Genomic DNA, 72,089 nt, shown 5'->3' with positions numbered 1-72,089 from the left:
CAATAGTATTTAAATGAAAAGAAACTGGCCTCAGATAAGGAAAGTGATCTCACCAGCTATGTGTTATCATTTAACATTTCTTTATAGATTTCCCCACATAGAATTTATGTGACTATTTCTTATATGTATGAAAACCGAAGGACCTCACAATGAAAGACGTCACAGGAGTGAGAACGATTGCTTTGTGCTCCCACACATTTTCCATGTGTCGCTGTCCAAGTGCAGGCCGCAGAGTTCCCGCATCTGTGAGAATAAAAGCGCTGAGTAGCTGCTAACTAAGGCCAGACTGAGTAGCCCCTGTGAAGATCAGCCATCTCCCACAACGGGTAAATGTCAGCTGGATGGAATGAGGCAGGCCTGGAAACGGGGGAGGCCCTGCAGCAAGCGCGGCTCAGCAGAGAGTACCGGAGTTATAACTTATCCGAGAATGCTTTCAGCTGTGTGCCGTGACTTTTGGAGGATAGCTTGTGCACAAAATAACATGTTTTGAACCACAATGTCAAGCTGCCAACATATTAGAATAAGTGGCCCATGAATAAAATAAAGAAGACCACCAAGAAGAAGTCCACCACTGTAATTATAGTTGTTCTTGTTAAAATACAGAAGCTAGGGTATATCATTTTATAGCTGGATTTTTGCAACTGATATTGATATTTGGGAATTTGTTGGCTGATTTGTTTGTTTTTTTGCCATCATACGTAAACAATCTTTATGTTGTTTTATTTGAGTTTTTTTTTTTTTTAACATTCTGACTGAGAAAGACACAAAACACTGAGCCAGACATTTTTCAGGTGAAAAATTAACTTGTCAGTGCTTTCTGGTGGACAAACTATACGATGGAGACACTTTTTCTAAATTATTTCTATCCTAGTTTGAGAAATACACAGATGCAGATATATCTTCAATAATCTGATATCAGCAAAATTTATCGTTCTGGCTCTGCATCATTTAATGCCCTGCAAGTTTATATTTAATTAAGACTGTAAAAATTTTGTTTGAGTTTCCCACTATAATACAGCCCTGTCTTCTATGCTTATATAGTTTATATAGTTTATATAGTATTTTTACCAAGTGCATTGAGAGAGAAACCTAGTTGCTGCCTCATTGATCCTCCTTGGCAACGTTTTTGGTTGGACCACAACAGAATGTCTGTGACTGACTGACTGAGTGATAGAGTTGCACCATTGGTCAGCTGAGTGTCAGACTTTTCCTATTGGCCATTGCTCTTTCAAAATTCATCAGGGGGCGTTCACAGCGGATCCAAAAACAGGTTTCAAATTCTGTATTTCCTCAAAAAGTGATCAGGGTCTTTATTTACATCAACTGCAGAAGGTAACAGCTCTTTATTAGAGGCAGGTCTTTTTTTTTTTTAAATTCCCTCTATTTGATATGTATAATCACGAAAAAAAATCACCAAGAATAAACATCTAAAATGTGATGATAATTTAAGAAGTAATTTAAGAAAATGTATCTGCTTTTGAATCTGTTTTTTAGAAATAAGTGACAGTGAGGCAAATTTTTGTGAAGAGAGGTCAGACAACTTTGGTGATTTGGAAGTGGTTTGGATTTCCTGTCATGAGCAGACATCGCTTCGCTTTAAAGGGTCTCGTGTCAAAAAGGTCAAGAGAAAGAGGAAGACATTTAAATGACTCTCCAGTAGTTCATCGCTCCATTGTCCATAGAAATATATTCCAAACAGAACAGAGACTTGGCAGGATTGCAGTTGACAGGAATGTCATCAACACCCGAGAGAGGATTACAGTCGAAGGCAGTGATACAGTTAATTGAGGCCTCGGCATAATTGTCGAACATGACATCCGAGTTGACCCATTCGTTATGGGAGATTTTTGTCTTTTGAGACTTTGCTGATGTATTTTGGGACAATGTGTTTTGCTTGTTCTGAATGCCTAAGAAGATTTGTTGAAGGGAAAATGTATTTTCCACTGCGTGCTTGAGTTGGCAAGCCTCAGAGCTTTTGTGACAATAGCACTGTTCAAGTATTTGGAACAATCTGGAGCTGTGTCAGCAAAATACATCAAAGACAAGCTATGAAGATTTTGTACTTTGTCATCATTTGTGGTTTAGAAAAAAAAAAAAAAAGTATGTGTGTGTGTATATATATATATATATATATATATACTACGTATATCATATAAAAGGTTATTCATAATTAGGCAATTATAGCAAATGCAGCCAAAGGTAATGGGTTTATTATAAGATTCTGACCAAGGCAGATGATGTCTACAGCTGAACTTTCTTTTGCTTTCAGGAAACTCTGTGTGGTTAACAACCTCTTAACATCTTGACTTTACAAGACTGAGTTCACTGGTGCATGCAGCACTGACAAAAGACCCTCATAATGTAGCCACTTCCTGCTTTATATTTCTTTGTCTGTTATAATTGACAATGATAATTTCTCTCACAGCTTCGCTCAAGACCATTAACTCTGCAAATGAGCTGATCCAAAGGGGAGAATGAAGTACTGAGATTATTTTGGAGAAGTGTGGGCTGAAGTGGATGGTGTTGACTGCAACACGAGACTTCCTTTGTGGTTTTTTACAGCGGGGCAGCGTTTTCAAATAATGTTCAAATGATTATTAGTCAGTTATCTGAATAATGGCAAGTGGCATACCTTTTCTAATATGAGTTGAGATATTATTTGGTTGGGTGGTCCACCCCTTTGGTCCAGACTGAAATATCTCAGCAATTATTAGATTACAAGGACATTTTCTACAGGCATTCGTAGTCTCCAGAGGATAAGGCGTACTGACTTTAGTGCTTCTCTGACCTTTTTTATCTAACATCGCCACATCTGTGAGATGGATTGGCACAAACTTTGGTAGAGACAATCATGGTTCCCAGAGGATATATCTTAATGACTTTTCCACTAGCACCATCATCAGGTAAAAGATTTTAATTTGTCTAATACTTTGCTTTATGACCAGATACTTGCATAACTCATGAGACTTCTATCAGACTTATCTGCGCTTCAGTGCTAATTAGGTGCTGATGGTAAATATTGTACCTGTTACCAATGTCATCCCTAAAGCCACAATGGTGGTGTAGCCTCAGATTTTTCCCATCCAGCGCCCAAGTTTAAATAGCAATAGAGTAATATAACAATATCAACTACAGCGCTGACTGAATGATCACTGATCTTATTAAGGATATCGGACCCTGTGGTTGATTAAGCTCCAACTCGACACAGCCAAACACAGCTGTTAACAACAAAGGGTCACATTCAGTGCAGATCATTCACCAGTGTCTCTCTAATCCTTAAACTAATGCCTTGACGTGCAGATCCTCTAATCTGCAAAGAGCACAAGCTCATTAGAGCTACCGCACTGAGACAACAAAGGGAAGGGAAGGGATCTCCATGCAGAGTTTGCAGTTTGTGGTTGTGGTTGAAGCCGCTCTGTTAGTTACTGCAATCAGAAGCTCTCAGCAGATGTGCTGGCACGCCTCGGGAGCGACCTGAGAGGGATTTGTAGTGTCTTCAGAGCCATATTAGTTCATGTTTGTGTGAGCGGCGACATCTCTGGTCTGCTCAGTGTCTGCACACGGCCTGTAGCTGACTCAGAGTTACACTGACGAGGATGTATCGCCACATATGAGGATGTCTTTGTCTCCTTCTTTCTTTCTTTTTTTCAGTCTCTGCCACAGATGTCTGACTGTCACTCAGCTCAGCACTGTTGATATTTTCAACACAGTCGGCTGTTAAACACTATTTTGAAGTTTCTTGAAACTTAGCTCTACCACTGCCAATATTTAGTTGTTTGATAGTATTTAATTTATTGTGCAGTTAAATCATGTCATTATTGCCTTACATAACCCTCCAACTATGTAGTTATTTCAGATATTTTCCAGCATAAACAGATGATATAGTTTGTGTCATGTTTTTGCAAGAGTTGCTCTGGGTCATTAAAACTAATGAGGTAGCTTCTCTGTGTTGGTGTGTTTATGTGTTACTGACGGTTTGTTGATCATAAATCTGATGACCCCACTGGAAAAATCTCACAATCTAAAAGTCTAGAGAATCTTGGACCATGACCTTATTATTGTGATATTTTTGGTTCCTTCAGGGTTTAGTCATGTCTTAAAATTAGCTACTACCTGAAAGACAGCGGCTACAAAACATTGTGGGCATATTTTGATGTATTTGGTGTTTTGTCCATCTCAGCTTCTTAGTGTTGCAGCGCTGCTCTCCTTTACAATAGCCAGGCTCTACAGTGGCAGCATGTGAATGTGAATATATCTGTGTGCAGCTGTTGTACTCAACCAAAGATAGTTTGTGAGGGAGGGAGCACCACTCTGTAACACCAATGTACAGTCTTTCTGTTGTTGTTTAGTGGGTCTCATCATGTTGCACTCTTTCATTCATATCATATTAATGATTTAAGCTTGTAAACTTCACATTTTAAACTAGTATTTGGCTCAAATATCTTGTGAAAAAATAAGGCTACTGCATATTTAAAGGGGCTAGCGGTGATTGTCACTTGACAAGAACTTCGACCATCGCTGCATTTATATTTAAGACAAGAGGTTATAATATGTCCTCTGAGAAGCATCTTCAGGGCAGATTGGAGGCTACAGCAAGTCGCTACCGTAAAGTGATGAGACGGGCCAGGGCTTAGCTGGTTAGCATGCTAACTTCAGTAGCAGAAAAGACGTGATGGACAAGAGTTAACGTCGGTGAGTAAAGGAATGACGTTTGATGCTGAGCTCGCAATGTTTCTTCTAGACTGTTAAGTAAACAGCTGTTAATGCTAATGTTAGCTATGTAGCAATAGCAAAACTTACATATAGCTCCTTTAATCATAATATAAATATTAAGCACCAAACTGGACTCTGTTATTACCCAGTATTAAATGACTCTTAATGGTATTAAGGACAGAAATACTTGATTAGGACATTCCTAATAAATACACCTGAACTTAAAAGGTGCAACTTTGATGGCAAAACCTACGCCATGACGACAAAGGAACAAACCAAGTAACTCCAACAAAAGGTTGAAAAGCACAAGTCAGGTGATGTTGACAAGAAAATTGCAGTTAAATTATTATCATTAATGAAAAGAAGAATATGACACAGCTGTAAATCTAAACTGTGCATGGAGACTAGTGAGGGAGACCACCAAGATACATGTGCCTCTGTACAGTAAAGACTAAACAAAACGAATGTAATACACAATTTTAGTAGTGAATATTTTCAGCTACTTTTACACAAATACTTTATTTTAAGTCAGACTGCTCCCTGTTGTTTTTTCCCCTCAGGTTTGTAGTCTTTAACTAGAGAAGATCAAACAGTACATACAGTGTACCTCCTACTTTAAAGCCATTTACAGTAATTGTATATACAAAATGTACCACCTTCATAATTAAACACTATATAATATATTTCAACATAGTCAGTGCCTGGATGGAAAAACTAAGCAAGTGAAGTCTTCTCGGGCAGCGTGGTGGGTGTTTAAAGATGCAGCATTTTGTAGCTGTAAAGTGCTAAATTTGTGCATGTACGTGAAGGAAAGTGAAATATCTTTTGTAACATAGGCAGCTCATGTTTGACAAAAATAAAAGTGCTAGAATTACTGACGTCATAGTTGATTTTAGGTGGGTTGAACGGCCGAGCCTAAACTAACCATGACCCATAAAGCTCCATGATTACAACCCTGCCCAAAGGTCAGATGGGAGACAGGAGACGCTTCTCCCTGTGTCAGTCTCAGTCTGTTGAGATTACAGAGAACTGGACCCAGCATCACGTCAGCACCACTGTATGGATTGGTTGAATCGGCTATAATTTCTAGGGAAGAATGCCGCTGTGTAAACTACCAATACATGTTTAGACTCAGGCAAGTTCTCAAAGCAAACCCTTACGTGCACAGGACATCGAAATTTATTCCAGTGCCTTTATTTTAATGCATTAAAGAGAAGAGAAGAGACACTTTCAAATGTAATGTCTTAAAAACAGTTAATTGAAGTGTTTTGAATGAGCTTTATTTCTCAGTTGGAGCCCAGATACCAGATTATTCTCATTATACATCAGCTGATCTCATTATTCTCTCAATCAATCAACTTATTGGTTAATAAAAACATTAGAAAACAATGAAAATAGACATCATCATTTGTCAGAGTCCTAGACAACGTCTTCAGTAGCTTGTCTTGTCCAAAACCCAAAGATGATCAACATATTATTCTCCCCCAGTTGAGAACATTGGGGGTTAGGAATTATTTGACACACAGTATTATATTATATTTATGACATATTGTATTATTATATGTAAAACGATTCATTTGATGATCAAATTATATCACACACTGTCCAAACCCAGTCCCATACTGAATGATATTCTACTGACACAGCTAATATTCACATCTGAGAAGTTTAAACTAGTGAACTTTTAACAACTTGTCTTGGATTGCTTTCTGTGTATTTAAAGAGTTCTTAATGTATACCATGTTGAAGCTACAGCTGTAAACGCTAAAACATTTTCTCCACATTGTATAATCAAACTCATATTTATTTTTTGTTTTTTATTCTGGCCACATGTTGAGTCAAAGCTCAGAATAATGAATCGGATGCTTTTAAGTTGAGGAGCATCAATATCTGTAACGGCCACTTTAATCTCCAACACAAGAACACCTGTGTTGTTTTAACAGTCGATGGTTTTGGTCAGGTCCGAGTCTCCTCACTGAACCATCTGCTTGGCAGATTTACTCATGAATGTGTTTGACTATTAGAGTCGCTGCACTTTTTCTTGAGCCTCTGTTTATTGTCACTTTTCAGTTTCATTCTTGGTGCCAAGAGTCCTTGGTAGATGTCAGCTTTAAACACCTTGAGTCACGCTAGCAGCAGGGTGTTAGAGATTTCCGTTGTTGGGTTCTGTCGGTCCACCACTTCGATCCAGACAGAACCCAGACGGTAACCCAGCAGGGATGCTGTGGTCTGAAGAGAGTCGCTCACACCAGACATCCAAGAATCATCCAAGAGCTGAAGCAGCTCTGTAGAAAGACTGGTCCAAACTTCTGAACATGGTGCAGCTCTGATCAGCAGCTACTGAAGAGCTGGCTTCAGGTTTATTGCTGCTAAAAAGGGTTCAACCAGTTCCTAAATCCAAGGGTTCACTTACTTTTTCCACCAGAACTGTGGACGTTTAACGGCTGTGTTCAGTAAAGACACAAAAGATTATTATTGTTTGTGTGATATTAGCTTAGGGACACTGTGTTTGTCTACATCTGTGATCACATTTCAATTAAATTCAAGAAACTTTATTTGTCTCCAGGGAGCAATAGAGTAAACATCAAAAACACCTTAAAAACACATTAAAACAACATGAAAATCAACATCAGTGCAATACTCTTAGTGCAATATAAAACTGTTACATATGTAGGCTGCAGTATAGGTGCGTGAAGCTGAACATCCATGGGGTCAAAGGTCGCCCTTCTCCTCTACGTCCTACAGCCCAGGCAGCGAAGCCGGCGTCCTGTAAGATCCCGCTCACGTAGGGTGGAGGGGGGGCTCGGAGGGGGAGTCCAATAATTCTGGAGCTGACTGTGCTCTGCAGGAGGAGGCTGATGGAGTGGAAGCAGCAGGTTATGGAGGACGTCATGACGCTCTCGATGAAAGAGTAATAAAAGTTGTGAGGATCCTTGCTGACCCCCAAAGGAGCTGCAGTTGGTCATTTTATGAGCCGTTAATGTAGAAAAACCAGCTCATTCCAAAGGGTTCACTGTGGCAGCAGTTTGTGCCTGAACCACATGTGCTGTATCGCAGTGAGCGTGAAACACCTGTGGAGCCTTAAATTAAAATGGGCCATGGTGTGACCCATTTACTCCGCTCCACGCACGTTTTCTCGCTCTCTCAGCGAGGGCAGTCCCTCACGCCGGATCCCTGGGGGCTTCTGAGAAGATTTGATTTGATGAATGGTGGCAGATTTTATGATTTTATCCTCCTGTCTGTGAGTGGACCCGCTTCTTCAGCACGTACCTGACCTCCGTTTCACTCATGCACATGTTTCCTATTTCTCATTACAAGACCTTAAAGTAAAGACGCTTGTTGTCTTTGTATTTTTGTGGCTTTGTTTACCAGCCTGCAATGAAAAGTGGCAAATCTTCTTAGCTCTGTTGAGAAATTAGATTAGTCAAGATTTATTGTTTCAGTCCATTATTTTGACTCTTGGATGCTACTCTCTCTTTTCCTCCATGTTTATAAAAACAAAACCAAGAGTAACGGTTTTAATTGGAATTTCTTGTTTGTTTTTCTTGAAAAATGCATTTTTTATTATGATTATTATTATTATTATGTAAAAACAAAACAATGATTTGAAAAGTTGCTGTTTTTCTTTGTCTTCTCCAGAAGTAATCTGAATATCTTTGGGTTTAATGAAACTGTAATGCTCATAGTTTTCTGATATTTTAAAGACCAAATGATTAATTGATTAATCAAAGAGATAATCGTTGGTAAAATAATCCATCGATTGCGGCAACAATTTTCAATATGGTGACAGTTGAGATGACGACTGCTGACAACTTGACCAAGAAACTATCTCTCATTCACTGTCCCTTCTTCAGCCGCTTCTTCCTCTATTTATTAAACGCTTTTGTCTGAGCGCAGGCCTTTATCAGTCACATTGGAAGCATGGCTCTGGAGATGGCAATGTTGCAACAGACAGAAATACTGAAGAAGGTTTCTTTTGTTTCTGTTCGCTGCTGATTTAAGCCCCTTTTCCACTGGTCAAAAAAACCTGCCAAGACCCGCTAACATTGAGCCTTTGTCTGCAATGGAAAGGGTGCAGTCGGCATTTACACCCAAATGACGTTGCAGTACACGCGCATATTTATCGGCATTGATGTAGATACAACACCCTCCTTTTCTGTCTTTCAGAGCACGCACACTATAAACACACCTGTCACCTGCCCAGCATGGTGCTGTTACACCAGGAACACCGCGGCTACATTGTGCTCAGGAATGAAAGAGTGAGCTGCAACCCTATATAATAAATAATATATGTTTTACAACACACAATCACTGATCAAAGCGTCTCAAACGGAGGCTCCGACACTGACAGGAGCACCAACGGATCTGTTTTACCAGTTTGCGCAGCAGCTAGCAGCTAGCAGCTCACTCTATCACCTCTGTGTCTGTGTGTATGAGTGCTCTGTAACTACATGTGATGACTCTGTGTGTCCTCTCAGCTGGAGACCGGCTCATACCTGCTAATTTTAGTGTAAAAAGCGTATTTCACTTATTTGTTTGTGAGCGCCAGTTCTTCTGCCACAGAGGTGTGTCTGTTGATCAGTCGGTCCAGACTGAAATATCTCAACTTCTTATCTCAACTATTTAATGGATTGTCATTAAACTTCTGTGTAGACCTTAATGTTGCCCAGAGGATGAATCCTAATGACGCTGCTGAAGGAGAAGGAGTTTTCTCCTCACTCCAGCAGCAGGTTGGCATGTGTGGGTTAGACTGTAATGTCTCTACTATTGGAAGGATTGTAAAGACATTTAACATTCATGTCCCCATCGGAAGAACTAATGACATTCCCATCAGCCTCCTTGGTTTCTATAATGATGGGACTTGTCCATTCATTAGTCTTTCTGTAAACAGTGTCGAGGGAAAACCTCAAACAGTCGTGTGGTCGCTCGATGACATTGCCAAGAGTAAATGTGAAGTGCTGTTACCAGGCAGCGGTCGCTTGAATTAGCTCGATCAATTTAACTTGTCTTTACACAATCAAACAAAACAACATGTTCATACTCTTCTTCTTCTTCTTAACCAGTCCTGAAGAGACTCACTTTAAAGATTTAAGCCGATGCTTATCCTCATCTAATCATATTAAGGTTAAACTGTGTGGAGACTGTCCGTATGGTGGCATGTTGCCTGGCCGAGCCTCAAGTAGTTTTGCAGTTTTACAGTCAGGTTCAACTAATATCACACATTCCCTCACAGCAGCGTGGTTTTATTTTAATCAAAGATGGCCGAATGCCAAAGTTAAATATGTGTCAGTTTCCTGCTTGTCCCATCTGTTAAATGTATGAAAATGTAACTGTGTCTGCACAAGAAATAACTGTGTCTGAGCAAGGAAACATTTCCTCTAGGAAATACAGCTTGGCCACTCTGCTCTACATCCACTTTAACTTTACACTTTGAAGAGTCAATCAGAGAATGTGCCGCAGATTTAAAGTATATGATCCATCACGGTGACAGAGCTGGAGAAAGATTCACACTGTGAAATAAGGAGTATGGAAATTAAGAAACTGAGGGAGGATTCCCTGAAATTTGAAATATAATTTGATCAAAGCTTCAGATTTATTTTTGCAGCCTTAATCGTGCAGCAGAAAATCACAAATCATTATTGCAAAGTTAATACGGTTGAAGGGAAACGTCTGTCTGCTGTCTACGGTCTGACTTCACTTTCCCGTCTTTCCCCTCTCTCTAATTTTCCTGCACAACCACAAGCGCTGCTCGCTCTGTCATGACTCCCAGTCACATTGGCATCTCATTTAAAGGCAGCAGCCCAGGCTCTGCATCCATTAGTTACAGTAGAGGGAGGGAGGGAGGGAAGGGCTGTGAAGGGAGGGAGAAAGGGAGGGAGAGTGACGGCTATTTAAGGGTTGGAGTTTTAAAGCGAAAGCAATGGGGGTCAGATCTAAACACTCCTCACACTTTAAAAGACATTTACTCCCACTCTCTTGCTCTCTCTCTTTCTCTCTCTCTCTCTCTCTCTCTGTCGGTAGAGGAGCTGAACCCCAGCCTGAGCTGTGAGCGCTGAGGGGAGATAAGGAGCTGGCTGAGGGGGGAGGACTGACAGAGCTGCCACCTTGCTGGAGAGGCTGCAAGACGGAGCAGTGACAACAACGGAGCGTAGCATCATATTCTCAAGAGGAACATCTCATCTTACCTGCAGGGGCTCGTGGGGAAAAAAAAAAAAAGTAGATTGCACTAATACAGGTAAGAAGATATATTTATATATTTCTCTGGTTGGATTTCATGTGACAAAAATCAATTTTGGCGACTTTCTTATTTGTTTGAGTTGAATTCAATTGAATTCATTGCATGGAATTGCAAATTGCATCGCAGGTTACCAGAACAGCAGAAGGCACTGATTATAGTTTATTATTGGAGGTACATTCTTAGTGTATTCTGTAACTTCTTCCTCAGTCTGACACACACAGCAGCCAATGCAGAGATCAGAGGTGATGACTGACTCCTGAGGGAGGGAACATGTGCAAGAGTTACCCGCAGCTTTGATCACCTTTAGCAGAAGAAGGGCCAATAGCCAGCACACGCTCCACGCCAAAAACAGATTCTCACAAATGTTCTCAGGTTATAGATCAATACAATAGATAAAACTCTCCATCTGTGTGTGATTGTGTGTGTGCATGTTTTTGCATAATTGTCCCTCTGTCTGGTGAGGTTGTGCAGACCCGATGATTCATCACATTACCTTGGGCAGTGCAGTACAGTTTTCATTGTGTGTCATTTTTCCATCGCAGAGAATTAAATGGAGGGAAAAAGTGGTGATGGTGCAGGAATTGCGAGTTTGGGGAGGGAGAAAAAATACCTCATCCATTCAGTCCATTAGCTCTGCTTAATTGAAATCTAAGTCTGGCTTTACGTTGGTTCTAACTTGGGGTTTTATCCTTTGTGTGATGGGTTTGAGTCCACATTCGGCAGAAATGAATATTTCAGCGGAAGAAGATTGTAATCATTCAGTTCCTCTGATGTATCCCACCTCACACAATTCTCCAACTCGTACCTAAAACGCACATTAGCTCCCATCCGCAGCTATTTAGGCCAGAGTGTTTTACAGCCTCTCTGCTATGTGCAGGGTGTCCTGGGATGTGTCTGAGTGTGAAAGGTGTCTGAGTGAACAAATCTCTGTCAGAGGGACCAGCTGGTTTAGGAGCTGGAGATCCCCCGGGGCTCGGCCTACACTGTTTCCCTCTGCGTGACCTCTGCACAAAGAGCCAGGGGTTGATCGTAACTCAACATCACACGCCTCTGCATTTTATGTAAAATGTGTTAGATTTTTTTTTTTCTCCTCAGTGTCCCAAATTCCAGCCTCAGTGGAGAAACAGAAATGTAGTTGTGCAGCCTGAGAGTGGTGACACTGAGGGTGAGTGAGGGCATTAGGCTGGGTCATTTGTCCAGTCATCCATGTCTGTTTTCTCTTGAGACGGACGTCATGAAGTTAGATCATTATTTTACAAAACAGAATACTTCAGTGATATTTATATTATTATATAACTGCAGGTTCTCTGGGGTTGTTTAACATTGTAAATCTGTCTGGTTTCAGGTATGTTGGTTATGAGGTGGACTAAGCACAGATGGCTGCTCTTATTTTCTTAAAGCTCCATGTTTTCTTCCTCTCCTGTGTTTTATTTTGAAGTGTTTGATCCATAAGAAGATATATTTTAAGAACCAAAAACCATCTCAGTGTAGTTTTACATCTCCTCTCTCAGGCTTCTCTCTGGAGCTCTAGTAACAACAGGTCAGTGAGCCAATCAGAAGAGAGGAGGATCTGCGCCTCTCTTCTGATTGGCTGATTGTTTTCTGAGTGATCTAATAAAAATAAAGCAGATTTCAGGTAAAAACACTCAGAGAAACCAAATCCTGCAAGGTTGGATGGATGGTGGGCGGGGCTTGGTGAGTGCTTTGTTGTGACATCACAAAGTTCCAGAAGTCCTGACGGCTGGTTTTAAGGCTCAGTTTCTGAATACAGGCTGTGTGCATTTCTCTGTGGACTGAGGCTTTGATACTTTCACAGTATTAATATAGAACATTAAACTTGCACACACTGATGGAGAACCAAAAACCAGGACTATTATTTTCTCAGCAGATTAGTAGGTCGTTGTATCAATGAAATGTGAGGAAATTAAAGGTTAAAGAAATGTCCATTATAATTCCCAAGAGCACCAAAGTGACATATTCAGATTTCTTGTTTAGTCCAACCAACAGTCCAAAATCCAAAGATATTCAGGTTACTGACAGATATGGTAAAGAAAAGCAGCAAATCCTCACAGTTTAGAAGCTGGAACAAGCAACTATTTGACATTTTATCTTGAAAAATGACTCAAACGTGTGAACGATTATGAAAATAGTCTCTAATCTAATCGGTTCAGCTCTAAGAAAAACATATCACTTCTTACTTATCTTAAATTGGGGCATATTTGAAATTGGAACTGAAGTCTGCATCTTGTTCAGATTCACCTGGGGACACAATACAGCGCAGCTTTATTATTCTTAAACTACCACTTGAGGATATCTGATGTTAATGAGGTGTTGCAATGTCTGTTATTGTTGTATCGGTTACGGTAACTGCTCCAATTAACTTTTTTTTTTTTTTTTTTTTTTCTTGAGAGGGTTTCCAGCTGTTCCAGATGCTGTGAGAATCAGACTTTCATACCATTCATGGAAAATAAAAAATAAAAAAACCCTGAAATGTCACAGATGAACAAACAAGCAGATGCACTGGTTTAATGTTAAACCACTGACCAGAGTCCTGACACGCTGCTGTCGGCCACAAATGCTTTCCATGAGCAGAGTGTCCAGACACGCTGTGCTTGTATTGTTCTCTTGGACGTGGATGGTTTGAATCACAGAGTGAAATGAAGACGACGGGAGCAGTCCATCATCTGAGTGACTGCACAGACGGAGACGATCAGAGACGACAAATTAACCATTAAATAATGTATGCAGCGGTACTTTCAGTTTTACTTAAGGTTGAGGTAACTGAGCTGTTGTCTGGACGCAGGACAAGTACCTTGGTGCCTGTTTTTTGTTTTTTTTTCTTTTCTTTTTTTTTCTTCTTTGACAAAACAGATGTCCTCAGTCCGGGGCCAACATTCCCGGTTTCTCTTTTCCACGTGGGAAAATTCCCCTCTTGCTGCCAGCATGGGGGAAGAGCTCTAAAGCTACAGCAATTCTGGATTATAGCTTAGTGAACAGGTTATATTTATTTCAATTTTCTCTCCAGATTGTCTTCCCACGTCCCCCATAGTCAAATGACATGTCCTCAGTCAACCCCTAGGTCTGCTCTGCTTGTCGTTTTTACTGTGGGCACCACGGCTCTCATTGAATATAGATGAGTGGCTGCAGCCATCACATCACCTGTGTATAAACAGGAAATCTGCAGGTTTAGAAAAGTTTTAAGAAGCATTTAATTCAGTTTCCTCAAATAAAAAAGGAGGTTTTAAAAGTGTGAATTATTTTTTTTACACAGGAACATTAGTAGCTGTCTGTAGGAGGCTGTTTAATCCAATCTTTAGCAAACACAGTTGCTGCTGTTAGCTACAGGAGCTAAGAGGCTTATAGTCTCATAGTGGGCAAATATCAATTTCAGAAAAAATGAATTATTTTGTAATTGGTTAATCCAATGTCACCTTAGTGCACCCAGCAGTTTTCTGCCACTTACATGGGTCCAGGTCACATTAATTGATTAGATATATTTCTGTCAGAAATGGTGGCATAAACATCACTAAATTTGTGTACATATGTTTTTTTATGTCATTCTTTGTAGAATTATGACATCTTAAGGTGTTAAAGGTGATGAAAATTGAATTTGATTTGGTGAACACTGCAGAACCCTTTAAATAAAGTAATATTAGTCATATTTTACCAATAGCTACATTGAGACATCTTTTGAACCGAGAGCACCTGAAACGCATGGCAGCAGATATGTTGAGGATTTTAAAGGATTCATTCTTCACCTCCAAAACTGCAAATTATCAGTCTTTGCGTCTTGTAAAGTTTTCTACAGGGAGATCAGAAACATATTTTGAGACATAGTTTTCAGATTTACAACAGCAGACGTAACCTGCCTTTATCCCGCCACTCACCAGATGTGCGAGAACTCGTGAAACTCTAGCTCAGTTTTAATATCTGCGCCTGAACAGATTACGTTAAGGGGTGTATAAACGCTGGCAAGGGGCACTTGAAGAAGGAAAGGTCAGGTCAGAGGGGAGGTCAAAGGTCACGACAATAAAGGAAGGAAAAGAGGAATGATGAGAGGGGACTTTCCTTCATACCGACCCCTGCAGTTTAAAAGCACAGTGGTGACTGTTTTTCATCCTCATCAAGTTGATATGGGGAGTACATAATGTTGCCTCTCATCCAAGTGTAATAGAATAAAAAAACAAACAAAAAAAGCAAAAAAAAAAAAAACAGAAAGCAAAAGGCAACATCAAGTTGTCATGAACTCTGATCTGCATAAAACCACCAGATTTCCTGTCAGCTTGTAGGACACATGCTGTTTTCAGAGACCGGTGGCTGAGAGCCCACAACTTGTCATATCACTGTCTGTTGATTCCTGCTTCTTCTTAATCTGTTATAGTGGTTTTCCCAAGTATAAATCTTAAGCATTCCTTACTGGAAAATCCATCAGAGTCCTCCTCATAATTTGGAACAGAAGTGAATACACAGCGGCTCGACCTGCCCATTAATCCTGAACCACTCAGTCAATAATCTTAGCAACAACAGCAACAATGCAACAATGCAAAGTATAATTTGTCACTTAAAAGTCTACTGAGATTCTGATATTCTAGATGAAAATCCATTGGGATGGAAAGATTCCTGTGTTAAGTTGTGTTCACGTCATCGAGACAAGTTGTGTCAGTTTGATTAAATGCCACAGATTGAAAATAAAACACTATATCCATTAAATTTTGGCTTAACTACAATGGAACGATGGTGTTTGGCTGGCATGAGACAACTATAGATTTATATTTATTTCCTTTTACCAGGAAGTCCAATTGAGATTAAAAGAAAAAAAAATCTTTTATAAGAGAGATCTGGCCAAGATAGCAACCATACAAACACACCTCATATTAAAATACATAAGTATAAGACGAAAAATGACATAAGTATTAATAAATAGATAATTACCCTATGGTCATAAATATAGAAATAAATAAATATAGTCATGGTTACACTGAGATGCAACAAACACTCTGCTGAGCCTTTGTTGAGCTACTTTTACTGAGTATCTCAAATACTTTCCAGAAGTCTTCATGAGAACTGAAATCCAAATGCACCACATGCGTTTTCATATCTATAACTGCAGAAACAATTCCCCTGCTGGAAGTCGTTTTTCATCTGTTTGCACGTGCAAAGCGCTCTCAGCAGCTACCAGTCAAAAACTCTGGACCAGATCCTCCATCACTGGCAGATATGCAGCTCCTCCATAGAAGTGTAGTTTGCTTCCTCACAGACATAGCAGCAGATGAGCATGTAAACCAGAGGGCACACATCCTGTCTGGTCAACATTTGCTGCCTGTTTGAAGTTGAGATGTTCAACACAAGATACTGTCGTCAGCCAGACAGCAAACAGATTCACCTGCAAATTCTACCATGAAGCTTTTCTGTTGTAGGTAATTTAGTATCACTGCTTTTGTTATATCATACAAAAGGTCTTTGAGGCCAAGATGTTTCCAGTAGTGAGGAAGAAGCCAGTACTGTTAGTCAGTTCAGTCACTGTGGGCCCTTTGTATTGATTTTCACTATCCTGTGTTTAACCAGATCCTTTGGAAACTGAGCAGTGAGTAATCCGAGGAGGCTTTCCCACGCTGAGGATGAAGCTTGTCATTAGTTCTAGTTTGTCTCCCGCAAATTATAGTGTTGTTCATGTCCAGTTGATGAAGTCATCTGAGTGATGTGTGGGCGAGGAGGAGTGGTGTGTGTATGGGATGAATTATGTGTATTTCTTTCAGGTTTTCATATTATTTTACCTCATTATATGTTTAGACACTGGAGAGTCTTTGCCATTAATATTCTGTAAGATGCAAAACAAATTTACAAATATGTGTAACAATGCTGTGAAAAAACTTGATGTGCCAGCACAACTGTGGATTGTTTGGTATGTGTGCTGTCTCCCTGGTTAACTCTCCAAGTAAGGAATTTAAATGAAATTTGATGTAGGGACAACTATGTTTCTTTTGACCTTTTAATAACTTCTGCAAATATAACAAATAAGTAGGTCAATAAGCAGAGCAGTGGTTACTTTAGCTCCATCACTGCTGACTAAAAAGTTGCTGGATTTAATCTTACGCTTTAATATCTTCACTTCTGATGTGTCATGATAATAATTCTTATAGCAGCTGCAGTTTTCTGCAGTTATTCACTGAAGCACTTTAAACTCTAAGGCCAGATTTAGAGGCTCCTTCAGACCACGCTGGAAGGCAAACATGTTTGTGAGTTTGCATTATATAGAGGGTTGGATACCGTTTGAATATGGGCGCACAATTTCAGACACTCTCTCCTGGAAGTCATTCACAGTGTCGCACTCGGTTGTTCACATGAAAAGTGACAGAAATCGTTGTGTCAGGACGGAATAAAGAGCTGAGGGAGAACCCTGGCTCCTTTCTCACCTCCATACAGCTGACCAATCAGGGCGTGAAGTCCGTGTGAATGCACAGACGGCCTTTAATAGGAAAGGTGTGAGGAGAGAGCTATTCAACCATCCTGTAAGCCATGCATATGTCAGTGAGTTGTGGGCAGTTCAACCAACCTTTGTTTGGTTTGAATAGTTCTCAGAGAGCTGAAGAGTTAAATTATCCAAAAAAAGTTTGGAGGAAAGTCTGAAAAAGCCTTTCTCTGCTGTTTATTATTTTTCAACTGGACAGATTTATTATTTTGTGACCCCACAGATTAAAAACCACTGGTTTAGGAGACTTGGTCATAATCATGAAATATATTGTGGATAATTTTCAGCATTTTAACTTTCTTATTCTTAAAGGAATAGGTCAGTTATTTGGGTATCGTTGTTGTGGTGCTGTTATTTGTATCTCTGGTCTGCTGGTGAGCTGTGTGTGCAGATAGAAGATGGTTTTCAAGCTGTTGTCTTATATAATAATTGTGTTTTATTGAATGTTGAATATTCAGCATTAAACATTACATTGATATTGTGAGTTTTCTGTCTGTTTTCCAGAACCTTCACCTCTAACCAGGATTGGCCTTTAGTCAGAGGTTCAGACTGATATTTATTTTACTAAATCCACACCCCACACCTAGCATGGGTACAAGAGGCCTTCTGGGCGGCCTCGTCCTGACTGCTGCTCTGCTCAGCTTATCAAATGCTGGGCTTGTGAAGAAAATCTTACGGCATCGGCGACAGACTCTGGTGTCCCCTAAAGAACACAACGTCACCCTTCCCAGTGCAGACCACCCTGTGGTTTTCAACCACGTCTACAACGTCAATGTTCCCAGCAGCTCCCTGTGCTCAGTCAACCTGGACGCCCCGGAGAGCACGCAGCTCCTTCCCAAAGACGCACCCGTCTCTTCGGGGCATCAAGTCACCGACCACACCATCGATGGGGAGAACCAGATCGTCTTCACCCACCGCATCAACATACCTCGGCAGGCGTGCGGCTGCAGTGACGAGCTACCCGGCCTGAAAGACCTCCTAAGCCGGTTGGAGATGCTTGAGGGAGAGGTTTCGGCTTTGAGGGATCAGTGCAACGGTGACGGGACCTGCTGCAGTGCACAGGTCACAGGTAGGTGGGATTTGTCTGTCAGGCATATTTGTGTGTTACAGCCACCGCAGTAGTGATTTTGCATTGAAAAGTGCTCCATTAAGAATAATACACAACCCCCATGAGTCTCCTTCAGTGTAATGCACATCTGTTCCATTCATCTGCTGGGAGCTCTTTTGAATCCAATATGGGGGCGTGAGTTTCTCTGTCATACAGCAAAGACCAAAAACTTACCAATGAATTTGAATGGGGCTTTATTTGGCTCAGAATACATGACATGCGGTTGCTGTAATATCAATGAAAGTAAGGAGTCTTCTTAAGTCGTTGCCAAAATATGGCTTGGACCATTTCTGAATGATGCACTCTTTAAAGGAGTAGATTGACATCTTTGGAAATATACTTATTTGCTTCCTTGCCGAGAGTAAGGAAACAGAGAAATGATGTGCAACCAAGAAACAATCCTGCACACAACCCCCCAAAAACCTACAAACTTTTGCTTTTAAACTTGTATTTTTGTACAGATTAAAGAAGCAAGACAGAACATGTTAATTCATGAGCTTCAGCTTGTTACCTTTGGACAGAGCCAGGCTATTTGTCTCCCCCCATTTCCAGTTTTTATGTTGAGTTAAGATAACAATCTTCGAGCTGTTGCTTGATATTAAGTGCACAGACAGGAGTGTGGTATCAATCATGTCATCTAAATCTTAACAAGGCAGCAAATAAGATTTCCCAAAATGTCAAACTACTGCTAAGAAGAAGCTGTTTGTATTTCAAGAAAAAAAAAAAAATAATTCCACAGAGTTGTTATCGAACCAATAGAAAACAGAGAAAATGAATATCAAAATATTTCTTTATCTTTTTATCAAAGGTGAGGTGGGAACAAAACCTTACTGCAACGGTCATGGAAACTTCAGTGCTGAAACCTGTGGCTGTGTATGTGAGCCTGGCTGGAAAGGACCCAACTGCACTGAGCCAGAGTGTCCCGGTAACTGCCAGGACCGGGGCCGCTGCGTGGACGGAAAGTGTGAGTGCTTCAAAGGCTTCTCTGGAGAGGACTGCACACTCGAGGTCTGCCCTGTGGACTGTGGAGATCATGGCCAGTGTGTGGGCGGCGTATGCGTCTGCTCGGATGGTTTCTTTGGCGAAGACTGCTCTCAGACCAAGTGCCTCAACAACTGCCTGGGCCGCGGCCACTGTGACGACGGAGACTGTGTGTGTGATGAACCCTGGACTGGCTTCGACTGCTCCGAGCTCATCTGCCCCAAAGACTGCTACGACCGCGGGCGCTGCGAGAACGGCACCTGCTTCTGTGATGAGGGATTCACCGGGGAGGACTGCGGAGAACGCACCTGTCCCAACAACTGCCAAGGTAATGGTTTCTGTGTTGACGGCCAATGTGTCTGCACTGCCGGCTACAGCGGAGAGGACTGCTCTCAGCTCACCTGCCTCAACGACTGTAACGGCAGAGGTACCTGCTTCAATGGGATGTGTATCTGCGACGCGGGCTACCAGGGTGAAGACTGCAGCCAGTTAGCATGTCTGAACAACTGCAACAACAGAGGCCAGTGCATAAATGGACAGTGTGCGTGCGATGTCGGTTTCCAGGGAGACGACTGCTCTGAGCTTTCCTGTCCCAGTAACTGCCTGCACAGAGGCCGCTGTGTCAATGGCCAGTGTGTGTGCGAGGAAGGATTCGCTGGGGAGGACTGCAGCATCAGGACCTGCCCCTCTAACTGCTACGGCCGTGGGGAGTGTATCGATGGACGTTGCGTGTGTCACACAGGCTTCACCAGCGAGGACTGCGGCGAACTGAGCTGCCCTAACAACTGCAGGGACCGCGGGCGCTGTGTCGACGGACAGTGTGTTTGTGACGAAGGCTTCACCGGGGAAGACTGCAGTCAGAAAGCTTGTCCCAACGACTGCCTGGCCAGAGGTTACTGTGAGGACGGCAAGTGCATCTGTCAGGAAGGCTACTCAGGAGACGACTGCTCTGTGCTCGCCTGTCCGGACAACTGCAACAACAGGGGGCGCTGCATCAGTGGAAGGTGCACATGTGAGAGTGGGTATGAGGGAGAGAGCTGTGCAGAGCTGAGCTGCCTCAACAACTGCCAGGACAAAGGCCGCTGCGTGAATGGTCAGTGCGTGTGTGATGAGGGGTACATCGGAGAGGACTGCTCAGAAGGTAAGAAGCTCTCTTCAGTTCAGTGCAAAAAAAAAATACACATGAAAAGGATTTGGCACTTCATAGTTTCTGACAGTTTCCATGTGTCAACTAAATGTACTATAAAAGCAAATCCAGAGTGATGTAATTTCCTTCTATTCTCGAAACTCACTCACCACTCATCCTGAGAAACAATTTGAGTGAATATAAAAGAGGTTTTCAGTTTGTGTGTTGCCCTTGTCTGTACTTTGTTCGCACTTTTTTGGCAGTTCTTCACACCACAGCCAGATGTGGCTCTGGAGGTTGTATTAGCTCCTTGTGGTGGATATTTAGTGACTGAGAGTATGAGAAACTGCCCAAGACACCACCCTCAGTTTTCCTTTTTTTTTTTTTTTCTTTAATTTTTCCAGTGTCTCCTCCAAAGGACCTCACTGTCAGCGAGGTCACCTCGGACACAGTGGACCTGTCCTGGAACAACGAGATGTTGGTGACAGAATACCTTGTGACGTATGTGCCCACCAGTCCCGGTGGTCTTCTCCAGGAGTTCACCGTGACTGGAGACAAAACCTCTGCCACCGTCAAAGAGCTCGAACCTGGCATCGAGTATTTGATTCGCGTCCATGCTGTTCTCAGCAACAAGAGGAGCGTCCCTGTCAGTGTGAGGGTGGCCACAGGTACCTCAAAAATCTCCCACGCTAGTTGACTGATGATACCCACAGAGAAAGGTTAATAACTACTTTGATTATTTTTGTTTGCATCCCTCCAGATCTTCCACGGCCAGAGGGTTTAAAGTTCAAATCAGTGAGAGAGACCTCAGTGGAGGTAACGTGGGACCAGCTGGACATCCCCTTTGATGGCTGGGAGATCTATTTCCGCAACACGGTCAGTGTGCACATCCCTTTTGAAGGCCTGCCCAGGGTTTTATTAACTGACAGGGAAAAGGCGAGAAGTGATAAGCTATGCCAGCTTATTGGAAGTGTCAGCAAAACAGATTTATTTCAACGGCAACCATTAAAATTGCTTTGACATATGGAAAACTTCAATGTGGGCAAGTCTGGACGTCATAGAGCTGTGGGTTAATCTTTTGCTCTGAATCTGAGCCAGTAACTCTTTGAAAAGGAATAAAATGAAAGTGCCAGCTGATAAGTTGGACAGGCCTTTTAAAATTTTGTAGCCTCTGCAGAGTTTTTAAATATCTTGTCCTTTTTCTGACCTCTGTGTTAATTTTGATAATGGTCTCTGTGATGTGCTTCACTATGTATCAGTTCTCTGTCAGGGCAGTGATGGTATGAGTCCTAGATAATAAAGCTTTGTTCAGAAGAATTGCCGAACATATCATAACCACTTAAAACTACACTGAGAAGTTTTTTGGTTCTTAAAACCACAAATATATCTTCTTATGGATCAACACTTCAAATAAAACACAGAAGAAGAAGAAAACATGGAGCTTTAAACTTAACATTTAAGAGAACACAGATTAACATAGGTGGAGATCTGCTGGAGAAACCTGTTCTATGAAAAATACTAAATGATAATAACTTAATCACAAATCACAACTTAACAAAACTTTCTCTTTTCAACTGAAATGTAGAATGATTAAGACTACCTTGTGTGGATGGAGTTAACAGGATGTTTTACATCAGTTTATCCATTATGTGTCCGAGCAGAAAGAAGAAAATGGAAAAGTCGTGAGCACACTTCCACCCTCGCAAAACCAGTTTCTCCAGCCAGGCCTTGGACCAGGACAGGAGTATGAAGTCTCCATCAACATCATCAAGAACAACACCAGAGGACCCCAGACATCCAAAACAGTCACTACCAGTGAGTTTCAGGCTGGAAACAAACCTTTACTTAGCGCGCAGATTATCTAGCTCATCGTGATGATGGAGCTCTAATCAAAGATAGCATGATTATGTCATTTCCCTGCTCTGTCTGGCAGCTGATAGCAGTTTAGTTTGGTACGAATAATCTCCACGTCACTTGAGCGCAGAGTAAAAAAAATACATAAATGTCAGAGTGAAATTCCATAATGAAGAGAAGAGTAACAACAGGAAATCCCCGCTGGCTCTCCACAGTTCCATCTAACAGATTTTAGGTAAAGCGTAATAACTCAAACAAATTGAATCTCAGCCTGGGATGACCATGTAATAGTTGTTTCTGTTTTTTTCACTTTCACTTAATCTTGCTCTTAGCTCTTGTCCTCTGCACACTGAAACTTTTATTACCGTGTTACTCCATACGTTATGTTGTGAAATCCTTCCAGTTGTGCAATCGTCATGGCGCGCCAGGCCAAACAACCGTCTTTGTGCATGGAAAAGCCATTTAGTTTACAAGTCTGTGTCGATGGACTCCCTGGGTATCGCACCATTTCATTTCTGATGTCATTTATTTGTATAAGCTGAAACTAGACACAGCTCCCAGAAATGAATGATAGAAGTGAGGTTAAACCTTTCGTACCACTTAAACCTCAGAGGTCCTTTTAGCACAGAGAGAAAAGATGTCTCCCACACATGTAAACACAGGAGATTTGTCAGGTAGGAGACACGATGTCAGAGTGAAAAGGAATCAGCCTTTCCTGTGTCGAACAAACTTATGAGAGAGCCAAGTTGATTTTTACAAGGTGCTGTTTTATGTACAGTCTCCTGTACTTTAGACTCAGACTTGTGTTAGCTGATATTTGGGTCTTTGCTTGACTTTTTCTTAATTAATTAGTGAATTGAACAGATGCTAAATTATTCCTACAGAGGTTAAATCTTTGATACAGTTGAGACCAACTTTGCAGACACTTAAAGCAATAGCACAGCGTTCTTGGGAAATTCGCCCATTTGCTTTCTGAGAATAAACATTGTCGTGTCTGTTTGGTAAATATATTATAATATATAATAAGATTTTCTCTCGGCTTAACACAAAGATTGGAAGTCAATCATATTCACAGTCGTTTGTCATTTTTATAGCGAGCCAGCCATTCGCTGTCAGTAATTTGATCACCATCTATTGGACAGTGAAGGGAAGTGAATCATTTCTAATGCATATTTTGTCTCCTTTAATGTCCCACTCAACAATTCTCCACCCTTGACACCCTCACCTGAACTCCCGCCTCCCCAGAGATTGACGGTCCCCGGCAGGTGGAGGTGAAGGATGTGACGGACTCCTCGGCACTGGTGAGCTGGTCTCAGCCAGTGGCTCCTGTGGACAGAGTCACCATGTTTTACGGGCCCACCTCCGACCCCTCTGATGAAAACAGTGCGGAGATTTCCCCCCCAGACAAGCAGTACAGCATCGACAGTCTGAGGCCAGACACCGAGTACACGGTGTCGCTCATCTCCAGGCGCGGAGACATCACCAGTGACCCTGTCACCACCACTTTCAGTACAGGTAGGCTTGTGATCGCACTAACTGCAAAACGTCACCTTATATTTTAATGTATTTAAAAGCTGCATGTATATGTATAGTGTGCATTACACACACAATGTTTTGTCAAAATGTTGTAAATACTGAAGGTTGAAGGATAAGGATATTCTATATTTTTCTTGTCAACAAAACTAAAAAGACAAAAATCAGCAATAAATATATCCCACTTACCTGTGCATCCAAAATATATGTTATTCCTCTGAGCCATAGAGCTCCATTGTTTTCCAAAAAACACTATCTACACCATCCTGCAGCTGGAAATACTCACTAGAGCGCCAAATCTGTATTAATCTGCATCTTAAAATAGTCCCAAACAAATGCACAGTTTATTCCTGTTTGAGTAGTATTTGCTAAAAACCACAGTACACATTCAGTGTGTGTGTGTGTGTAGATTTAAGGTTTGTGAGCAGCAGCTGATATGATTATAAATATATTTATCTCAGCCCTGGATGCCCCCAAGAACCTGCAGACTGTGTCCCAGACAGACAACAGCATCACTGTGGAGTGGACTAACAGTCAGGCCGATGTTGGCAGCTATCGAGTGAAGTACAGCCCCATCTCTGGAGCGAGTCATGGCGAGGAAGTGTTCCCGCGAGGACCAGGAGACACCACAAAAGCTACTATCACTGGTAAGGGTTAAACAGACAAACATTTATTAAATATGACCACACACAACCTCCAAGTGCTAACTTTCCTTCTGTCTCTCTGTACGTCAGGGCTAAAGCCAGGGACGGAGTATGGGGTCGGAGTGACGGCCGTGAAGAATGAGAGGGAGAGTCTCCCAGCTACTACAAATGCAGCAACTGGTGAGAGATGCTGCCGAGCAGCTGTCCAAACACTCATCCTTCACGCCCCTTCATAAATACACAGATGTCCAACTTGGGTGATGAAATGAAACTAATGGGGGAAAGTGATTTATGAGTTGTGTGGAACATGCAACACAAGTGAAGACTTAAATTAGAGTGAAACATTTACTTTTTTTTTTTCCTTTACTTCCTCGTTCTTCCGTTAGACATCGATCCTCCCAGAGATTTTGAGGAAGCCGAGTCCACAGAGACTTCCCTCACTCTGAGGTGGCAGAAACCTCGGGCCAAGGTCAGCGGCTACAGGCTGGTGTACGTCTCCAGGGACGGCCAGGTCGAGGAGGTGGAGATCCCGGCCACGGCGACGAGCTACGTCGTGTCCAACCTGACTCCTGGAATGAGTTACACTCACACTTTGACTGCAGAGAGGGGACACAAGAGCAGCACACCTGTCACCCTAACTGCATCCACAGGTGGGTGGGGAACAACTTTGCCACAGTTTGATTTTAGAATAATTAGTAAGAACAAAAAAGGTTTGTCATGCAAAATATGTTTAATAAGTCCCTCAGAATTTCTTCATGGCTCTAATACAGGGGAAAGGTTCATTTTTCCTTTCACTTAAGTTTTAAAGTGCAGATATCAATAATTGTCTATATTCTTTATCGCAACATTAAAGTTGTAATCCTTAAGATTTTCATGAAAATAGATATTATTTATTTATTGTAAATCATTACCTACCTAAGCACCAGTGATTCAGAGCAAAACTACATTTTATTTTAGTGATAAAAGCCTCAGTGTTGATTCTCCTAACACCATATCAGCTGTATTAAATTACTAATGCAGACAGGCTGCTTCACATTAAAAGTCTTCTGGTGAAACAGAGAGCGGCTTCTATTGTGAAGCAGCCACAGGAAACACAGCGTGATTGTCACCAAGGTTACAGCTGACCACGTCATATACACCTTGTGCAGCATGGTATCAATTATTTGTAACTGACTTCTTTATTAGAAAAACAATTTGTTTGGCTGCACTGTAAACAGATCACCAGTTGCTCCTCTGTTGTTTCCCTGACGACGAGTGTTTGCTGCAGTATTACACACTTCCTGTTGCCACCAGTAACCACAAATTTATCAGGATTGAAATCTTAAGGATTAAAACTTTAAACATTGGGTTTTAAAGTAAGTGATATAGAGTTTTGATGCCTGGAAATAAATCTCCAGGCAACGATCACGAAGAAAATGAGATGCCCTTACAACCTAAATGATGCTTTCTTGATTTGTGCCTTTTTGTTTTTCTTGTAGCCACTTTCACATTTTATTTAGCTGACTCAGACGACCGTGAGCTAACGACTCCCACAGGCTCGGAGGACAATGTCATTAGCTTTGCGTATTTAGACCCCTCTGAGTCCCAGTTCTCTGGGATGGCGCCTGAGGACGAGCCTGGAACGCTGACCGTTTCAGGCATCACGTCTGATGGATTTGACATCTCGTGGAGACTAAAGGCTCACAGCGTTTATGATAACTTTGCAGTAGAGTATAAAGACACTCAGCGATTATGGGCTGTGAGAGAGGTCCGACTTCCTGGAGATGCCACTGGCTCTAGAATCGAAGGCCTGAATGCATCAACAGAGTATCAAATAAAACTTTATGGGAACACAAGTAGCCAGAGATCTGCGCTCCTTGCCACTGTTGCAGTCACAGGTATAAGCTTCTCTATTAGACTGAATATTGATTACAGACACTTTGTCTTGGTGTTTAACAGCCTCTCCTTTCAGAGGAGATAGTTTCTTAGATCAGAGCAGTCACATGATTTGCATGCTCATCGAGATTTCCCTTCAACAAATATTTTCCATCTTATGCATAACCTTTAGCATGACACAGTGTGATGACAAACCCGACAGAGATGATTTTATTTTCATAACAAAACCCATGTGACCTCATCCCATCTGTCATCTCCAAGGCTTTAGAACCGTGGCAAAATGTTGCTTCTCAAAATTCAAATGCAAAAAGAAATGAACAGTGAGCACAATGTTCTCCTTCGGGTACAATTGACTACAGTACATCAGCTGCTCTGATTTCTCCCTGTATTTGAGCTTGTAAATGCAACCATTTGGCTCTCTGAAAGCCTTGCGCCACTAATTCCATCCACATCATTCATCGTTTTCAGTCCCATTTACATTAATTAAATGATTCTGTAGCAGGCGGAGAAAATGACACCGTACGTCACTCGCATGTCAAACAAGTGACTCAACAGTCTGTCTTAAGGTCAGGAGGGAAAAAACATGGCTGTGCATGGCTTCTTCATCCATTTGAAGACAACTGTGTACTTCCACTCAGGTGGACTACTCAGAACCTTCAAAAATTAATGGCACTGGCTCAAGTGTCATTAATGCCTTAGCTGTTGCTTGAGGATAAAAAAACATGTGGTCCTTGAAAAACAGGGATAATAAATCCACTTTTGAAACAAGAGAAAATTATGAAATCTTCACAGGGATACGGTAGATCAAAGACAGGACTGTGTGCAGAATTATTTCATTTTAATTATACCATGTATTCTTTTTTAACCCAGTTTTTTCTTCACAGGTTGTTTCTTTTCCACTCATCAGCAGAGCCAGTAACAAATTCATACTTTAACCTGCTTTTATTTACTGTAGCACCCAAGCCTACCTCTCCAGATGTTCTTACGCTGAGCATCAAAGATGCCCCAACAAGCCCACACTCTGCCGCTCTGGATAACGAAACAGTTCAAACCCTCCGTCCTGTAAACACTGAGCCTCCTCCCACTAATGACACTGGTGTGATGAGCTCTGGGGCCGAGCCTGAGAGCTCAAACCTGGATGCACTGAGGAGCCTCAGAGTCACAAACGTTTCCTCCACTAGAGTAAGCTTGGCTTGGTCGGCGCCTGACGAGGCGTTCGATAGCTTTGTGGTGGAGGTCAGTTCTCCATCAGGGGTGACACAAGCTCGTGTGACCGCATTACCAGGAAGTGTGAGGAAGGCTGAAATAGAGGGTTTGTCGCCCTCTACAGACTATGATATTACATTACAAGGGCTGGTGGAAGGGAAGCGATCTTTGCCTCTCAAAGTTTTTGCCACTACAGGTACATGAAGCAAATATTTCTCTTTTTTAGGCATTCATCACAACCCATCATCATCATCATCATCATCATCATTACATTCATACATTTTTTCCCCAGATGGTTTTATTTCATCCCATATTTTCTTTTGCTTAAACCTCTGACTGATTTCTGATAACGTGTAAGGACCACAAAAAACTGAGAGATTTTGAAATTAAAGTCACAATATTGAGGAATATATTGTAATATTATTATTAATAATGTAATAATGTTATCAGTCATAATATTTTGAGACAGAATGTCATAATATCTTCAGAATAATGTTGGCTGAAATATTTAAAGAAATGTTTTTGAAGTGAGAATATTTCAAGGTTTAAATCATTTATATTTCAAGATGAAACACACAGTATATCAAAACTAAATATGCAACAAGATCAAAGTTTAACAGATTAAAGATTAAAGTCACAATATTTGTCAAAATAAAAGTCATAATATCTTGAGAATAAAATTGTAATGATTTATGTTTCATGTCATAATTTGAAAAATGACCTAAAAGTCATAATATTCCAATCTTAAAGTAATTTAATATCAACTTTTTTCCCCCAAAATATGATTTATTTCTCATAACTTAACATTTATTCTGGTAATAGTTTGATTTTAATTTCAAAATCTCTCTTTTTTTTTTTTTTTTTTTTCCTGAAGCCTGGCCCTGATAATCTGATGTTTTAATGTGCGATTATGTGAGAGTAATTTTTATAATCCATCTTGCCATTCAGTTGACCCCACTCTGATCTGTCTATCTACCAGAGGAGCTGAAGCCCATGGTGGTGAACCTCACCATCTCTGACTTTACATGGGACGGCTTCACTGCGTCCTGGAGCCCCACGGGGGGGGAATTTGACAGCTTTGTCATTGAGGTAACAAACTTGGAGAATTTCGCAGAGAGCCAGAACCTGACACTGTCCGGAGACGCTTTCAGCCTGGGCATCTCCGGGCTCAATCCCAACACCAGCTACATGGTTGGCCTGTATGGGCTGTATCAGGGCTCCTTCGTTGAACCCGTGTACAGTGAAGCCACCACAGGTACCTGCGACCTGCAGTGTTGCAGAGTTTTGTCCTCTCAACTCTTTAACTTTCTTTAACTATCTTTCCATTTCAGTCAGTATCTGTGAAGCGCACACAGACACATACTAGACCCTCTGTTGTCCCACTCACAGTGGAGCGTCGGCACCTCGCTGCATGAAACGAGACCAACATAATAACCTAATTCCTGTGTTGTGATCTATGTCCATCACCCTGGCCACAGTGTACTGAGCTGCTTCATCTTAACCAACATGCCATGAGCCATTCTTTACCCTCCAGCCACTGTTTCTGTCTAGCTGAGAGAGGGCAGGGTGATGTGCGCCCGTGCCTCATCACTGAGCCAAGCAAACGCCCCTCAAATGTTCACCCTTACTCTGGACTGCTGTCTCCATCCCAGTTACCAAAGTGCATGAAGTCCCCCCCCCCCTCCTCCTCCTCCTCTAAGTTCCCCTGCATCGTGGTCAGGTTTGACGCTGATGTGCTGCAATGATTGCAAAAGCAAACCAATAACTTTCACCCTCCCTTGCCCGTCACATAGCGACCGCGTGATCATCTCATTTCATCCCATCAACCCTCATTCAGTGTGTAATTGATTAACCTTGAAAGATCATTTGCCCGTGGATGTGTAAGTGCTCACTGTATGCGTGAGTTATAGTGACATCTGAGCTCTGTTAGTCTGTGTGAGTGACACTGAGATAGTTTAGTTTTGTGGATTCTGATAAAGTTTATTTTCACAGAACTTCAAAGTAAACATCATCATTTCCTTTTGAACTACTAGGTGGCAAATGATTAAACCTTCTTGTCCTTATCAAGGTAAAATGCTAATGATTTAATCTGAGGTTAACAGTAACGCCACTCTGTTTTCCATCTGACTAATAAACTGTCTACTGCATGTTTGCCTGTAACTACGTAGGTTTCATCGCATGTAAGAATATGTTTTATTTTAAGTTTAACTTTCAGTCCTACTCTGCTTTGAACTGCTCCGGTGCAACATTATGCAGAAAATGATCCTGATTCAATATTAACAGATCAACTGCATGATCTGATCTTGCTCCATATGCATGAAAAAGACTTTAGTCCTCTTATATTCCTTCATTCCTTAACCACATTTCACATTAAGATCAACACTTGCAGGCCAGTGTTCTTCAGCTTTTCACCATGAAGGCTTTTTGTATTTCCCTTTGGCTTTAGATGTTTCTCCAGCTTATTATCATTACTTTTTTCTTTTTTTTTTTTTAAGAAAACAATTAGGATTAATTGGTTTTAAAGCTGCTAAGTGAACTATGGTGGGGGACTTTCCATATGCAAAAACCTATGCATGTATTTAATCTTTTATTAAGCTACTCAGACTAGCAGGGATTGGAAGTTGGTGGTGGTGAGTGTCCTGTAACACTGCACATCTTTATATGATAAATCAAACCAACCAGCTACCAGTCACATATATATACAGTATATATATATATATAAGTTGGACATGTGTGTTCTGCAAAATGGTTTTGATGAAAATCTAATGATGGTTTCTTTCTTTAGTGAATCAGCCATTGGTTGGCAAACTATATATCTCAAACTTAACGTCAGAGAGCTTTTCAATCCTCTGGAACGCCACTGAAGGAGAGTTTGATGGTTTTATCCTGGAGATTATTGATTCTGATTGGCTGATGGAGCCAAAGGAATATAACATATCCCGCAATGTTAAATCCCACGACATCACAGGGCTCAGGCCCAGCACTGATTACATAGCCTACCTCTATGGGACGTACAAGGGATCCCGAACGAGAGCTGTCAGTATTGTTGCATCAACAGGTATTTTGATTCTCTGTATTTATTATTAGTCTTGCAAAGAATAGGGTTATGTATTACTAGCTTTTAAATATTCTTCAGCTATTATCTGCATTGTTAAGTTGACTTGGGCCTGTATGTATACACTGGACTTTTATAAAGAGAAATACATGCTTTCTATTGCAATAAATGAATATATACCATATTTTTCTCTCCCCTGTAGCTGAAGAGCCTGATTTATCCAGGCTAGTTGTTTCTAACATTACCTCAGACAGATTCTCTCTGTCATGGCGGACAGGAGAGAAGGCTTTTGATAACTTTATAGTAGAAGTCAGAGAGTCTGCTTTGCCCTCGCAGGCAATGGGGCGCGCTCTGCCAGGAGACGTGCGCTCCACAGTCATGGCCGGGCTCAAAGCGAGCACAAGCTACAACATAAAGCTGTACGCCAGCGCTGGTGGCCAGAACACGCAGCCTCTATTCGCTGTAGCTTCAACAGGTATCGCATTACATGCATTTCTTGACACTGCATGTACCAAACACATTGTTCCGCAGCAGTTCTCAGCAGCACATAACTGAAAAGCCGTGTTCTTGTTGTTTTATTCAGAGGATGTCCCACAGTTGGGGCCCATAGCTGCCTCGTCTGTGAGCCCGCATAACCTCAGCGTGTACTGGAGCACTGTGTCGGGCCATTTTGATGGCTTTGTTATCCGGGTCAGTGACTCCGAGCAGCAGTCTGATCCGCTGGAGTTCAGACTGCCCGGTGAAGCCCGTAACATTACGATCTCTAACCTGATGGATGCCACAGGCTATGACATTGAACTGTATGGTATTTCTCATGGGCGCCACACTCCCTCTGTGTTAGCCCACGCCGTCACAGGTACTACGTATTTTACTCATGTTTAAAACTTATTATCATGTTTTCTTTTGTTTTTAATTTTCAAAGGTTTTAAATCAAATCTTTTGATGGACTCTAGTGTCTTTTAGGGATATTACTCTCCTGCTGTCAGCGTAAATACACCAGAATATTCTGAAATCTGAAATGCATTAAGAGCAAATTTGACTTGCATCATAACCACTTATTGGTTTTAATTTCATCACAATCTCGTAGCTTTTGCTTTTTTTTTGGTGCTGAAACCATTTGATTTATCAACCCCAAAGAGGTCAGACATGGATGTTAAATCAGCATGCACAACCTGTATTCTTTTCATATTTTGTTTTATATGTTATATAGAAGAAAATGTTAGTTTTCATATAGATTTATTTCATCTTAGGAATTGATTGTATGAATATTGGCTGTAGTGTCAGTTGGCTAGTACTCCCGGTGTGATAAAGGAGCTGATTGATTATACTTTACTTTCACAAACAGACTTGACACTTGAGTTGTCTGGAGTTTATCTGTAGGAATGTCAGCAAAAGACAACAGGTGATAATGTGAGCTAAAGGCTGAAGCCCACGCAGGAAGTGCGTTACGAAGCAGTGCCACTAATGGCCACTAGATGTCGGAGTTGATTTCTATTCAGAAACCGTCAATCGCACTCTCAAACGTCTGCAAGACGCTTTTGTCTTCGCATCTTGTGATGTACGTTATGTCTTCTAATTGTCGTAGGTAACATTTTTGCCTCCCTGTAAGACGTCCCAGAGGTGAAGTTTCATCACATCCTCATTCACTCATGTTTTGGTTTTCGTGGCTCCAGACAATAAGCTCAAATCCAAGCTTCAAAACGTAAACGCAGCTTTAGAAACCTTCTGTTTGAGGAAAGAGACACAGCATCTGTTTTTCGACAGTCTACGGTAGAAATACGAAGCCCTGTGGTGCATGCCATGTTTGCCCTTAATGTGTTGTGGCCTTTAAATTCTGGAGATATTCTGTTTTTAATCTGCTGACGACTACTTTTAGTCTCTTTGAGAAAAAAAAAAGATACCTCACTAGAAGAACAGATTCTTTGATTTGCTTTTGCAACCATTGCACACATGATGCTCCTAATGGAATCTTGTTCCCTTTCCCACATCTGTTCCCTCTCACAAAACTGTGAAACCCACTCCCCTCCAGCGTCTTTGCCTAAAGTGGAAAACTTGACCATTTCCAACATAACCCCTTACGGCTTCCGTGTGTCGTGGGAGGTGAAGCGGCAGCTGCAGCCGGAGGATTTACCCCCCTATAGTGTTGGCTTCAGCCATTTTCAAATAGTGGTGACAGACTCTGGCTGGCTACTGGAGCCTCAGGAGTTCACTGTGCCAGGAAACCAAAGTCACCTGGACATCTGGGGCCTCATCACCGGCATAGGATATGAGGTCAGACTGACGGGGGTGTCAGAGTCAGGGCTTCTCTCTCGGCCTCTGACTACAGTGGCTGTGACAGGTACCACTCAGTGCACTGCAAGGCCCCTCGTCTTACTAAAAAAAAAAAGTGCAGTTCCTTATTTTGTTGCAGCTACTGTGTATAAGATCCAATCCTGAAGTTTCACCATCAAAACCTGGCTGGTCTGTAAATAGAATAATTCTGATATTCATGTTTTGTTTTTGTTTTTTATTATAAAAATAGAAGTTTTCATAAAAGATATCCTTAAACCAAAATAGCCTGATGATTGATGGATTTTGGTTAATGCCATGTTTGGATGGTGAGGCTTCAGCTCAGTACTGTTACCTAACCCTAACACAGATTTACGACACAACTCTTTTCCAGAATGATCTCACCCTTCCTTTGTTTTAAATATTTTCTTGGTATGCAGCTTCGTCACCGGGAGGATGAGATGTGGAGCTCCCATCTGTTTTCTTCTTTACCTCCAAAATATGAGCAAGCATATTTGTTTGTTTTCATATTTTAAAATGTGTTTTCCTCCAGAATTTCGATTTGGTAATAACACAGATGTGTGTGGAAGCAACATGATCATCGTATCATGTCTATGGACATCTCTCTCATCCCTTTTTACATCTCTTTCACGTTGGTTTATAAAATCAGGCTAAAAGAAAACTAAATTATCAGAAGTAGGAAAACACTGATAAATCAGCAGACATTCTGAGCATGAAATGTCTGTTGATTTACCTTCTAATCTCATTTGTTTCATCGTCTTTGAATGCACTGACTGCATCGAGGCTGGCCTTGAGGACGCATGGGAACCTCGTCTCAACCGGTGTTTGCTGAAATCCTTCCAGCAGATCAGTTAGAGCCTGTCGAACCTGTTAACTGACATGAATAAACACCTACAAAAAAACCTCTCGTCTTTTTAATTCCCCCAAACGTGGTCCCTGCACCGTCTTTTTGACTCATTTACACTAACGGACGCCTCAGCATGCCCAGATCGGAGGTGGTGGACAAAAAGGCCTTCAGGCTGGAATATAACCCTGTCTGCCACCTGGAAACCTTCTTGCCTGACTGCCGATCTTCTTCGTCTCTCAGAAGTTTGATGAATATTTCTGGGGAAAACAGCAAAACCTACTGCAACGTTGTGTTTCCTTGTCTAACCAGAGGCTGAGCCGGAGGTGGAGCATCTCTTTGTCTCGGACATCACGGCCGACGGTTTCCGTCTGTCGTGGACGGCTGATGAAGACCTGTTTGACAGATTTGTGATTAAACTAAGAGACAGCAAAAGATTAGCCCATCCTCAAGAGTACAGCGTCCGCGGTGACGAGCGGACCAAGGTTTTAACTGGACTCATGAGTGGCACTGAGTATGAAATCGAGCTTTATGGTGTCTCATTGGACCAACGTTCCCAACCTATTACTGGGGTTGCTCAGACAGGTATATGAAAAACAGATTTTTTTTTTTTAGTTTTATTCTAACTACTAAACTTAATGAGGTTTGGGTGTGTATAGTCTGCTGTCAGAGAACTGAACCCACAGTCTCTAATCATCTTTATCCCTCTGGTTTAGGCTAAACTCCATGTCTGTCTCTAATGGAAAATGACCTGTTGGGAAACTCCTTGTCTTGAGTTTAATTTTGATCCCTTTCTTTCCTTGAAATGTTATTTTCTTCACTTTAATTCACCTGTTTTTCCTGCTTTCCTGTCTGCACATATCCAATTGCACTTTGCTAGGCCTGAGCAATCCCAGAGGAGTTCACTTCTCCGAAGTGACCGACTCTTCGGCCCTCGTTCACTGGTCCACGCCTCTCTCTCCGGTGGATACCTACCGCATCACCTATGTGCCCTTTGAAGGAGGTGAGAGGTCAATCCAGGTTACTACATTTCTTATTGCTGGGTTAAACGTAGGAGTTTAGTCAGTTTCTGTTACAGGCTTGTTTTAGCCAGAACAAACAGATTCAAACACTCACACCAAAGGGTGAAGTTTTCACTTTTTGCCTACTAACATACTGTTTCTGTTTTGTTTTTTATTCACTTATTGTCCTTTATCTTTTGGTCTTAATGTTCTATTTATATGCCCTGTGTTTTTATGATTTATCCCACTGCTAATTGCGTGTGACAGTTTTATTTTAGTTTGTTTATAAGTCTATAACTATTTAAATTAGGGTTTAATTAACCTGCCACGCTAGCAGTGTTGTAGCTCCAGGGTGGCAGCGTCAGTCAGTCCATACTTAAGTATCTGAACCGTTGGATGGATCGCCATAGAGCCTGGACGGTGTCATAGAGAAAAGGGAAAAAATCTAATTTTAGTTTTTAAGATCATGATGACATCCACAGTATCTTCAAACGCCTTTCTGCCAGATCAAGAGCATAAATTGTTCATTTGAGTGCATGAATTACTAAGAACTGTGTGCAGTACATTTTTTTGAGGACTCCATCCGTGTACTTGCGTGAACTGCATGTTGTCGTACTTGTCAAAAGCTGTTGAATCTGGAAGTATTCAAATTAACACGCAGCACATGTTTCACAGAGGTTGAAGCCCAATGAGTTTTTTGTTTTGTTCTCTAGTTACTTCAAAGATGAAGTTTGTCACCACTCAGCACAGTACAGATAACAACTATGAGTAGACTAGAAACTACAGTACAGCTCACTTATGGAAAGTGCAGTGAAAATGCACTGAAGCAACCCTCTAAAAAAGGCACTTAAAGTTTTTACATGTACAATATAAGATGTTTTTAGTGCAGCACCCATATTTTGTTCCCTGTCTTCCACAGGAAGCCCTATGTTAGTGACTGTGGATGGCGCTGTGTTCGAGGCTTTGCTGCCCAATATGATCCCCGGCAAGTTCTACCAAGTGACGGTCAGTGCTGTGAAGGGTCTGGAGGAAAGTGACCCCACCACTGTCACTGTCACCACAGGTTGGTTTTCTTATTGCACACATACGCTGATGTTGGAGTCAGTTCACAGGAGACTGAATTGAAGACATTTCCCTTTGTGTCCTCCAGCTTTGGACAGACCTCAGGGTCTGACTGCAGTTAATGTCACCGATACTTCAGCCCTGCTGCTGTGGCAGCCGTCTGTGGCCACTGTCGACGGCTACGTCATCACCTACTCTGCTGATTCAGGTGAGTTTTTATAAATCGGTGAAACAAGATTGCTTTCGTTTGATCATGTTATTTGATCAACTGATGGCAGGTGTGCTCCGCCTTGCAGTGTCCCCAGTGGTGGAGCATGTTTCTGGCAACACCGTGGAGTTTGAGATGGGCTCCCTGGTTCCAGGAACACACTACACAGTTGGAGTTCATGCCATGAAAGAAGCTGAGAAGAGTGACTCTGCTGTTACTGAATTCACCACTGGTGGGTCTAGAGAGGAAACTTGTCTGGATAGATATGATCTGAGGCAAAGTTCCTATCGTCAGAGACTAGCTATTAAACATAGTGGAGCGTTTAGCAGCTAAAGACCGTGATGTTTCCCTCAGGAGCTGGTGGAAACCAAAACACCAGCTCCTGAGGGAAAGGAGATTGAGTAATTATATTGATCAGGTGGCCAGAAACAGGACTCCAAATTAATGATAATGTTGCTTGTGTTCACAACACAGCCAAAAAACAATCTGTTACTGTGGGTTTATCGAATGATAAATCTACAGTGTGATGTTGTATTTGCAGATGTGGACCCTCCTCGGGATCTGGCAGCTATTAACATCCAAACTGACGGTGCTTCTCTCACATGGAAACCTCCGCAGGCGGCTGTCACCGGTTACACACTCACCTTCTCTTCGCCTGATGGTACAATCAGGGTACGTTCGTCCCCACATCACTTAAAAATCAATGACGACAAAGATGGTTTTGCTTGTTTAAACCCAAAAACCACAGATTATGTAAACTCATTGTTACTGAGAACCATTTCCATCCACCAGCATCCTTATTGGTGCAATGAAACTCAGACATCTAAAAACTGCTATTGAAAAGTAATTTTTCAAAGAAACTGACAAATTCGCATCATCTGTTTTACATGTGTGTGTTCTGTGTTTGTTTTTCTATCACCATAGCTATGAGCACAACACTTTGAGGGCATGAAATGTCAAACTAAATATAAAAAACAAATGTTATTCCTTACAAAATACCATGATGCAAATTATATATATTTTGTTAAATCTTCAAGATGTTCCTGCTCTTTATTAATATTTTGTGCATGGATCCAGGAAGTGGTGCTGAGCCCGACAGCCTCCTCTTACAGCATGGCTCAGCTAACTGGCTCTACAGAGTACACCGTCAGACTGCAGGCCATGGCTGGAGCCCAGAGGAGTCGGCATGTATCCACTGTCTTCACTACCAGTAAGCATGAAAACATAATGCACAAACACATCTGCTACAGGTGTAAAATGCTGCTTACACGTTGGTGCGTCAGTATTGACATCTAATAGTGTAATACTTAAGAATGTGTCAGTCACAGAGACTGTTCTTCTGCAGAATGAGTCCTTTTCTTTTGAGTTATTTGTTGGCTTTACTTTACCTTCACTTTAGTACTTTTTTCCACCACTGTTTGTGCCTAGAAATCAACAAAGACAGTCCAGGGAAGGAACTTGTGACGGGTTACGCAACAATCCAAATGCTCACAAGAAGGATCTAACTTCTTCAAATACAAATTCCTTTCATTTAATCTGATATTCCAGTCACATCACCTGTAGTTATTTTTCATCCTGCCGGAGCTGCTCCTGATGGAAAACCTTTTGTCTTTTTCCTCTTTCACAACCTTCTTTCTTTCCGAGCTCCTTCCTCTCACACGATACTGTATATGTTTATATAACAGGGGTGAGGATGTTTCCTCTGAGGCCTCTACCATGATGTCTTTTTAATTTGTGCTTTTCAGTCGGACAGTTGTACAGACTCCCCAAGGACTGTGCTCAGCTTTTACTGAACGGAGAGACCACCTCTGGCGTGTTCACCATCTATGTGGGAGGAGAGGAGAGCCAGCCCCTCCGGGTTTACTGTGACATGACCACAGATGGCGGAGGATGGATGGTGAGGGAAATCAACCTGCTGGAATCCAATTAAAGGCCGTTTTATATAGGACATAATCATAGCGGTGATGCAACGCCTGTTTTTCTAATGATAGGCAGCACCTCAGTGACCTCGGCCGTGCTCGTTATGATTATTGTGACACTCATGAAAGTCAGTCCTCCTCAGGTTTTCCTCCGACGCCAGAATGGAAAGCTGGAATTCTTCAGGAACTGGAAGAACTACACTGCTGGCTTCGGTAGCATGAATGATGAGTTCTGGCTGGGTAAGAGCACTTGTCTTTCAGCCTTATTCCCTTCACCTCTCTCTCTCTCTCTCCCCCTCTCTCGTGACTCAAACATATTATATCTGGGTTATAGGTCTCTCCAACCTCCATAAAATCACATCCTCTGGCCATTACGAGCTGCGAGTGGACATGAGGGACAAGGGGGAGTTGGCCTACGCTCAGTATGACAAGTTCACGATCGCAGAGCCAAGAACACGCTACAAAGTCTACATAGGAGCATATAGTGGAACAGCAGGTAGGTTACTACTGTAAAGGAACAGTGCGGCTGTGTGTGCTGTGGAATAATAAACTGAGCATGTGCACAGTGAATCAGGTGATTGGTAACTTGCTCTTGATTGGAGAAATTCGGACGTGTTACAACTGACCTGTGTTACAACCATCTCTCTTTTAACGCACAAGAGTCATGTGACTTAATTGTCAGTTGAAGAGATGAGAAACAGCAGCTGACAAAAATATCAGATCTGTGTGGAGCAAGGAGGAGACTGCTTTGCTTTCTGTTTATTCCGAAGGGGAAAGAAGATCAATTAGAAATATCCTTGTTTGTCTATAGCACACTAATTGTTGCCAAACCCCTTCATGCTCTGCAAAGCTCATTGTCTGTAGCTTCACACTAAACGCAGATATTAAAGTGGCACTGATTCTTTTCTTCTTTTTTTATTCCATCAAACCATGAGCTTTGTTTTGGGAGCTTTACTAATCAATTAATATCTTCATCAGGTGACTCCATGACGTACCACCAGGGTCGACCATTCTCCACCTATGACAATGATAATGATGTCGCTGTCACCAACTGCGCCTTGTCTTACAAAGGTGCTTTCTGGTATAAAAATTGTCATCGTGTCAACCTCATGGGGAAATACGGTGATGACAGTCACAGTAAGGTACGTACAGTTCACAGATGTTTCATAAAAGTTCAGATTATTTCTTTACTGTTGAGAAGAAAAGATTCTTTTTTCCACTTACATCTTTACTGGCAAACGATTCAACAACGTTACACGAAAAGAAAAGAAAAACTGTCTGGGAACTTCATTCGTATTGAGTCCATCAGTCTGGTTGACGCATTTATTTTCTTCATTCTAATGTTGTTTTGAAAACATGTATTTTCTGATATTTTCAAAAACTATTTGAGTGATCAACAACAAATGATCCAATCTCTTTCAAACATTTCTGACGTCCGTGTTGCTGCTTACTTTTCAGCTTCAGTGTAACAAAAGAAACAAAATCAGATTTTTCCAGAAGAATTAGCTCCATGTTGATGAACTGATGGATGTTTGGTGTCGGGAGAGACAGCTCTGGTGTGTTGGATATTGCACTATTTGAGGCATTTTCCCATGATTTCTGTTCTGCTTTTCCACAGGGGATCAACTGGTTCCACTGGAAGGGCCACGAACACTCAATTGAGTTTGCAGAGATGAAGATTAGACCAGCCAACTTCAGAAACTTTGAGAGCAGGAAAAAACGATCATAGACTCGTCTTCCCCTTCCCTCGCCAGCAGAATGAACTTCTGTGTTCTTTCATCTTTAAGTATTCTCTAAATTACTCACAAACCAAGGCAATCACACTGAATGTAATTAATTCTGACTTTGAGAAATGAAACTGGTAAAAAAGAAAAAAAAAAAGTCCCAATTTGGCACCGTTTTATGTGTGATTATATTTCTGTGTGGGTTCCAGGAGAGTTTGTGTGTGAATGGACATACAGTACATGTGTTATTGGGACATCAACAGCTGTATTCATGTGAGAATTAATTGTAAAATTGTGTAAATGGATCCACTGAATCAGTAACATGTCAAAGGCACATAGTCAGAAGGTGTCAGGCCACATCCTTCACATCCCCTGAAGTAACGGGAAGTTAATTCAGCGGCATTGAATTAGTTCAATTTAAACAGAGTTATGGACAAAAATCATGATGACACTTTATTTTACAGGTCCTTGAATTCTGATTTATTTTTCAAATAATCTCCTAAGAAGTTTCCTGGAAAGAATTTTGTAGTAATTACAGGTAAAACAAAAATGTGAAATGTGCCTGCAAACAAACATTGAATTCAGCATAAATTAAAAATAAAGTTTTAATAATATTTGAGTGAGGAATAAATATTCACTGGGGTTTAAATGGAGCAAATTTCTTAATGGGAATTTATCTGAAAGTCAATAAATAAAATGAAATCAACTAATTGAACCAACTAAATGAACAGTCTCAGAACTTTATAATAACGGACCTGTAAAATAACGCCTTACCAAATAAATGAAACGATGCGTCTTAGTCGACATAATGAACTCCATGAAATGTTGCCATATATTACCTGTACAACTGAGACCAACCACATTTGCAGGCCGTTAAACACCATTGAATTCATATTTAAATTTTGATTTTCAGTATTTCGATATTTTGATTTAAAACAAATCTGATGCTCTGTAACCTTCAATACAAATAAAATGTTAGTTTGATAAAAGTGTGTGTGGACTCTTGTTCTTCTCAACTACACATTAAATCTGTTTCCATGGTTCCAGTCCAGCAGGTGGCAGTGTTTACTCTCTGTGCTTTACTGTGCTCTGAAGAAGAGAGATTAAAAGTCGGTGCTCACCTTGAATCCGTGACACGTGATACAAATCAAGCCAGTGATCTTGGTGTAGCTATGGACTGATCTAAAATTCAACAACCACATAAAGAAACTGTCAGCTCACTTAAATCAGACTGTAGTGTTTGTGTCTTAAAAGGGGGGGGGGGTCATTTATGTGACAATTTCAAAGTTGTTGAGAAATGTGTAATATTCTGCAGTTGAACATAATCCCAAACAAATGCATCATTTCCTCCTGTTTGAGTAACATTTGCTAAAAACTACAATATCCAGTTGTTTTGGAAAATTACTGAGCTTTTGTTTTATGATAAATTTTGTGTCTCATAAAGATGAATCCCCTCAGTAGGAACCTAGAGGGTAAAATGCACTCCATAAACCAGGTTGTGTATCATTCTCTGCTGGTCTTTGCTGCCATCCTGTGTTCAGTCAGAGGAGTTGAGCTCAGTCATCTCCTGTTTTCTGAGTGGACAAACAGTATGTGTTATGCGGCAGCTGTATTCATATGAGAATTAATTATATAGTTGTGTAAATGGATCCACTGAATCAAAGGAACATAGTCAGATGGCGTCAGGCCACATCCATCACATCCCCTGAAGTAACAGGAAACTCATTCAGTGTGATGGATTGGTTCATTTTCTCCATCTTAAAGTTATGGACAAAAATCATGGTGACGCTTTATTTTACGGGTTTATTTTACAATTCTGATTTATTTCCAAAGATCATTCAAACAAAAATTATGTTTTACAAGTTAAAAGTTTGAGAGTTTCATACTTCAGGATCACCCAATAAAAATCTACATTCACAGATTCCTCAGTGTCAGTATGTGCACAGTGAACACCTCACAGAAAACAAGTTATTTTACAGTAAATATAAATGATATGATACATATCACCATATATATATATATACTGTATATAGAAAGAGAGAGAGAGAGAGAATAATATGTTTTTATATGCGGTATGATAAAGAGAAAATCTAGCAGTGCTATCTGTTAGCACTCAAGTCACTGAGTGGATAAGATGAATAAAATACACATGTTGTTGATTTAATATTAATATTAACTAGAAATGCAGTTTTCAACTAAGTCCTCAATTACATTGACCGGATGTGGTCCAGCCATATACTCGGTTTGGATCTTTACTTGTTTTCCCTTCATAGAGTAGAAATATTACTCAATTAAAATACAAGTACCTCAGAATTGTATATAATACTTGGGTAAATGTATATTTATTTATTTGTATATATTTTTGTAGGTAAATATATATATATTTTTTTATTTTTTATTTTATTTTTTTTGGTGAATGCATTACGCTTCCGTACTTTCTGGATCACATGGAATATTTTAGTCATTACATTTTTAATTAGTGGATAAAATTTGTCAGAAGATGCTTTGAAGCGTTCTGGGCGACACCACCCACGCATGCGCAGCGGCTGCCTCTCCTCTCCTCTCCTCTCCTCTCCTATGACTGACCGATAGTGACCTCAGTTTCTGCAGCAGCACACTCAACTTGCGCTGGCCCTGCCACACACACATACACACGCATACACACACACACATTTCACATACACATACACAAACACACACACACACACACATACACACAACAAACCCCCACGCTGCGGGAGAGATGGCGGGGATTTTCGGGAAGATCTTCGTGGGGATTTACGTGGAGATAAAGCGGAGCGACGGTACGTCCACACACAGACACAGACGCCGCTCTCCATCCGGCTGGTCCGGATGAGCGGAGCTAACGTTACCGCTCACCGCAGCGGGGTGTTTCTGCTAGCTAGCATGCTGCTACATCATCGTCCTCTCCGCGGCGGTTTTAACCGTTAAAACCAAACGAGTGACGCGTTAACGGCAGAAAATGTGTGTGTGTGTGTGTTGGGGAGGGGGGGGTTTCTGCCACGCCGTTGTCGTCTTGTCAGTCACACAGACACACACAGGTCCACCGGGCGGGTCCGTCCACCTGTGCGGCTGTGACTGAGTCCAGCCACCACAAAAAAAAGAAAAAAGAGCCACCTGCCCTGCTCTGCTGTGCCGGGTCTCCTCCGCTCACCTCTGCGGCACGGCGCCTGTAGAGCATGAGAGGGACCCTGCACTGCATCACCCAGCAGTGGCCTGTGAATCCCGGGCTGATGGATGGATGGATGGGTGGATGGATGGATGACTGCATGGGGGCCTCTCCCCTCTTGACTGCATCTCAGCTCACTGGCACAAAAAAAAAAAAAAAACAGCCTTTCTTTTTTATTGTTATTTTTATTTTAAAAGTCATTTTCTGCTGCAAATGTGTGATTTTGTTTTTTTAACGACTGACTAGCTGCTAAAAATGCTGTTAACAGCCTGTAAAATGCAGCTGTTGAAGTTCATCATCCTCCCTCATGAGCCACACCCATTAGCATCTTATTTTAGTGTTTATATTGTGACTGGAGACAGGAGGTGCTGACATCTTTGCATGCTTAAATCTAGTTAGATTCTGAGTTAATTCTGAGTTAGAGATACTGTGAGTTTGCTTCGTGGCTCATTGCATGTGAGTCCAGGCTCATACTGTATACATCCTATAGGTGCTGAGGCTGAGCAGGCCGAGCATCTCTTTACCTCCTCTCTCTGTACCTCCTGCTGCAGGACGAATACACCAGGCGATGGTCACATCACTGCACGAGGACAATGAGAGTGTGACGGTGGAGTGGATCGAGAACGGGGACACCAAAGGGAAAGAGGTACAGCTGCACTTTCTGCCTCTAAGCCTCCAAGAAAAAAAAATCCTCTTATGAATTTATTCTACACAGTTTAAAAAGTGTCTGGAGATTAATTTGTGTGACACCAAAACAAAACACCCACCCAGCCCACAAACATCCAACAGATACATATTGTGAAAAAGGACAAAAAGAAGTAAAATCATTCACATTAAAAGCGATTTGTCCCATTTTCAGAGCAGAAAAAAAGGTTGCCAGGTCTTAGAAAACTTTCTTGTTGATCCAACAGTTGTAGTTTGAGGTGTGGCAGAACACAGGACCCCGTCTGAATAAAAAGCTGCAGCCACGTCACAAAACATCAGATCAGCTGCACGACCGTCCTGCAGATTTACCAATACACGTGATTTCCACATGAATAATTTCAGATGTCTGATCCAAAGCAAACACACCGAGCAGCCGCCTGGAACGGCCAGTTGTCGGCTTGGTAACAGAGCAGTGTTGGATCATAGTGGGTCGAGGAAAATGTATCAGAACCACATGCTAACGTTTGTTTACTCGTGCTGTTACTCCTGCAGTTCCTCATCTCTGTCTCTGGTTTCTGCCTCAGATCGACCTGGAGAGCATCTTCGCCCTGAATCCAGATGTTGCTCCCGATGAAGAGATACCACAGAGTCCTGAGGCTCCTCTCCCTCCCTCTAACGTTGCCAAAACCAGCAAAGTTACCAAGGTCTGCTCCTCACCACCAGCTAATCAGTTAATCAGCGATCAATCACACATGCCAGCAAATCAGATCTGAGATTTCTTGTTAGCCGAGGTATAAAAAGGTTAAAGTTCCTGTAAGGGCAAAGAAAGGTCGTTTCTATTCATCGAATCATCTGCCAATAACTTTCTTAATTAAACGTTTTGTCCTTTAAATGTCAGAATTTAATGAAAAATGTTCGTCACATTTTCCTGGAGCCAAAACTGACATATTCAGATTCACATCAGTTTCATCCAGTCAACAGTCCAGAACCAGAAGATCTGCAGTTTAAAATGATATTAAACAAAGAAATCTTCACATTTGAGAAGCTGGAGCCAGTAAATATTCAGCATCTTGGCTCTAAAGATTAAAGCTCTGTGATTAATCGACTATCAGAATCGATCATTTGTTTTCAGTTTGTTTCCACGAGCTGAAGCGGCTGTGAGCTCTGTAAAAGTTATTACGGTAAATTTACAAAACGACAGATTATTAAATTGATTAATAGATAATTGTAATTTCACTATTAGAGATGGAAGAGTAATTACAGATTTGATCACACGAGGCCACTTGCAGAGAAGACTTAGTATAAATCATCATTGAGTTTTCTCTTTAAACTGTAAGTAAACATGTTTTTCAAATGTGTCTCAGCTCATTTTCTCTGACCTAGATTCTGTATTTTAAGTAAAGTCCAGTGGTTTCACTGTTAATGCACTTACAGGCGGTTTTAACGCACTTTTACAACAGGAACAACAATTATCCGATGTGACGGATATCTACTGTCGCACACGAATCCCCTTTAATCTTGTCTTCTTCACAGACACTGGTTTGTGAACTCGGTCTAATTTTAACTCCTTTACAGTTTCATTTTCTTTTCTTTTTTTGCTTTTTATTTTCAGACCAGACGGATCACGGCGATACCGAAGGCGGAGAACGCTCCACGGGAGAATCGAGGTATGTTTGACACCTAGAAACGCACTGACCCACAAAGACAAAGTCTGAGGTGACTCACTCCACCTGTTGCTTTTAAAGTGACGCGTAACTTCCTAACTGCATGTGAGACGCTTGTACACCAACACTATTTTTAGTCTTGTGCATATTTTAATCCGTTATCAGACACTGAAGCCCGAAAATAATACATCCAAAAATAAAAAAAGCTTACCGTTCTTCAACCGGTTTGATTACAGTCACAACCCTGGTCTCCTTTGAAAGGGAACTCTTTTAAATATCACAACTAAAAAGTGAGTAAAGAATGAGTGAAAGAGAACCTCTAACAGAACCTTTGCTGTGGAAAACAGTTTTTATTTGCTCTCCTGTTAATAAGTCTGAGCCAGTTCTGTGTCAACAGCTGATGCAGTGAAATGTGGATCTGCTTTGCACAGAGAGAATCAGGAGACTTTCAAACAACGTGTTATGTGTCAGGGTCGTGTGAAGACTGAGTCCAGTCCAGATAAAACACACCTGCAGTGTATTTTACATGGTTAATTACAATGATCTATAGTTAAGTTTAATGCATAAACCTCCTTCTTTATCAAGCTTTGACCTGGAGTCAAAGGTTCAGGTTTATTGTTTCTAATAGTTGTAATGAAAACTGAGGCTGCAACTCAATGATTTACATTATCAGATATAAAAATTAGTTACTGATTCATTTTCTGTCATGGAAAGAGAATAAGATGAAAACCAGATCATGCACTTTATTATTTATTATTATTTGAATCCCCCCATGATTTGACTTATTTATGCATGTATATGTCTGCATGTATATATGTATATATATGTATGTATATGTGTATGTGTGTATATGTAGGTTTATATTACTTTGTATGTAATTTATTTATTTATGTCATATTTTTATTTTTTTATTTTTTCTTTCGTTCTTCTTTTCATTGTTTGTATATTTTTACTTTGTGTACATTACTCAACTTATTTTGATTCTTGTCTCTAATCACTTCAACTTAAATGTATAACTCGATATTTAAAGTTATGTTTCTTAAGTTTTATTTTTAATTTTACAGACACCTTTGTTGTTATGTGAGGTGGGAGGGAGGGAGGGAGGGAGGGTCTTAATGACTGTTTAAATGTTCTGTTTACTCTGTGAATTTAAAATGTACAAAAACTAATAAACAAAATATTGAAAAAAAATCAACTCCTTGATTAATTGACAAATAGTTTCAGGCCTAAATAAAATCCAAACTATCTGCCAAGTGCAAAATCTGTTTGTTTTCTTGCACAAAGTGAGTGATTATCCTGGACTGTGTGCTCCTCAGCTGCAGCAGTGGGAACCACCCGGGCCCGTCCCAGCCAGCACAGCCAAGCCGCCGAGCCCCCTCCGCCCGCCATCGCTCCCCAGCCGGCGCTCACCCAGGCCCAGATCCAGCAGCAGCAGCAGAACGGTAACACACAGTCCGTCTCTGTGGCAGACGTAACTCAAGTCCACGTGCGTCGGTTTTGTGTCTCTGTTGTTGTCTTGTGGTGGAAGGCGTGTCGTCGAGGCCGCGACCCGAGCCGGTGATGTCACGCTCCCACACAGCTGTGAGTGTGTGACGGCCTCAAAGGCTCTTTCACTGCTTCTCACTGAAGCTTTGGATTCTGGGTTTCAGCTCATACTGCAGCGCTTGTTTTAGTCTTCTGCTGTGGCGGTTGGAATTAGCATAAATGTGGAAAATAAAATCAGATATTAAAGATACATGAAAGGATTAGTTTAAAGTTTTTACTGTCAAGAAAAAGGTGTATTGATCCTAACAAGCCCTGTCTGTGTATCCAAGACCCGAAACTATTAAACACCAGCAGCAGAAGAAGCTTTCAGACGCTCTGTCACAATAAAATCCCTGCATTCAAAACTGTACTTGTATAAAAGGATGTAAGTATTATCAGAACTTAAAGTATCAGAGGGAGACGTTCTCATTGTGCAGACCGGATCCTGTCAGTGTTATTATGTATTATTGATTTGTTGTGTCTAATTCATTCAAGGATAAGTAGCGTTTTAATGTTGTAGCTGTTTGAGAGTCTTTAGAAACTACAGCTGTCAGATAAACATGGTGGAGTAAAGACGCCAGTGCTTCCCTCTCACATGTAATTATAAAGTAGTAAAATGAAAACACTTTAGTAAATGTACTTAGTTACTAAATGTAGATTAATCCGCCGCTGAAAATAGTCCCCAACAAATGTTCTGTTTCCTGAACTACAGTGTCCAGCTGTTTCAGGGAATCACGGAGCCTGTTTTTTAAAAAAAAATCAAACGATATATTTGTGATGAGTTTATGAAAAATGTAATTGGTCAATTTGGCTGAATGAGGTTGTTTGGCTCCTCCCCTTCCAGCGCGGAGGAAATCCAACTGTGTGAAGGAGGTGGAGAAACTGCAGGAGAAACGAGAGAAGAGACGACTTCAGCAGCAGGAGCTCAGAGAGAAGAGAGCTCAGGTGAGACAGCTGTGAACACCTGAGTGTTGTACCAGGCTGCATTAGTTTTATCCAGGTCCATGTAATAACTGTACAGTTCTACACATGGTATAATAATATCATTTTTTCTGTTTCTCTGGATGTTTCATTAAACCACGGCTGCAGATCTTGTGAAAAGCATGAATGATTAATCATAGTTTGGAAAAAGGATTTGACTTTATAATGAAATAAAAACCATTCGAGTCTTTTCTTTGAGGAGCTGGAAACTTTCCTGAGATATTTTTTAAGAACACAATCACTTCCTGCAGATTGTTGTGTCGTGTTTTCATGTTGGAAACCTGCTGCTACTTTGAAGTGGCATTTTGTTTTAGAGAGGAGAGAAAGAGACGGAGAGTGTTGCACTGACTGACTGTCTGACTTTCTGGGAGGATGTTTCATCTGACACTGTCATCTGTTTTCTGTCCCGCTGCAGGAGGTGGACGTCAATTTACCAAACTATGAGATCATGTGTATGATCAGAGACTTCAGAGCCAGTCTGGACTACAGGCCTTTAACCACCAACGACCTGGTGAGTCTGGATGACGATCAAGTCGACATGTTATTTCATATACCTGCATCAGACGTGTTGAGTTTGTGGTGGAGTTTTCTAACACTGTTCAGCCAAACATTGTTGAAACTCACATGAACTTATTTAACATTTTATATCAGAGCCTAAAGTTTCCGAATAAACCAAATATGTCAGATTGAATTTTGGGGAAACATGTAGAATATTTGCAGCCATAAAAAACATATTCCACTTCAGTGAAGGAAGGACTGAAAGCTAGACACGAGTATAAACAATGATTTCTCTTTTGTTTATGTGTTGATGTTTCAGATCGAGGAGCACAGGATATGTGTGTGTGTACGTGCGCGTCCCCTCAATAAAAAAGGTAAGAGTAGCTTCATACTGTTGGTGTTCAGAGCTGTTTTCTTTCTCACACACATTAATCACACAAATTCCTCCTGTGTGTTTGTGTGAGTAGAGGTGTCGGTGAAGGATCTGGACGTGATCACCATTCCCAGCAAGGACGTGGTCATGGTCCACGAGCCCAAGCAGAAGGTCGACCTGACGCGTTACCTGGAGAACCAGACTTTCCGATTCGACTACGCCTTCGACGAGAACTCCACCAACGAGATGGTTTACAGGTAACGTGTTTTCTTCCCCCCCCGCGCCGCACCGATCTGAGGAGAAATCCTGCCGCCAAAGCTAAACGCCGCTCCGCCCGCAGGTTCACCGCTCAGCCGCTGGTCGAGACCATTTTCGAGAGGGGGATGGCGACCTGCTTCGCATACGGACAAACTGGAAGTGGGAAAACACATGTGAGCTTTTTGTTTTCAGTATATTCTCATATGACAGAGAAATCATTAGTGCAGACAAACTATCAAACAAAAAAGAAATTATTAATAAATGCAAAACAATATTAGATCCCACATGAAACCACAGGCTTCCCAGCTGATTATAATATTAATATACACGTCCATCCATAAGAGTAAAAAAACTAAAGAGAAAATAATAATAATTTCATGTAATTGAAGTGAAAAAGTTTTCCAGATTTTGTAAAATTTTCTTGTTTCTTCAAAAGTTTAATTATTTTTTGAGTTAAAAACAGTTTTAATGTTTGTTTGGTTTCATTTTCAAATACAAACAAAGGCTTAGAACGGATTTGGATTTATTGATATGAAATTTTGTTTTTAAGTTTATTATTATTCTTATTTTCAAATATGTTTTATTGAGCCAAAGAAAATCATACATACGCTGAATTGTTGTACCAGTGCTCGTTTTCATAGTAGAAAAGAATTATAAGATAATATTAATAAACATTTATAAAAACATATGATATGTCGGTATAAGGATTGTCATTGGGATTTGAAAATTAATTCAAGGGGAACAAGTGAAAGAAAAGTGAAATAAGGAAATAAAAAAACAATTAAATGTTTACATTAAGTGAAAATTGATTAAAAAATAAATGTGTACGTGCTGAAAAAGAGAAAAGATTCGTCTGAATGTAAAAGTAGAAGCACAACTCAGAGGAGGTTGTCCAGGAGTTGTAGTTTTCTACCTTGATCTTCCCTCTTAGATTTAATTTCTTAAAGCTCTAGTTTAAGACGTTTGACACAAATGTCTTTAGAGTTTATGTTTTTATTTCCCGCCTCCTGTCCTGACTGTCGAATCTCCTCGCAGACGATGGGCGGAGACTTTTCAGGAAAGAACCAGGACTGCTCTAAAGGGATCTACGCTCTGTCCGGTCAGTTTCCTCTTCACCTCCGTCTCCACCGCTGCTTTCTGACATCTGACTGAGTGTCTGTTCTTCTCTCCCTCTGCAGCCAGAGACGTTTTTCTCATGTTGAAGAAGCCAAACTACAAGAAGTTGGATCTGCAAGTCTTTGCCACGTTTTTTGAGATTTACAGCGGGAAGGTGAGCGTCGCGTCACATGATTAGTCATTTATTGAGTTTGTAGCTAACACTTAACCTTAAATTCCTATGATTTATCATTCATAAGCAGCATGATAAATAGTTTATAACACGTTATAATGTAGGTGTTTGCAGGTGTAAGGATGTTTTTATGTGTTAAACAACAGAAAAGCGCAGTAAATGATGTGAGCTGCTTCAGTAGGTGAATGTGTGTTTGCACTCGCAGGTGTTCGATCTACTAAACCGTAAAGCCAAGTTACGGGTCCTGGAGGACGGGAAGCAGCAGGTGCAGGTGGTGGGGCTGCAGGAGCGGGAGGTGAAGTGCACGGAGGACGTCCTCAAACTCATCGAAGTGGGAAACAGCTGCAGGTAAAAAAACGCAGGAGATGATCAGAAGCGAGAGCAGCTGAACGAACGTTAGAAATACTCCTGAAAAATGAATCTTTGTGCTTCTTTTTGTCTGCGCCTCCCTTCAGGACGTCTGGACAGACCTCGGCCAACGCTCACTCCTCTCGGAGCCACGCCGTGTTTCAGATCATCCTGCGTCGACGGGGGAAGATGCACGGGAAGTTTTCCCTCATCGACCTGGCGGGGAACGAGAGAGGGGCGGACACATCCAGCGCTGACCGCCAGACTCGCCTCGAAGGAGCCGAGATCAACAAGAGCCTGCTGGCACTCAAGGTCTCCCTTCAGTCCTTAACGTTTCCTGAGCATCGATGCTCCATTTCATCAACAGTCAAGGATTTTCATGTTGTTGACGTTTTTTTAGCCTCAAAACATGAGTTTGAAATTTGTTCTGACAGGTTTCTGGAAACATCACAGATTTAACATCCGTCCTTGAATCTATGAAATCACATTAAATAGAGACAGTAATGAAAATATGCAAAGTCTTGCTTAATGTGAAAATAGATTTTTCTGTCCTTGAGATATCGGCAGCGCACACCCGAGAGATCATTATCAATCAATCAATCAATCAATCAATCAGACTTTATTTGTGGAGCACTTTTCATACAAAGAATGCAAACAACAGCTGAAAATCTATTTATTTAACTTGGCTTTTAATTCATTCTCTCACTTTTCCTACTGGTTTCTGTTTTTATTTTTCATTTACATATTTTATCATCTGCTGCCTTTCCATTGTCAATTCTGTTCTCCCTTAGTTTATCGAACTATTGATTCATTGTTTAACGTATAAAATGTCAAGAAATGGTGAAAAATAACTGTAAAAAATTGTGACTTCTTCAAGATTCTTGTTTTGTCCAACCAACAGTCACAATATACAAAGTTTTTTTTATTTTATTTAATATGATACGAACAGTAAAAAAAAATCCTCACATTTGAGAAGCTGGAGCCAGTGAATATTTGGAGTTTTTTTTCTTGATAAATGATGGATAAACTTTTATCAACAAAGTCTGTGCGTTCAGAAACCGACACCTTGTCTCTGTGCAGGAGTGCATTCGAGCCCTGGGCCGAAACAAACCCCACACTCCCTTCAGAGCCAGCAAGTTGACCCAAGTGCTGAGGGACTCCTTCATAGGAGAAAACTCCAGAACATGCATGGTGAGAAAGCCAATGGCGCGACCACATGTATTACCGCGCCGTGAACCAGCCGAGGATGATGTCTCCATAAGTGCTGATCTAATGTCTCCCTGTGCAGATCGCCACCATCTCTCCTGGAATGGCGTCTTGTGAAAACACCCTGAACACGCTGCGATACGCCAACAGGTAAAACAGACTCTCTCCACACTCGGGGTTTTTTACTTCTGCTTTAACTTCAGTAAAAAGATCTGAGGACTTTTCCCACCGCCGTCCTCTCCTGTCTCTTTTTCTTGGTGATGTGTGTGTGTGTGTGTGTGTGTGTGTGTGTGTTTGTGTGTCTCTCTCTCTCTCTCCCACCATGTTTCCAGGGTGAAGGAGTTTGGGATAAGTCCCTCAGACATTCCCTTCACCCAGAGCGGGGGAGGAGGGGGTCGCTCTGAGCTCTCTCCGACTTATGAGTACGATCACTTTACATCATCCTCACAGTTTGTCTTCACGTGGTGTTAAATCCTCATTATTAACCCATTAATAACCATTTTTCTGTCACTTCCTGTCCACTCAGAAGTTACCCAGTCAAAACATATTGCAGATCAAGGATGAAACTGATTTTCTAGATTTTTGTAATTGTCAACAAACCTCATGAAAAGAACCAAAACCAACAACCAAGTCTTCTGTGTGAATCCAAAGCCTGATATACTGTGTATTATTCCTCTGAGCTTCATGAACACATCAGTGAGCCACAGTGCTGCTCTGGGTGACATCACCACAAACACACACACTGTAGTTTAATAATCGTCCCCGACAAATGAACCATTTCCTTCTGTTTGACCGAAGATCGTTATAAACTACAGCTGTTCCTAGCTGTTGAGGAAATGACGTCAGGAACCAATGAGCTCGGATTTGAGAGCCACAGACAGGAAGTGTTGAGAGACAAATCAACACATGTTGGTTTTGGTCTTTTCATGGGATTTATTGACAATAAATAAAATATAGAAAGTCACCAGGCTTATTCTTTTACTGCAGGCCGGATTTAAAGTCGCCCTTCATTCGATCAATGTGCATAATGATGCAACTGCAACTTTCATATCGTTATTTGATCCATTTTTAATACAGAAATATATATATTTAATCCCAGTGTTAGTAGAAGAGGGAACTTCTGCGTTTTGTCATATTCTTTTGTTAATTTTCTCCACCATCCATTCATTTGTTGAAGTCAATATTTTATTTTTTTCAGGCTTCATTTCCCTAAAAACCTGCATGAAGTCTGTGACGTTCATCAGTTTCTTCATCACCACACTGATGCTCCACAGTTTCCCCTCCTCTCCCTGCATGCGGAGCGTCGCCACATCCACATGTTTGTGTTTATAAACCGCCTGCAGCTATGTGTTGGTCATCAGATACTTGAGCAGTAGTTAGTTAACCAGCAGCACTGTTGTGTTGTCAGGGTGAAGGAGCTCACAGTGGACCCGGCGGCAGCCATGGAGAGCCGTCAGGGGGGACACGTCAACCAGCTGGAGGTGCTGGAGGCTCAGTGGGGAGTCGGCAGCTCTCCACAGAGAGACGACCTGAAGCTGCTCTGTGAACAGAACGTAAGATTCACTCACACGTGTTCACGTTGGTCTTAAAACAACACTCACATTCACACGTGTGCATTTCAACTGGTTCTGCTTCTGTTCATACTGGCCGTTACAGAGAGCCGCGTTGACATTTGTACCTACGCTCAGACCTAAAACTCCGGCCTTTAGTTCAGACATGTTTGTAGTAACACGACAGACGTCTGAACATTAGGCGTTTTTAAACAGCGGGAAGTTGAACAAGTGTTGGTATTTTTTATGGATGTGGAGGAAACCAAACTGTATTGACGTTAACTACCAGCGCTGCTGCACGTCCACGTTTTCTCAGGAGCTGTAGTTTTGTAGTTTTGGGATCATTTTTATTTACTGCTGGGAAATACTGAAAAATAAATGTGATATAATAATAATAAATAACTCGAGGCCATATCATTTCTATTGGTTTTCCATCATATCTTAATACTGCAGCCAGTCTGATCATTAAACAAGGATTAAACTGGAGTCCAGGTCGTATTAAAAAGCAAATTAAGAGTCTTAAATTTTACCTGGTGAACTTTGCAGAAACTTTCATGAGTCTGAGTTTAACACATCAACTGAGGATCTTTAAAAGTTGTTTAAAAGTTTTTAGTACTTGTATCTTTGTTCCCTCAGACAGGAATATTATCACAAGTGGAGAATTTGGCACTAAAGGAGTCTAAGCTGCGGACCCTCAGGTCACAGGGTCACTGGTTCTAACAGACATGGTCGTGATCTCTTTCAGGAGGAGGAGGTTTCCCCGCAGCTCTTCACTTTCCATGAGGCCGTCTCTCAGCTGGTGGAGATGGAGGAGCAGGTCCTGGAGGATCACAGGGCCGTGTTCCAGGTACGAAACTCTCTCCACAAAGTCCAAGAGCTACACTTCATCTTAGATCCGTCAAATCACAGCCAGTCAGCCCAGATACTGACCCGATGAACTGATCCACATTAAGGAATTTAAATATTTTCTGTTCATTTACTGCGATAAGATCATTCATATGCATTAATCCTCTGCTGCTACTAGTGAGATAGTGGTGAGGAGATGCCTTTAATGCCGTCAACCAAACTTTGACTTTACATTCAGAAATGCCCATACGCAATAATATATGTACATGTACATGTATTGAATTTCCATATATGAATTATATGTACATACAGTGTAGCCTATATATGAAAAATTACATGTAAATCCTGTTAGAAATTGGAACAATATCATGTATTGGCATAAATGTCTAGCTAATAGAAACATGTATTTTAATAATTCTGTTTATATGATGGGTTTATTTTATGGACATGTTACCTAAATATCTGTCCATCCCAAAGCCTGTCAGTATGTATTGATTATATAAATATAAGAGATATATGTGTATGGTTTCATTTCTTAAGAAATTATTAAGAAGGTCATATACAAACATGAAATTTTAATAACCTGTTGTTAAAATAAAGTTGCATTAAACTCATAGCTTCATATATCCAGACTATATATATATGTCATAATAATATATCCTCTTACAGATGGCACATATGGTATTATCACTCTTGATAGAGAGACAAATATAGTAAAGCTATTCTATGCCGTTTTTTGTCGTTTTTATGCCTTACTATACTATGACATTTTTTTGACATTTTATGCTTTACTATGCTATGACAATTTTATGCCTTACTATACTATGATGTTTTTTGACATTTTTATGACTTACTATACTATAACGTTTTTTGACATTTTATGCCTTACTATACTATGACGTTTTTTGACATTTTTTATGCCTTACTATACTATGACATTTTTGTACCTTACTATACTATGACATTTTTTGACATTTTTATGCCTTACTATGCTATGACGTTTTTTGACATTTTTTATGCCTTACTATACTATGATGTTTTTTGACATTTTTTATGCCTTACTATACTATGACATTTTTATACCTTACTATACTATGACGTTTTTTGACATTTTTATGCCTTACTATACTATGACATTTTTATACCTTACTATACTATGACATTTTTTGACATTTGTATGCCTTACTATACTATGACGTTTTTATGCCTTACTATACTATGATGTTTTTTGACATTTTTTATGCCTTACTATACTATGACGTTTTATGCCTTACTATACTATGACGTTTTATGCCTTACTATACTATGACGTTTTATGCCTTACTATACTATGACGTTTTATGCCTTACTATACTATGACGTTTTATGCCTTACTATACTATGACGTTTTATGCCTTACTATACTATGACGTTTTATGCCTTACTATACTATGACGTTTTATGCCTTACTATACTATGACGTTTTATGCCTTACTATACTATGACGTTTTATGCCTTACTATACTATGACGTTTTATGCCTTACTATACTATGACGTTTTATGCCTTACTATACTATGACGTTTTATGCCTTACTATACTATGACGTTTTATGCCTTACTATACTATGACGTTTTATGCCTTACTATACTATGACGTTTTATGCCTTACTATACTATGACGTTTTATGCCTTACTATACTATGACGTTTTATGCCTTACTATACTATGACGTTTTATGCCTTACTATACTATGACGTTTTATGCCTTACTATACTATGACGTTTTATGCCTTACTATACTATGACGTTTTATGCCTTACTATACTATGACGTTTTATGCCTTACTATACTATGACGTTTTATGCCTTACTATACTATGACGTTTTATGCCTTACTATACTATGACGTTTTATGCCTTACTATACTATGACGTTTTATGCCTTACTATACTATGACGTTTTATGCCTTACTATACTATGACGTTTTATGCCTTACTATACTATGACGTTTTATGCCTTACTATACTATGACGTTTTATGCCTTACTATACTATGACGTTTTATGCCTTACTATACTATGACGTTTTATGCCTTACTATACTATGACGTTTTATGCCTTACTATACTATGACGTTTTATGCCTTACTATACTATGACGTTTTATGCCTTACTATACTATGACGTTTTATGCCTTACTATACTATGACGTTTTATGCCTTACTATACTATGACGTTTTATGCCTTACTATACTATGACGTTTTATGCCTTACTATACTATGACGTTTTATGCCTTACTATACTATGACGTTTTATGCCTTACTATACTATGACGTTTTATGCCTTACTATACTATGACGTTTTATGCCTTACTATACTATGACGTTTTATGCCTTACTATACTATGACGTTTTATGCCTTACTATACTATGACGTTTTATGCCTTACTATACTATGACGTTTTATGCCTTACTATACTATGACGTTTTATGCCTTACTATACTATGACGTTTTATGCCTTACTATACTATGACGTTTTATGCCTTACTATACTATGACGTTTTATGCCTTACTATACTATGACGTTTTTATGCCTTACTATACTATGACATTTTTATGCCTTACTATACTATGACGTTCTTTGACATTTTTATGCCTTACTATACTATCACATTTTTTGATATTTTATGCCTTACTATACTGTTTTTTCACATTTTTAGACCTTACTATACTATGACGTTTTATGCCTTACTACACTATGACATTTTTTCCAATTTTTATGCCTTACTATACTATGACGTTCTTTGACATTTTTATGCCTTACTATACTATCACATTTTTTGATATTTTATGCCTTACTATACTGTAACATTTTTATGCCTTACTATACTATGACGTTTTATGCCTTACTACACTATGACATTTTTTCCAATTTTTATGCCTTACTATACTATGACGTTCTTTGACATTTTTATGCCTTACTATACTATCACATTTTTTGATATTTTATGCCTTACTATACTGTAACATTTTTATGCCTTACTATACTATGACGTTTTATGCCTTACTACACTATGACATTTTTTCCAATTTTTATGCCTTACTATACTATGACGTTCTTTGACATTTTTATGCCTTACTATACTATCACATTTTTTGATATTTTATGCCTTACTATACTGTAACATTTTTATGCCTTACTATACTATGACGTTTTATGCCTTACTACACTATGACATTTTTTCCAATTTTTATGCCTTACTATACTATGACGTTCTTTGACATTTTTATGCCTTACTATACTATCACATTTTTTGATATTTTATGCCTTACTATACTGTAACATTTTTATGCCTTACTATACTATGACGTTTTATGCCTTACTACACTATGACATTTTTTCCAATTTTTATGCCTTACTATACTATGACGTTCTTTGACATTTTTATGCCTTACTATACTATCACATTTTTTGATATTTTATGCCTTACTATACTGTAACATTTTTATGCCTTACTATACTATGACGTTTTATGCCTTACTACACTATGACATTTTTTCCAATTTTTATGCCTTACTATACTATGACGTTCTTTGACATTTTTATGCCTTACTATACTATCACATTTTTTGATATTTTATGCCTTACTATACTGTAACATTTTTATGCCTTACTATACTATGACGTTTTATGCCTTACTACACTATGACATTTTTTCCAATTTTTATGCCTTACTATACTATGACGTTCTTTGACATTTTTATGCCTTACTATACTATCACATTTTTTGATATTTTATGCCTTACTATACTGTAACATTTTTATGCCTTACTATACTATGACGTTTTATGCCTTACTACACTATGACATTTTTTCCAATTTTTATGCCTTACTATACTATGACGTTCTTTGACATTTTTATGCCTTACTATACTATCACATTTTTTGATATTTTATGCCTTACTATACTGTAACATTTTTATGCCTTACTATACTATGACGTTTTATGCCTTACTACACTATGACATTTTTTCCAATTTTTATGCCTTACTATACTATGACGTTCTTTGACATTTTTATGCCTTACTATACTATCACATTTTTTGATATTTTATGCCTTACTATACTGTAACATTTTTATGCCTTACTATACTATGACGTTTTATGCCTTACTACACTATGACATTTTTTCCAATTTTTATGCCTTACTATACTATGACGTTCTTTGACATTTTTATGCCTTACTATACTATCACATTTTTTGATATTTTATGCCTTACTATACTGTAACATTTTTATGCCTTACTATACTATGACGTTTTATGCCTTACTACACTATGACATTTTTTCCAATTTTTATGCCTTACTATACTATGACGTTCTTTGACATTTTTATGCCTTACTATACTATCACATTTTTTGATATTTTATGCCTTACTATACTGTAACATTTTTATGCCTTACTATACTATGACGTTTTATGCCTTACTACACTATGACATTTTTTCCAATTTTTATGCCTTACTATACTATGACGTTCTTTGACATTTTTATGCCTTACTATACTATCACATTTTTTGATATTTTATGCCTTACTATACTGTAACATTTTTATGCCTTACTATACTATGACGTTTTATGCCTTACTACACTATGACATTTTTTCCAATTTTTATGCCTTACTATACTATGACGTTCTTTGACATTTTTATGCCTTACTATACTATCACATTTTTTGATATTTTATGCCTTACTATACTGTAACATTTTTATGCCTTACTATACTATGACGTTTTATGCCTTACTACACTATGACATTTTTTCCAATTTTTATGCCTTACTATACTATGACGTTCTTTGACATTTTTATGCCTTACTATACTATCACATTTTTTGATATTTTATGCCTTACTATACTGTAACATTTTTATGCCTTACTATACTATGACGTTTTATGCCTTACTACACTATGACATTTTTTCCAATTTTTATGCCTTACTATACTATGACGTTCTTTGACATTTTTATGCCTTACTATACTATCACATTTTTTGATATTTTATGCCTTACTATACTGTAACATTTTTATGCCTTACTATACTATGACGTTTTATGCCTTACTACACTATGACATTTTTTCCAATTTTTATGCCTTACTATACTATGACGTTCTTTGACATTTTTATGCCTTACTATACTATCACATTTTTTGATATTTTATGCCTTACTATACTGTAACATTTTTATGCCTTACTATACTATGACGTTTTATGCCTTACTACACTATGACATTTTTTCCAATTTTTATGCCTTACTATACTATGACGTTCTTTGACATTTTTATGCCTTACTATACTATCACATTTTTTGATATTTTATGCCTTACTATACTGTAACATTTTTATGCCTTACTATACTATGACGTTTTATGCCTTACTACACTATGACATTTTTTCCAATTTTTATGCCTTACTATACTATGACGTTCTTTGACATTTTTATGCCTTACTATACTATCACATTTTTTGATATTTTATGCCTTACTATACTGTAACATTTTTATGCCTTACTATACTATGACGTTTTATGCCTTACTACACTATGACATTTTTTCCAATTTTTATGCCTTACTATACTATGACGTTCTTTGACATTTTTATGCCTTACTATACTATCACATTTTTTGATATTTTATGCCTTACTATACTGTAACATTTTTATGCCTTACTATACTATGACGTTTTATGCCTTACTACACTATGACATTTTTTCCAATTTTTATGCCTTACTATACTATGACGTTCTTTGACATTTTTATGCCTTACTATACTATCACATTTTTTGATATTTTATGCCTTACTATACTGTAACATTTTTATGCCTTACTATACTATGACGTTTTATGCCTTACTACACTATGACATTTTTTCCAATTTTTATGCCTTACTATACTATGACGTTCTTTGACATTTTTATGCCTTACTATACTATCACATTTTTTGATATTTTATGCCTTACTATACTGTAACATTTTTATGCCTTACTATACTATGACGTTTTATGCCTTACTACACTATGACATTTTTTCCAATTTTTATGCCTTACTATACTATGACGTTCTTTGACATTTTTATGCCTTACTATACTATCACATTTTTTGATATTTTATGCCTTACTATACTGTAACATTTTTATGCCTTACTATACTATGACGTTTTATGCCTTACTACACTATGACATTTTTTCCAATTTTTATGCCTTACTATACTATGACGTTCTTTGACATTTTTATGCCTTACTATACTATCACATTTTTTGATATTTTATGCCTTACTATACTGTAACATTTTTATGCCTTACTATACTATGACGTTTTATGCCTTACTACACTATGACATTTTTTCCAATTTTTATGCCTTACTATACTATGACGTTCTTTGACATTTTTATGCCTTACTATACTATCACATTTTTTGATATTTTATGCCTTACTATACTGTAACATTTTTATGCCTTACTATACTATGACGTTTTATGCCTTACTACACTATGACATTTTTTCCAATTTTTATGCCTTACTATACTATGACGTTCTTTGACATTTTTATGCCTTACTATACTATCACATTTTTTGATATTTTATGCCTTACTATACTGTAACATTTTTATGCCTTACTATACTATGACGTTTTATGCCTTACTACACTATGACATTTTTTCCAATTTTTATGCCTTACTATACTATGACGTTCTTTGACATTTTTATGCCTTACTATACTATCACATTTTTTGATATTTTATGCCTTACTATACTGTAACATTTTTATGCCTTACTATACTATGACGTTTTTATGCCTTACTATACTATGATGTTTTTTGACATTTTATGCCTTACTATACTGTGACTGTTTTGATGTTTAGATGCTGTACTATAATATAACGTTTTTTGGATTTGCATGCCTTACTTTACTATGATGTTTTTTTGACATTTTTATGAATTTTTCACGTTCCCTGCTGAAGTTCAAGGATATAGGGAAGTAACAGAAACCAGACAAAAGAAAAAGATACAGGGAAACAGATTCAGCAAAAATAAAGGATTTTATTCACAAATAAGTAAAAACTACAAGGAAAACCCGACAGTGGATAACTCATTGGAAAACTAAAACTGCACCAAAACCAAGATGACCCAAATTAACAACAACCACAAATTAAGAGTGTTGATGGGCTTCAACACTAAAGCCCTGAGCAGCTATCTTTGGGAGAACAGTCACACAGCTTGTCAACCACCAAATGGCCCACTTTATCTTTTGCTCCTTATTGACAAATCAGGGGAGCTGTGCCGAGTCACCTGCTGGAGAAAAGAGGGCGGGCAAAGGGGAACACACACACCACAACACATAACAGACATACTATACTGACTTTTTTTGACAATTTCATGCCTTACAATACTATGCCGTTTTTATGCCTTACTACGTTTTTTGAGATTTTTATGCATAAAAACATCATAGTATAGTAAGGTATAAAGATATCATAGTATATTAAGGCCCTAAAGTGAAAAAAACAACAAATTATACTATGGCAAAAAAAAAGTGAAAAAACAACATAGTATAGTATGGCAAAAAACACAGAAAAAAGTGAAAAAATGGAATAGTATATTAAGACAAAAACATCAAAAAACATCCTAGTATAGTATAGTATGGCAAAAAACACAGAAAAAATGGAATAGTATATTAAAGCATAAAAACATCAAAAAACATCCTAGTATAGTAAGGTATAAAGAGATCATAGTATATTAAGGCCCCAAAGTGAAAAAAACAACACACTATACTATGGCAAAAAAGTGAAAAAACGACATAGTATAGTATGGCAAAAAACACAGAAAAAAGTGAAAAAATGGAATAGTATATTAAGGCATAAAAACATCCTAGTATATTAAGGCCCTAAAGTGAAAAAAACAACACACTATAATATGGCAAAAAAGTGAAAAAACGACATAGTATAGTATGGCAAAAAACACAGAAAAAAGTGAAAAAATTAAATAGCATATTAAGGCATAAAAACATCAAAAAACATCCTAGCATAGTAAGGTATAAGGAGATCATAGTATATTAAGGCCCCAAAGTGAAAAAAACAACACACTATACTATGGCAAAAAAGTGAAAAAACGACATAGTATAGTATGGCAAAAAACACAGAAAAAAGTGAAAAAATGGAATCGTATAGTAAGGTATAAAGAGATCATAGTATATTAAGGCCCTAAAGTGAAAAAAACAACATACTATGCTATGGCAAAAAAAGTGAAAAAATTAAATAGCATATTAAGGCATAAAAACATCAAAAAACATCCTAGTATAGTAAGGTATAAAGAGATCATAGTATATTAAGGCCCTAAAGTGAAAAAAACAACACACTATACTATGGCAAAAAAAGTGAAAAAACGACATAGTATAGTATGGCAAAAAACACAGAAAAAAGTGAAAAAATGGAATAGTATATTAAGGCATAAAAACATCAAAAAAACATCCTAGTATAGTAAGGTATAAAGAGATCATAGTATATTAAGGCCCTAAAGTGAAAAAAACAACACACTATACTATGGCAAAAAAAGTGAAAAAACGACATAGTATAGTATGGCAAAAAACACAGAAAAAAGTGAAAAAATGGAATAGTATATTAAGGCATAAAAACATCAAAAAAACATCCTAGTATAGTAAGGTATAAAGAGATCATAGTATATTAAGGCCCTAAAGTGAAAAAAACAACACACTATACTATGGCAAAAAAAGTGAAAAAACGACATAGTATAGTATGGCAAAAAACACAGAAAAAAGTGAAAAAATGGAATAGTATATTAAGGCATAAAAACATCAAAAAAACATCCTAGTATAGTAAGGTATAAAGAGATCATAGTATATTAAGGCCCTAAAGTGAAAAAAACAACACACTATACTATGGCAAAAAAAGTGAAAAAACGACATAGTATAGTATGGCAAAAAACACAGAAAAAAGTGAAAAAATGGAATAGTATATTAAGGCATAAAAACATCAAAAAAACATCCTAGTATAGTAAGGTATAAAGAGATCATAGTATATTAAGGCCCTAAAGTGAAAAAAACAACACACTATACTATGGAAAAAAAGTGAAAAAACGACATAGTATAGTATGGCAAAAAACACAGAAAAAAGTGAAAAAATGGAATAGTATATTAAGGCATAAAAACATCAAAAAAACATCCTAGTATAGTAAGGTATAAAGAGATCATAGTATATTAAGGCCCTAAAGTGAAAAAAACAACACACTATACTATGGCAAAAAAAGTGAAAAAACGACATAGTATAGTATGGCAAAAAACACAGAAAAAAGTGAAAAAATGGAATAGTATATTAAGGCATAAAAACATCAAAAAAACATCCTAGTATAGTAAGGTATAAAGAGATCATAGTATATTAAGGCCCTAAAGTGAAAAAAACAACACACTATAATATGGCAAAAAAGTGAAAAAACGACATAGTATAGTATGGCAAAAAACACAGAAAAAAGTGAAAAAATTAAATAGCATATTAAGGCATAAAAACATCAAAAAACATCCTAGCATAGTAAGGTATAAGGAGATCATAGTATATTAAGGCCCCAAAGTGAAAAAAACAACACACTATACTATGGCAAAAAAGTGAAAAAACGACATAGTATAGTATGGCAAAAAACACAGAAAAAAGTGAAAAAATGGAATCGTATATTAAGGCATAAAAACATCAAAAAAACATCCTAGTATAGTAAGGTATAAAGAGATCATAGTATATTAAGGCCCTAAAGTGAAAAAAAACAACATAGTATGGTATGGAAAAAAAAGTGAAAAAATGACACAGTATAGTATGGCAAAAAACACAGAAAAAAGTGAAAAAACAACATAGTATAATAGGGCATAAAAACATCAGAAGACGTCATAGTATAGGTATATTAAGGCCTTAAAAGTAAAAAAAAACTACATACTACAGTATGGCAAAAATAGTGAAAAAACGACATAGTATAGTATGGCAAAAAAAAGTGAAAAAATTAAATAGCATATTAAGGCATAAAAACATCAAAAAACATCCTAGCATAGTAAGGTATAAGGAGATCATAGTATATTAAGGCCCCAAAGTGAAAAAAACAACACACTATACTATGGCAAAAAAGTGAAAAAACGACATAGTATAGTATGGCAAAAAACACAGAAAAAAGTGAAAAAATGGAATCGTATATTAAGGCATAAAAACATCAAAAAAACATCCTAGTATAGTAAGGTATAAAGAGATCATAGTATATTAAGGCCCTAAAGTGAAAAAAACAACATACTATGCTATGGCAAAAAAAGTGAAAAAACGACATAGTATAGTATGGATAAAAATGTCAGAAAAGGTGAAAAAACAACATAGTATAATAGGGCATAAAAACATCAGAAGACGTCATAGTATAGGTATATTAAGGCCTTAAAAGTAAAAAAAAAAAACTACATACTACAGTATGGCAAAAAAAGTGAAAAAATTAAATAGCATATTAAGGCATAAAAACATCAAAAAACATCCTAGCATAGTAAGGTATAAGGAGATCATAGTATATTAAGGCATAAAAACATCAAAAAAACATCCTAGTATAGTAAGGTATAAAGAGATCATAGTATATTAAGGCCCTAAAGTGAAAAAAACAACATACTATGCTATGGCAAAAAAAAGTGAAAAAACGACATAGTATAGTATGGCAAAAAACACAGAAAAAAGTGAAAAAATGGAATCGTATATTAAGGCATAAAAACATCAAAAAAACATCCTAGTATAGTAAGGTATAAAGAGATCATAGTATATTAAGGCCCTAAAGTGAAAAAAACAACATACTATGCTATGGCAAAAAAAGTGAAAAAAACGACATAGTATAGTATGGCAAAAAACACAGAAAAAAGTGAAAAAATTAAATAGCATATTAAGGCATAAAAACATCAAAAAAACATCCTAGTATAGTAAGGTATAAAGAGATCATAGTATATTAAGGCCCTAAAGTGAAAAAAACAACACCACTATACTATGGCAAAAAAAGTGAAAAAACGACATAGTATAAGTATGGCAAAAAACACAGAAAAAAAGTGAAAAAATGGAATCGTATATTAAGGCATAAAACATCAAAAAACATCCTAGTATAGTAAGGTATAAGAGTCATAGTATATTAAGGCCCTAAAGTGGAAAAAACGACATAGTATAGTATGGCAAAAACACAGAAAAAGGTGAAAAAATGGAATCGTATATTAAGGCATAAAAACATCAAAAAAAACATCCTAGTATAGTAAGGTATAAAGAGATCATAGTATATAAGGCCCTAAAGTGAAAAAAAACAACATAACTATGCTATGGCAAAAAAAGTGAAAAACGACATAGTATAGTATGGATAAAAATTCAAGAAAAGGTGAAAAAACAACATAGTATAATAGGGCATAAAAACATCAGAAGACGTCATAGTATAGGTATATTAAGGCCCTTAAAGTAAAAAAAAAAAACTACATACTACAGTATGGCAAAAAAAGTGAAAAAATTAAATAGCAATATTAAGGCATAAAAACATCAAAAAACATCCTAGCATAGTAAGGTATAAGGAGATCATAGTAATTTAAGGCATAAAAACATCAAAAAAACATCCTAGTATAGTAAGGTATAAAGAGATCAATAAGTATATTAAGGCCCTAAAGTGAAAAAAACAACATACTATGCTAGGCAAAAAAAAAGTGAGAAAAACGAGCATAGTAATAGTATGGCAAAAAACACAGAAAAAAGTGAAAAAATGGAATAGTATATTAAGGCATAAAAACATCCTAGTATAGTAAGGTATAAAGAGATCATAGTATATTAAGGCCCTAAAGTGAAAAAAAACAACATAGTATAGTATGGAAAAAAAAGTGAAAAAATGACATAGTATAGTATGGCAAAAAACACAGAAAAAAGTGAAAAAACAACATAGTATAATAGGGCATAAAAACATCAGAAGACGTCATAGTATAGGTATATTAAGGCCTTAAAAGTGAAAAAAAAACTACATACTACAGTATGGCAAAAAAAGTGAAAAAATTAAATAGCATATTAAGGCATAAAGACATCATAGTATATTAAGGCCCTAAAGGTGAAAAAAATTACATAGTATAGTATGGCAAAAAACACAGAAAAAAGTGAAAAAATGGAACAGTATATTAAGGCATAAAAACATCAAAAAACATCATTGTATAGTAAGGTATAAAGACATCATAGTATATTAAGGCCCTAAAGGTGAAAAAACGACATAGTATTGTATGGCAAAAAAAGTGAAAAAATGACATAGTATAGTATGGATAAAAATGTCAGAAAAGGTGAAAAAACAACATAGTATAATAGGGCATAAAAACATCAGAAGATGTCATAGTATAGGTATATTAAGGCCATAAAGGTGAAAAAAACTACATACTACAGTATGGCAAAAAAAGTGAAAAAATTAAATAGCATATTAAGGCATAAAAACATCTAAAAACGTTCTACTATAGTAAGGTATGAAGACATCATAGTATACTAAGGCCCTAAAAGTGAAAAAACAACATACTATACTATGGCAAAAAACTGAAAATACATCAAAAAATGAAATAGCATATAAAGGCATAAAAACATCTAAAAACGTTCTAGTATAGTAAGGTATAAAGACATCACAGTATATTAAGGCCCTAAAGGTGAAAAAACGACATAGTATAATAGGGAATAAAAACATCAGAAGACATTATAGTATAGGTATATTAAGGCCTTAAAAGTGAAAAAACAACAGTATAGTATGGCAAAAAAAGTGAAAAAATGAAATAGTATAATAGGGCATAAAAACATCAGAAGACATCATAGTATAGGTATATTAAGGCTATAAAGTGAAAAAAACTACAGTCTAGTATGGCAAAAAACATTAAAAAAAGTGACATAGTATACTAAGGTATACAGACACCATAGTATCGTAAGGCATAAAAATGTCACAGTATAGTCAGGCATAAAACTTAATAATATAATGAGGCACAAAAATGTCAAAAAATGGCAAAGTCATATTTTTCAACATCTTCTCAGTACATCAAAGTTAGAGCACTCAGCTCTCTTCATCAGTTTGATGTCTGCAGTTTTAAAGTTTGGTGCTGAACTGCATCCCTCTCTCACAGGAGTCGATCCGCTGGCTGGAAGATGAGAAGGTGCTCCTGGAAATGACGGAGGAGGTGGACTATGACGTCGAGTCATATGCAACTCAACTAGAACAAATCCTGGACCAGAAGATTGACATTCTCACTGAGCTGAGAGGTAAAGTCATCTGTCCAGTCACCAGACGTTAAGACGCTTTTAGACTTTAAACTGATCTGATCTCAGTTAGAGGTGTGCAAAAATAAATGAATCGATTCACATTACAGTCGCAATCCTATCTCTACAAATTCAAAATCAATTAATAAATTCCAAAAACATCGATTAATATTTTTCAGCCTTGTGACAGCACTGGTTTACATTTTTTCCTAACATTAGCTCGCCAGCCCTATAGATGACGCCGTGTCGGTTTCCATTCAGATGATACTCCTGCAATAAGAAAGTGCAGTGTGAATGATGGAAAATAAACATAGGAAAAAGTTATTCAACCTGCTCCACCTAATTCAACACATTTCAGATTTTATAACCTTGAAGGTGTATTGATTGGTTTCCAAATGTCAATCATGCATTGAGTAACATGCAAGAAAACATTAACCACCTTAAATGTGACTTCATTTGTAACTAAGTAAATGAAATCATTCAAAACACAAACTACTTGTGTTCATTCACCTGCAGCTTAATGCTACGCTAATCACAACCTGCTATATCCATAGTATCCTCGAATATTACTGAGCCCATGTTCTCAACATGATGAAACTGTTCATGCAGTCAGTCTAACATCTGATCATGTGATCATAGATGACTAATGGATGTTCACTTGTCACCATAAGAACAGTGGTTACGTAACCTTAATAACGAGCCGCAACTTTACTCAACCTTACACAAATAGCACTACACCTCTGAGCATCATATTTGAATTATACAGCACCACATTGCTACTATATAATCTATTACTATTGTTTTTTAATCAGGAATCGAATTGAGCCCAAAAATCGAAATCGAATCAAATCCTGAAATTTTCTGAATCTGAAAAAGTCTCCTGGTCACTTTTATATAAAAATCATGACAGTGATCTCTAACATTTATGTATCAGAGCGATGAAGCCAGCAGTGTCGTGTAAGTCTGAAAGCATCTTTAGAGATTGTAAACACAGTATTTCTTTCTTGATGTTTCAGTCATTGCAGCCTGTGCTGTGATTTCCTCTTGTGTTTCAGATAAAGTCAAGTCCTTCCGCTGTACACTCCAAGAAGAGGAGCAAGCTAGCAAACAAATTACCCCTAAGAGGCCTCGTGCACTTTAGACGCCCATAAAATACGTGATGTTTCACTGTAATATTGACTTGTCCCGAGAAAGGTGAAGGCCTGTCGCCGAGGAGCTCAGCTGTGGTTTTATGACTTACTGTCTCTGTGTGTTTGGTTTGCTCCCTCGACCTCTTTTTGCTGTACAGGCTGCCATCGCTTCCCATCATCCATCCGTCCACCTGTAAAACCAAAGAGCAGACCGTTGATGCTCTCCATTCTCCTGTGAAGTGTATTTACAAGCTTTCTGTATGTGCGCTAAGTCACAAGTGCTTCATTTAAACAACAACAACAAAAAAAAAAAAAGGCAAATAATTATTTGTTTTAAATGAACTTTTATAGATTCAATCATAGCTTATCCTCACCACGGCCAATTTTATAAACAGCTGTTGCCATTTTGTGCAATATCTGGAGGATTCTCTTCCCGTTTGTCCCCTTGTCTCAGCTCAGGGGCGAACAGAGCATGAGCTGAGTTTGTGTGTAAAATGAGCCACTGTGTGTTTGTGTTGATACTGTATGTAATATAGGTTTGACTGAGAGAAAGCCTAAGACACAAAAATAATCGTACATTACATTAACTGACCTGATGAGGGCACTATAATCAAAGACAAAGCAGATGATTTCCAGACAACATTTACACAAAGTGTTTTTTTCATTTGCCATAATAAAGAAATGCTACTTGTTGTTGCTGTACTTCTTTTTATTTATTCCTTAAAATCTCAATCTTTTTAAATGTTTAAATTATGATAGAAGCCTTGAGCTGTTACAGCAGGCAGGTGCTGTGTGACAGTTGTCTCCCAGTTTAGCATTTATAACAGTTGTAAGGACATTTTTATTTATGAACATTATCTGTCAGCAATTATAACCTCTCCTATGAAAATTTTGTTTATTATTTTAACTGTTTTATCATGTTTTCATTCATTATCTGTACATACAGCAGCCTCCACTTAGGGAGTTGGATCTGCTAACAACTACATTAGTGTGATATAAACCATTCATAAACAGTTTATATTTTACCTATGAATGCTAAATAGATAAGTAGAAGTAAACTGCTACCAGACATTTAATGTTTAAAGTTCATACAGTGTTCAGATTCTGAATTAATTAATTTAGTATTTCTTTAAACTTCTGGGGAAAGTTCACTTGTTATTGTTCAATAATTTGCAGAAAAGTGGTGACAATCGTTTGTGCCTTTGTCGAAAGACTTATTGGATAAAACTGGTGTTATTCTACATTTTTTATTATTGTTAACAAATCCCATGAAAAAAAAGAGCAAAACCAACGTGTTAGTTTGTCTCCTAACAGTTTCCAACTTCCCTTCCTCATCTGTGGCACCCAGCCTAAACTTGTTTCTTACTTAAGACATAAATAATTAAAAATATCTCATAAATATATAGTTTCAGATTTTAAAATAAGCTCAGTAATTTTAGTAGTTAATGTACCCCAGCGAGTACTTATAAAATTGCCAAAGGGTATCTGGAAATATTGTGAAAGTAGATCTAATAATCTAATGAATAATTTACTATCTAATAAAACATATATATACACAAGATACAGCCACTTATTTATAAGAGGAATGTCAACACGAATAAGATTACAAATATGTGTGATACTGATTAAGCAGTAACCCTGCAGCTACGACATGATTCAGCATCGACAGCATTTTAGTGCTGAGAGACTGAGAGCATGAAGACTAGTTACCAGAGGAGTCAAAATAGATTACTAAACATATGGATGGATTACAGAACAGGCCCACCAGGCATAGGCCCTGGGGCCCATGGAGTCTGTTTGTATTTCTTGTCGGAAAGTCAATCAAATAACTACAAAGAAATGAAAAACATGCACAAAGAGTCACAAAACTACTTAAGAGATGCAAAAAACTACAAAGAGATAAAAACAAGTATGACTTGATAAAAAATTATGCCAAAGAAATGCAAATGGATAAGACGCACCAGAAGTAGCTAACTGAAGCAAACCGAAACAGCTGTTTTTAAAACAAGACAAAACGTGTTGATCAGTGAGCTTTACAGGTGCTGGGAAGTTTTATCTGTTTACTGCAAAATAAAAACTATTTATTGCATTATTTTATTTTTTTTATAGGAGCCCTCACTTTTCTTTTAGTGTCTAAAATGCGAAAAGAATTTGCACAGTATTCAAGATGTATCCATATATTTGTATTCAAGAGGAATATCAGCACAAATAAAATTACAAATTTGTGTGATGCTGATCTTACAACAGGCTAACCACCGTACATGCTTCAGCACAGCTATGGCTAACATTTGCTAATTGACAATAAACACAGTTTTTCAGGTATTTGGTCATAAACAAATTAAAATTCCAACCTGATGTTGGCACTAGAGGAATAATGACTGCATCACCAAAGTTATTACAATTCATCCTATGGGGAACATGAATCTTTGTACCAAATTTCATGCAATCCATCCAATAATTGTTGAGATGCTTCCCAAAAAAAAAAACACTAATGTAAACCAGCAGGTGGCGCTAAGGGGAAAAAATCAGAGGATCACTACAGTTGGTAGCATTCATCCTCTGGGGAACATGAACGTCTGTAGAAAATTTCAAGACTCTGGACGACCAACATCTACTAAAAATCCAATAAAAACACACATACTCATGTCGAGTTACCGTCCAATTGGTTTTATTCCACAGTACAGACAATGGTAGAGAGCGCCGGGGTCAGAGGTCAAACTTCTGACATATACGGTGTGAACTAGGAGACATCAGTAACTACTGTATCCTATGTCTGAAAACAACAACATGAGTCACAATCACTCAGAGAAGTTATTCTGACTCTGCTGTCGTTGATTGAATACACAGTGTTTTGATCAGTGTTTATCAATGCCATGGATAGAAGGGTAACACTGTTAACATGTAGAAATGGGTCATGACCATCTGTATACACTACCCCCTGTTTAGTATGAATAAGCAGTATACAAACACTTAATAAACTCTAATGTTTCATGTGCAATTATAAGAACTTAAATGAGTATTTAATATCTTTATCAAACTCAGCCTGATGCCGCCATAACTGGTGTATAAACAGTAAATTAATGCTTTGAAGAATAAATTACATAACATAAAAGCTGCAACTATATGTGAAAAAATCCTTTTTAAGCATTTAACAACTGTTTATACATGTTTAAAAATTCACAGGCAGATTTTTAAAGGTTTTTTAAATTTGTTTCAATAGACATACGATTGTATCTATGTTATGCTATGGTAATAAGTATTAACTGTTAATTATCTAATTATAGATGCTTCATACTGCAGGAAGTTACATATTAATACATTAAAAAAGTGGCCTTATAATTGCGTATTACTACATTATAGTGTTATAGTGTGTTAAAAAAACATTTATTAAGTGTCGATATACTGCTTATAAATGCTAAATAAGGAGATTAAAATAAAGTATTACTAT

General features: G+C 38.6%; 2 protein-coding genes across 4 annotated transcripts; both read left to right on the top strand.

Annotated features, from left to right (window-relative positions):
* The first annotated feature begins 17,935 nt into the window (after window positions 1-17,935).
* Window positions 17,936-40,801, top strand: LOC111217856 (tenascin-like). Of its 2 annotated transcripts, XM_022739863.1 has the most exons (30): window positions 17,936-18,489; window positions 19,337-20,650; window positions 21,040-21,303; window positions 21,396-21,511; window positions 22,297-22,450; window positions 23,735-24,004; window positions 24,484-24,669; window positions 24,757-24,846; window positions 25,053-25,316; window positions 26,145-26,543; window positions 27,497-27,603; window positions 27,661-27,943; window positions 28,727-29,002; window positions 30,533-30,805; window positions 31,005-31,277; window positions 31,386-31,658; window positions 32,832-32,907; window positions 32,944-33,140; window positions 34,248-34,520; window positions 34,816-34,938; window positions 35,856-35,999; window positions 36,087-36,206; window positions 36,295-36,438; window positions 36,748-36,878; window positions 37,284-37,416; window positions 37,952-38,103; window positions 38,269-38,365; window positions 38,460-38,621; window positions 39,104-39,267; window positions 39,744-40,801. In XM_022739863.1, exons 1-30 carry the CDS (start codon window positions 18,009-18,011, stop codon window positions 39,852-39,854), a joined length of 7,050 nt encoding a protein of 2,349 aa, XP_022595584.1. In that variant the 5' UTR covers window positions 17,936-18,008; the 3' UTR covers window positions 39,855-40,801. The 2 variants fall into 2 exon arrangements, with proteins under 2 accessions (XP_022595584.1, XP_022595585.1); XM_022739864.1 differs by lacking the exons at window positions 26,145-26,543; window positions 27,497-27,603; window positions 27,661-27,943; ... (5 more) ...; window positions 32,944-33,140; window positions 34,248-34,520.
* A 1,705-nt stretch (window positions 40,802-42,506) lies between these two features.
* On the top strand, window positions 42,507-69,463 carry LOC111217822 (kinesin-like protein KIF2A). Of its 2 annotated transcripts, XM_022739802.1 has the most exons (21): window positions 42,507-42,653; window positions 43,591-43,685; window positions 44,269-44,388; window positions 45,297-45,351; window positions 46,665-46,790; window positions 47,717-47,817; window positions 48,269-48,364; window positions 48,671-48,725; window positions 48,819-48,981; window positions 49,065-49,155; window positions 50,018-50,081; window positions 50,161-50,252; window positions 50,476-50,618; window positions 50,726-50,930; window positions 51,699-51,809; window positions 51,907-51,974; window positions 52,157-52,246; window positions 53,233-53,377; window positions 54,120-54,221; window positions 67,379-67,514; window positions 68,567-69,463. In XM_022739802.1, exons 1-21 carry the CDS (start codon window positions 42,593-42,595, stop codon window positions 68,650-68,652), a joined length of 2,205 nt encoding a protein of 734 aa, XP_022595523.1. In that variant the 5' UTR covers window positions 42,507-42,592; the 3' UTR covers window positions 68,653-69,463. The 2 variants fall into 2 exon arrangements, with proteins under 2 accessions (XP_022595523.1, XP_022595524.1); XM_022739803.1 differs by lacking the exon at window positions 52,157-52,246.
* The last annotated feature ends 2,626 nt before the right edge of the window (window positions 69,464-72,089 follow it).

The sequence above is a fragment of the Seriola dumerili genome, unplaced genomic scaffold (assembly GCF_002260705.1).
Source record: "Seriola dumerili isolate Sdu_G_001 unplaced genomic scaffold, Sdu_1.0 BDQW01000047.1, whole genome shotgun sequence".
NCBI lineage: Eukaryota > Metazoa > Chordata > Actinopteri > Carangiformes > Carangidae > Seriola > Seriola dumerili.
This window is presented reverse-complemented; position numbering and strand designations above follow the sequence as displayed.

Coding starts and splice junctions, on each gene's coding strand:
- LOC111217856 (XM_022739863.1), top strand. CDS start 18,009: ATGGGTACAAGAGGCCTTCTGGGCGGCCTCGTCCTGACTGCTGCTCTG. Junction 26,544..27,496: donor TGCCACTGTTGCAGTCACAG/GTATAAGCTTCT, acceptor TATTTACTGTAG/CACCCAAGCCTACCTCTCCA. Junction 34,939..35,855: donor CTATGTGCCCTTTGAAGGAG/GTGAGAGGTCAA, acceptor TGTCTTCCACAG/GAAGCCCTATGTTAGTGACT.
- LOC111217822 (XM_022739802.1), top strand. CDS start 42,593: ATGGCGGGGATTTTCGGGAAGATCTTCGTGGGGATTTACGTGGAGATA. Junction 51,810..51,906: donor AAAACTCCAGAACATGCATG/GTGAGAAAGCCA, acceptor CTCCCTGTGCAG/ATCGCCACCATCTCTCCTGG. Junction 51,975..52,156: donor ACGCTGCGATACGCCAACAG/GTAAAACAGACT, acceptor CCATGTTTCCAG/GGTGAAGGAGTTTGGGATAA.